The sequence below is a fragment of the Rhinopithecus bieti genome, unplaced genomic scaffold (assembly GCF_001698545.2).
Source record: "Rhinopithecus bieti isolate Rb0 unplaced genomic scaffold, ASM169854v2 scaffold_20892, whole genome shotgun sequence".
Taxonomy (NCBI): Eukaryota; Metazoa; Chordata; class Mammalia; order Primates; family Cercopithecidae; genus Rhinopithecus; species Rhinopithecus bieti.
In genome coordinates, this window is record NW_016810602.1 from 1,365,052 (window position 1) to 1,437,140 (window position 72,089).

The following is a 72,089-nucleotide window of genomic DNA, read 5'->3' on the forward strand; positions in this document are numbered from 1 at the left end:
AGGGGGAGGCTTTGCCGATGAAAGTGAGGGCTGCAAATATCCGCAGATGGCTTTCTCGCTCCCTCTCCTGCCCGCCTGCCAGGTGTGAACAAACACTTTGAAGAAATGTGGGGATGCCTGGGAGGAAATGTCAAAGGCTGTGCTTCATGGTTCTTAAAACATTGAAGAGTTCTGATCTTGTTGGTCCCGAAAAACTAGGCTGGAAATTGCATGAGAAAAGGCTTGTTTCTTTTCTCATCTGGTCACACATATTGATGATAGAGGTTCCATTCTTGTCAACCACAAGCAAGATGCTAGCACTTGACTTGGACAATGTGAATGTGGCCAGACACTGAGAAGAAAGAGGTGCCAGGCATGCACTGCCGCTGACAGTAGAAGGGATTGTCTGGCTTCAAAGGAAAACCCAGAATAGAAAGGCAGCAGAGACAAGGGGTCCTGAGAACTGTATTTGTAGTGGTCAAGAGTCCAGGCTCTGGGGCTAGATCTGCCTGGGTTCCAAGCTTGCTTCTACCACCTCTTAGTTATCTTACCTTGGGCAAGTTACTTAACATTGCTGTGCTTCAATCCTCACGTGCCAAAAGTCATGAAAATCAATGAGCTAATCCATGAAGTTTCATCACTCTCCATTTGCCCTTCCAGTTCCATTCTCTATCCATTTCTTCATCCCTGCTCTGTGCCCTAAGAGACCAACCTCAAAGACTGTATCACCCAGTGTTCTTTGCCCTCTGGCTTCTAGTTCGATTCATCCAAAGGAGCTACTGGCAGAAGACATTGGCTGCTCAGAAGGATAAGAAAGAGCCAAGGGTGTTTATTCCCCTGGCTTTCACAATGCTAGGTCACCATTTCAACAGAGGCTGCATACCTCTACTTCCATCCCCAGTCACTGTCAGGCAGCCCTCTCCCTCAAAGAAGCTCTGTAAGGGTCCCATTATCTCTGCTCTCCCTCTTACCCTTTCAGACCTAGAGACACTAACGGCCTCAGCACTCCTTGTTGAGCACCCTAACCCTATGCACTCTTCTGCATATAGTCCCTATGTTAAATTATCTTCACTTTACCATTGGAGTGTCCCATTTGTCTTCTTTCAGCACCTTAACTAATGTGCCTGATGCATAATAAGTATTCAATAAAATTTTCCTATTTATCTTCCTTCTTCTCCTTCTATTCTTTCATTATCCTCATCAACCTTTTAATCCTTGTTTGTTTGTTTTGAGATGGAGTCTTACTTTGTCGCCCAGGCTGGATTGCAGTGGCACAATCTTGGCTCACTGCAACCTCTGCCTCCCAGGTTCAAGTGATTCTCCTGCCTCAGCCTCCCAAGTAGCTGGGACTACAGGCGCCTGCCACCATGCCCAGCTAATTTTTGTACTTTTAATAGAGACGGGGCCTCACTATGTTGGTCAGGCTGGTCTTGAACTCCTGACCTCAAGAAATCCACCCGCCTTGGCCTCCCAAAGTGCTGGGATTACAGGCGTGTGCCACTGGGCCTGGTCCTTAATCTGTTTTATTATCAGCTTAATATTAAGCAGAAGAGCTGGGGGAGATTGTATTTGTTTCCTACTATTGCATAACAAGTTGCACAGCTTAGAGCTTAAAACAACACACATTTATTATTTCACCATTTTTGTGGATCAGCTGGGTTCTCTGCTTTCAGGATCTCACTAGTCAGGGCTTGGCTAGGGGGCTGCAGTCTCATCAGAAGCTCAGTGGGGGAAGGATATATTACCAAGATCCCTCTGGTTGTTGGTAGAATTCATCTCTTTGCAGCTATAGGACTGAGATCTCAGTTTGCTTGCTGGCTACTGTCAGCTTCTAGGGGCTGCCTACTGTTCATTGCCATGTTGCCCTCTCTGTTAGGTCCTCTCACCACATGGCAGCTTATATCCTCAAGGCTGACAATGGGGAGAGTTTCTCTGACTTAGGGAGGTCCTAGTCACTCTTTAAAGGGCTTTCTCCTGACTAAACCAGGCCTGCCCAGGATAATCTCCCTTTTTATGAACTCAAAATGAACTGATTTGAGACCTTAGTTACAATGCAAAATCCCTTTGCCTTGGCATGTGATGTAACCTAATTAAGGGAGTGATACCCCTTTACGTTTGGAAGTCACAGGATCTACCTGTGGTTTAAGGGGAGGGGATTACACAGAGGTGTGAACACGAGGAGACAGGAAATCATCAGTGGTCACCTTTGAGTCTGTCTGCCACAGAGGTGCCATCAGAAGGTTGGGGCAATACTCATTCAGCAGCTTTTTTGATAGTTGTTCACTGAGGTCAGGAAGGGGTTCTTGCCAGCAGGAAAGTACAGGACCAACACAAATTGAGCACTTGCTCTGGGCTCTGCATTGTGCCCTCCACTTTCCCCTTTGGTCCTCTAACATCCCTGTGAGTGTCCACTATTATCTCTGCCTTCTGAATGAGGAGGCTGAAGAGCAAAGAGGTTGAAGCAATTCACACAAGGCCACACAGATGCCCCCCTTCTTTTTTTTTTTTTTTTTTTTTTTGAGACAGAGTTTCACTCTTGTTGCCCACGCTGGAGTGCAATGGTGTGATCTTGGCTCACTGCAACCTTTGCCTCCCGGGTTTAAGTGATTCTCCTGCCTCAGCCTCCTGAGTAGCTGGGATTACAGGCATGCACCACCCTGCCTGGCTAATTTTGTGTTTTTAGTAGAGAAGGGGTTTCACCATATTGGTCAGGCTGGTCTCGAACTCCCGACCTCAGGTGATCTGCCCGCCTCAGCCTCCCAAAGTGCTGGGATTACAGACGTGAGCCACCGTGCCTTGCCGCCCTCTCTTAAATTCTTAAGGTTTTCAGCTGGGTGCGGTGGCTCACACCTGTAATCCCAGCATTTTGGGAGACTGAGGTGGGCAGATCACCTGAGGTCAGGAGTTTAAGACCAGCCTGACCAATATGGTAAAACCCTTTCTCTACTAAAAATACAAAAACTAGCCGGGCATGGTGGTGTGTGCCTATAGTCCCAGCTACTTAGGAGGCTGAGACAGGAAAATTGCTTGAACCTGGGAGGTGGAGGTTGCAGTGAACTGAGATCATGACACTGCACTCCAGCTTGGGTGACAGAGTGAGACTATGTTTAAAAAAATAATAATAATAAATTCTTAGGTTTTCAACAGGAAATAACAAAAGTAGAGGTCAATGTTTGAGAACTAAAAGGGCCTCTCCATGTGCATTCTTCTTTTCCACAGAGTTGGCATCTTTAATTTCAGGAAAGGGAAATACAGATTTTTTTTTTTTTCCAGAAAGAATTTGCTGGCTGGGTGTGGTGGCTCATGCCTGTAATCCTAGCATTTTGGGAGGTCAGGGTGAGCTGATAACTTTGACCTCAGGAGTTCAAGACCAGCCTGGGCAACATGGCTAAACCTCATTTCGACAAAAAATACAAAAATTAGCTGGCCATAGTGGCTTGTGTTTGTGGTCCCAACTACTTGGGAGACTGAGGCTGGAGAATCACTTGAACCCAGGAAGTGGAGGTTGCAGTGAGCTGAGATCATGCCACTGCACACCAGCCTGGGCAACAGAGACCCTGCCTCAAAAAATAATAAGAAGAAGAATTTGCTAACACATAGCACAAACACTTATGAACTGTACCTGGAAAATACAGTTAAAATTCTCAATGGATAAAAAAGCCACCACCCTTTTTATTTGTCAATGAACACTTTACTTCTGTTCAGGATGCATATGAAAACAATCACAACTTACTATGTACATAGTGCTTTCAACTCTTTAAAGCAAATTCACACGTATTCTGAAGCTTTGCGCTCTTTTCCCTTTTAACTGGACCTAGAAACCCCCCAAAAGTATAAACATTTAGCTTCAGAAGCTTTGGGAATGGCATTACTGTTTCAAGGGGTAAAAATCCTAACTTTCCACCAATGCCAGGAACTTGCAAGAGGTGACTCTTAGGTTGAGCATAGTACGCCCATTAGGAAAGTATTTACTGGCCACTGTAGCCAGTCCCTAATGTGGAGCCTGCTGCACAGAAGGCACATTATACAAATTTGTGGAATGACTAAAGTAAGGAATGTATTTTCCGTTTCCTTGCCTTTTTCTTATTTCCCATGAACACTTTCTCATTTTTTCATTGTTTCTTTTAATTTAAAAGTACTCTATAGGCTCACTGTAAAAACAAAACAAAACAAAACTCAAAAATGTATATACTAAAAAACGAAAATTCACGCCGGGCATGGTGGCTCACACCTGTAATCCCAGCACTTTAGGAGGCCGAGGTGGGTGGATTACAAGGTCAGGAGTTCGAGACCAACCTGGCCAATATGATGAAACCCCATCTCTACTAAAAACACAAAAATTAGCTGGGCTTGGTGGCGGGCACCTGTAGTCCCAGGTACTTGGGAGGCTGAGGCAGGAGAATCCCTTGAACCCAGGAGGTAGAGGTTGTAGTGAGCCGAGATTGTGCCACTGCACTCCAGCCTGGATGACAGAGCGAGACTCCATCTCAAAAAATAAATAAAAAATAAAAAAATAAAATAAAAATGAAAATTCACATCCTTCAGCCTTTTTTTTTTTTTGAGGTAACCACTACAGACAACTTGATGTATCATTTGTATTGCTAAAATGGAAGCATTTGATATCTAATTATTTGCTCCTTAGTCCATCTTGTAGCATAGATGCCTCGTTCCTCTTAATGTCCTCTTTGTATTTGTTAGCATGTGTAGCAGACACCAACTGTTATGTGTATATCCTTTTAGGAACTCTTGTCATTTCCACCTATAACAGCCTGACTTCCAATGGCCAGTCCCTCCATCGTGTTTGTATTAGTGTATTTTCACACTGCTATAAAGAACTACCTGAGATAAACAAAAGAGGTTCACAGTTCTGCATGGCTAGGGAGGCCTCAGGAAACTTACAATCATGGTGGCAGGAGAGAGAGAGAGTGAGAGAGTTGGTGGCAGGGAGGGAGCACAAGACACCTATCAAAACAACCAGATCTCAGGAGAACTCTATCAGGAGAACAGTAAGGGGGAAGTCTGCCCTCATGACTCAATCACCTCCCACCAGGCCACACCCCAATCTCAGATTACAATTCGAGATGGGATTTGGCTGGGGACACAAAGCCAAACCATATCATTGTTAGATGGCTCCCTCCAGCCACTGAAATTAGTTTGCCAGTGGATGGTTGGCTGGAAGTACTTGGGAATGAATGGGCCTCTGGGAGACAGCCTTTAGCCAATGACTAAAAGTTGTAGGAGTATAACTACTCTTGCTCTCTGACCCCTTGGCTAGGTTAATTCTGAGGCATGTGCTTTATACTGTTTTTGGAGTTTCCCTAAAAGAGTAAACTCTAGTTGCTTATCTTTATAACTGGCTTAATAATATACCCTTCATTGGTTTTCTGCCCTTCCCTGTATCACTTCCCCATTTCCCTACTTACACTTTCCAAACATCTTTCACTTGAATCCTACTTACAAGGTCTGATTCTGAGAGAATATAAACTAAAACAGCATGGATATGCTGTAGTTAATTTCATCATTAATGGCCATTTTTAGGTTGCTTCTGATTTTCAACAAAAATAATGCTGCAATAAAATCCATGTGGCCTAAAAAATGTGCGCATATTCCTGAATTTTAATTGCTAGGTTAAAGGGAACAAATATTTGGTATTTAAGAGATACTGCCAAAAGGACTGGATCCCCAAATGATTTTATTAATAACATCCTTACCAACAGTTTATTAGAGTGTACTTTACCCCACCTCTTGCCGACACTGGGCATTAGAAGTATTTTAAATATTTCTCTGATCAATTAAACAAAAATAGACGTACTCTAATTAGGCTTGTTGTAGCACATTTTAATTTGCATTTCTTAGATTAATTAGGATAAATGTTGCAGCATTTCAGGTAGTTATCAGATGACAGGACAAGAACACAGAGAAAACACACACACCCAATGTAGAAAAAATTAAGGTCTGGATTTAAGACGCTGACGATACAAAATCGTATCAGCAGTGGAGTGGCTGCGTGGAGCAAAGGTGGATGTCTCCAAGCAGCTTTCCCTGGTCCTCAGGCCTCAGGGTGGGGCACACTGTGCACCCAAGGGGAGTCAAAGCAGATGTGGAAAAGTTCAAGTCTTTTTATGCTGTAATCTCACTATACCCAGGGTTTTTACCGCCTTTTAAGAAGACCTTTATACACATAAGCCATGTTTCTGTCTACAGGGATGTTATCAACCTTGTGTTCTCCTGGCTCTTGAAATAAACTTAACATGTCCAGCTGTCCTTGAGCAATAACTCCACCCGTACCTTTCCAACTTTCTGGAAAGCCCATTTCCCTGAAGACTATCCTTTGCCTATGATTTTATTTTAGTTTTACTTTTTAAAGGCAAAGAGAATGTAGCCTGTAATTTAATACTCTTGTTTGGATGTAGAGTTCTTTTATTTATTTATTTATTTATTTTTTATTTTTTTGAGACAGAGTCTCGCTCTGTCTCCCAAGCTGGAGTGCAGTGGCCGGATCTCAGCTCACTGCAAGCTCCGCCTCCCGGGTTTACGCCATTCTCCTGCCTCAGCCTCCCGAGTAGCTGGGACTATAGGCGCCAGCCACCTCGCCTGGCTAGCTTTTGTATTTTTTTTTAGTAGAGACGGGGTTTCACCGTGTTAGCCAGGATGGTCTCGAACTCCTGACCTCGTGATCTGCCCGTCACGGCCTCCCAAAGTGCTGGGATTACAGGCTTGAGCCACCGCACCCGGCCTGGATGTGGAGTTCTAAAGCTGGTGTGATCTGAAAACTACAACTAAAAATCTCTTTCCCTAAAATCATCTGTTCATATGCGCAATGAAAATTTGTATTTCTTATGTGATTGGCCGGTTCATATTCTTTGTCCATTTTTTTAAATTGAATTTTGTTTTTTATATTTATTCGTTGAAAAAAAAATTTTTTTTTTTTTGAGATGGAGTTTTGCTCTTGTTGCCCAGGCTGGAGTGCAGTGGAATCATCTCAGCTCACTGCAACCTCTGCCACCTGGGTTCAAGCAATTTTTCCACCTCAGCCTCCTGCGTGCCTAGGATTACAGGTGCCTGCCACCACGCCTGGTTAATTTTGTATTTTTAGTAGAGAGAAGTTTCACCATGTTGGCTAGGCTGGTCTCAAACTCCTGACCTCAGGTGATCCATCTGCCTCAGTCTCCCAAAGTCTTGGGATTACAGGCGTCAGCCATCGTGCCCGGCCAAATTTTTTTTTATATATTGTGGGTATTAACCCTTTGCTTGTTATAAATGTTGCAACTATCTCCTGTTAATCTGTTGCTTGTCGTTTGCCTTTGTTTACAGTGGTTTTTCATTTTTATTCAGTCATATCAATAGATCTTTTCATTTATGATTTGGGTTTCTTGCTTTGGAAGGTCGTACATCCCTCCTCAAAGATCATAAAAATAATCTCCTATTTTTTTCTGCTAGCACTTTATAGCTTTGTGGGTTTTTGTTTGTTTGTTTGTTGTTTTCTTACCCTTAGCTCTTTAATCCATCCAGAATGTGTTTTTGTGGATGATGTGAAGAAATTTACCCAGGGAATTTTATCATTTTTGCTGCCACTATAAATGAGGTATTTTTCGTGTCACATTTTCTGAGTGGTTATTGCCAGTATATAGGCTACACATTTACTTTGAAGGTACAATTTTATAATCTCCCACCATCTCATCTCAGCAGGAACTGGATATTTGTGTTGAAGGAAGACCCTCTCAGACTGGTCAGTATGCCTGCTATGTAGCCATTAAACAAATACAACTTGAGGATCCCTTAATTGAAATGCTTGGGACCAGAAATGTTTTGGATTTTTTTTTTTTTTTTTCAGATTTTGCAGTATTTACCTATATCCACAATGAGATATCACGGGGATGAGACCCAAGTCTAAATAAACATGAAATTTATTTATGTTTTATCTATACCATATATACATAGCCTGAAGGTCATTTTACACAATATTTTTAATAATTTTGTGCTTGAGGCAGGCTCAGTGGCACACACCTGTAATCTCAGTGCTTTGGGAAGTCTACGTAAGAAGATTGCTCAAGGCCAGGAATTCAGGACTGTCCTGGGCAACACAGCAAGACCCCATCACTACAAAAAATGTAAAACAGCCAGCATATTGTCCCAGCTACTTAGGAGGCTGAGGTGGGAAGATTCCTTGAATGTAGGAGTTTAAGGTTACAGTGAGCTATGATTTTGTCACTGTGCTCCAGCCTGGGTGACAGAACAGGACCCTGTCTCTAAAAAAAACATTGTAATAATAACTTTGTGTTTGAAAAAAACTTTGCATACACTGAACCATCAGAAAGCAAAGGTATCATTATCGCAGCCACGTATGTGGACAACCTGTAGTTATTTGGCATCACCATAACTCCTGACTGAATTTATGTGCTACCAATAAACAATCATTTCCCTTTTTCTGATTTTTGTTTTTGAGACAGAGTCTCACTCTGTTGCCCAGGCTGGAGTGCAGTGGTGCCATCGTAGCTCATTGCAACCTCAACCTCCTTGGTTCAAACGATTCTCCCACCTCAGCCTCCTGAGTAGCTAGGACTACAGATGCAAATCACCATGCCCAGCTAATGTTTAAATTTTTTGGTAGAGATGGAGTCTTACCATAGTTTCCAGGTTGGTCCTGAACTTTTGGCCTCAAGTGATCCTCCTACCTCAGCTTCCTAAACTGCAAGGATTATAGGTTTGAGGTGCCATTCATGGCCAGCAATAATTTCCTAACACTTACTTACACATAAGTGCTTAAAAGTAAAAAATACTGTAGCATAATCAAAAACAAACAAACAAACAAAAACACACATACACACACAAGCCAGGTGTGGTGGCATGTACCTGTAGTCTTAGCTATGTGGGAGGTTGAGCCCAGGAGTTCAAGGCTGCAGTGAGCTTTGATTGAGCCACTGCACTCCAACCTGGGTGGCCCTGTTTCTAAACAAACTACAAATAAAAACAAACACTAAGAACCCCATGAATTTAAACTGCATGTTGCGTGCATGTGTTTTGACTGCAAGCCATCACGTGGGGTTAGGTGTGGAATTTTCCACTTACAGCATCATGGCAGCACTCAAATAGTTTTAGATTTTGGAGTGTTTTGAATTTCAGATTTTCAGATTAGGGATGATCACCCTGTACCTCTCTTGGCCTTTCCTTCCTCATCTGTTAAGTGGGGAAGAGGGACCAAGTACTCTTTGTGGTCGCTTCTTGCATTAATAATGCTGAGGTTTTAAATAACTTCATTCTTTCTGGCCAAAAGGTAGTTCAGTATCAAAAGGGAGAAAACTGAATCCTGGTCTCTAGTTGCTAAAGGGCACCGAGTCTCTTTATGTTTGAAAATGATACCAAGAGTGGTAAAGATCAGCGTCCCCTGCTCTTAGACTCAACACCTTGGCTATATTTAGCTAGAGCTAGCATCTTTGAGAATAGGACATTTGCAACGTATAGAGCTAAGAGCAGGGGAAAGCAACCATTCAGCATTTATCTGTTGTCTTTCTGTGAAATAATGTTTCTTTCCAAGGAAAGAGCAAAGAGATTCAGCAGTGGTTTCCTGCTCCAGGAAATTATTTTTCTAATGACCCAACGTTAGAAAGTTTGCCAGACTTGCTCTGACAGTCCACTCTTGACCAAGGGGTATAGTAGTATGTGAAGTGATATGGTTTGGCTGTGTCCCCACCCAAATCTCATCTTGAATCGTAGTTCCCATAATCCCCACAAGTGGTGGGAGGGACCCCGTGGGAGGTAACTGAATCATGGGGTGGCTTCCCACATTCTATTCTCGTGATAGTGAGTGAGTTCTCATGATATCTAATTGTTTTATAAGGGGCTTCCCCCTTTCCTAAGCTCTCATTCTTCTTCTCCCTGCTGCCATGTGTAGAAGGATGTGTTTGCTTTCCCTTCTGCCATGATTTTAAGTTTCCTGAAGCCTCCCCAGCCATGCTGAGCTGTGAGTCAATTAAACCACTTTCCTGGCCGGGCGTGGTGGCTCATGCCTGTAATCCCAGCACTTTAGGAGGCCGAGGCAGGTGGATCACGAGGTCAGGAGATCGAGACCATCCTGGCTAACACTGTGAAACCCTGTCTCTAATAAAAGTACAAAAAAAAATTAGCTGGGCATGGTGGCGGGCGCCTGTAGTCCCAGCTACTCAGGAGGCTGAGAAAGGAGAATGGCGTGAACCCAGGAGGCGGAGTTTGCAGTGAGCTGAGATCACGCCACTGCACTCCAGCCTGGGCGACAGAACAAGACTCCGTCTCAAAAAAAGCAAAACAAAACAAAAAAACAACCATTTTCCTTTATAAATTGCCCAGTCTCAGGAATTCTTTATAGCAGTGCGAGAACAGACTAATACATGAGGCCATGTACCTGGTGCTGTTTCCCAAGTGGTTTCGACTGTAAATTCAAGAAGACATTTGATGTTTAGCTACCCAAAAGAAGCACAAGGATTCACTGGATGTGTGAGATAACCTACAATTTCTACCAAACTTCTGGGTCAGCCTTGATTTGCATGATATTGATATCATTTACTTTTAAATATTTCAGCATAGTTAATATGATATATATGTCATCTACACACTAGGAGCAGTTAATTAACATTTGGAGTCTTCCAAAAGAAATGCACTCTTCAGAAATGAATAACATCTGAAAGACTATAAGCAGAACTCTAAGCAAAAAAGGTCTACCCAGATGGCGACACCACTACAACTTCAACCATCTTTATTTCATATTAATACCAGAGGGCTTGTTAGCTAGCATAATAAACGTTAAATTATTAATTTTCACTGGTAAAATGAGTTGTGTTCAAGATAGGTGCATTGGCTGTAAATACTGCATAGGTACTCTCACCTTTCCCCAAACGGATCAGAACCTTATATGCGTTCAGGATGGCCTAAGCCAAGGATTGAGTCTGGTCCAGTGTTAAACCACCTGCAAGTAATTCTATCACCTGATGCCAACTGGAAATTGAGTTTAACCCTGCCAGTTTCTAGGGACAGACCTAATAGCTACTGTAAAATTCAAGCAGTAATGAAGGTACACAATATTTCAAGATAACACCAAAAACAGTAAGGTGACATGAAAATATCTATAGTTTCTATTGGTGACTGTCTTGGTCTGTTTTTTGTTGGTATAAAGAAATACTTGAGGCTGGGTAATTTATAAAGAAACGAGGTTGATTTGGCTCACGATTCTGCAGGCTGTACAAGAAGCATGGCATGAGAATCTGCTTCTGGTGGGGGCTTCAGGCTGCTTCCACTCATGGTGTGAGGCAAGGGGGAGCTGGTGTTTAGAAATCATGTGGTGAGAGAGGAAGCAAGAGAGAGGGGAAGGTGCCAGGCTCTAACATCAGCTCTCGTAGGAACTAGTAGAGTGAGAACTCATTACCTCGAGGAGGCACCAAGCCAGTCATGAGGGATTCAGCCCCATGACCCTAAAACCTATTAAGGCCCACCTCCAACACTGGGGATCAATTTCTTTGCGGGGGAGTGTACCAAAGAAACCATATCTAAACCATAGCAGTGATAAAGTCACCAGTTCTGCTAATATGACTGTAGTTTCTTACCTATATTACTACTCAAGGAAACGCTAAAATCATTTAGAAGTTAGTAAAAATAAAGATTTTTTTTCATTCAAGTACATAGAGTCTCTGAATATTATTTACTGACCTCACGGCGGGTCCATGGACTCAGGATAAGAACTCCTGGACCGGAGTTCAAGACCAGCCTGATCAACATGGTGAAACCCCGTCTCTACTAAAAATACAAAAAAAAAAAAATTAGCCGGGTGTGATGGCGCATGCCTGTAATCCCAGTTACTCAGTAGGCTGAGGCAGGAGAATCACTTGAACCTGGGAAGCAGAGGTTGCAGTGAGCAGAGATTGCCCCACTGTATTCCAGGCTGGGCAACAGAGCGAGACCCTGTCTCAAAAAAAAAAAAAAAAAAAAAGAAAAGAAAGAAATCCTAAGCCTTACCTAGTGAATATTTGATAGTAGAGAAACCACTCAAAAGGGCCTCATTATTAACAATGCCCATAATGGGGACACCAATGTCTTGGTCAACAGGGTCTCTCCTGGGAATCCCAAAGCAGTCTGTAGGGCTGGGCTGCATATAGAATCTCCCCAACTGGCCGGGCACTGTGGCTCACGCCTATAATCCCAGCACTTTAGAAGGCCGAGGTGCACAGATCACCTGAGGTCAAGAGTTCAAAACCAGCTTGGCCAACATGGTGAAACCCTGTCTCTACTAAAAATACAACAAAATTTAGCTGAGTGTGGTGTGGCGGCAGACATCTGTAATCCCAGCTACTCAGGAGGGTGAGGTTGGAGAATCGCTTGAACCTGGGAGGTGGAGGTTGCAGTGAGCTGAGATGGCCCCACTGCACACTCTAGCCTGGGGGTGACAGAGAGAGACTGTGTCTCAAAACAAACAAACAAAAAAACCTCCCCACCTGTGTGCAGCCAGGTTCCCACAAAGACTTCACAAAAGCAGAGTCTTCATCGTATGATGAGTGGTACAAGAACACAGGCCACTGTGGAGCTTAGGTCTGGCACAGGTCAACTTTCTCAGCAAATCTAGCTTTTCCTAAGGAAGCAGCAGAGATCTATGGCAGACTCTAACACAGACACACCCATTCACTTTACCACTAGAACACTTTTCCCTTCCAGCTACTATATCCCTATATTTGCATAATTAAATGAGCCATTACATTGGTTCTTCCAGAACTAAGTAACCATCTGCCCTAAAGCTGTATCCAAGTCTCACCTCTTAGAAAACTTAAGACTCACTTCTGGATTCTTTTAAAAGCCTAAGTTTATTGTTGAATTTCCATATGTGTTTTCTCCTCTTTTCATAAACATTTCAAAGGTCTTCAGGTCAAAACTCAGTCCCACCTCAAGCATCCTGAGCTCCGTTCTCTCAGGCAGTCTCTGAAGCACGTGGCCCAGCCCTGTGATGGTGATAGCACAGAAAGATCTCCTTCCCATCAGAGTCACTGGTAGCTGTCTCCCCCGCACTACCACAGGGCTGTGACGTGGCTTTCACAAGAGTCCCACGGCAGGAAGATGCCACTCAGGGGGTACAAGTTGGCTGGGGTGCCAGAAGGGGATAGGATCAGAGATCAAGAAAAGTAGAAGAATGGTTTCCTCCACTTCCAGCTCTGTTCTCTTTTGTTCTCAGGCCAGGAGTGTGTTTAGCACCCTGAGGGGAACGTGTCCTGGACAACTTAGCAAAAAGGAGAGAAGCCTGGGCGCAGTGGCTCACACTTGTAATCCCAGCACTTTGGGAGCCCGAGGCGGGCAGATCACGAGGTCAGGAGTTCGAGACCAGCCTGGCCAATATGGTGAAACCCCGTCTCTACTAAAAATACAAAAATTAGCCCGGTGTGGTGGTGGCCACCTGCAATCCCAGCTACTCAGGAGGCTGAGGCAGAATTGCTTGAACCTGGGAGGTGGAGGCTGCAGTGAGCCGAGATCACGCCACTGCACTCCAGCCTGGGCGAAAGAGTAAAACTGTGTCTCAAAAAAAAAAAAAAAAAAAGGAGAGAAAATACAGAATCAATCTAAGTGCACGTGTTATTCTCACTGGCACCTGTGTGTGGGAGGCTGGCCAGGAGAGAGGAGCTAGGTGGGAGGAAGTGGTGCGAGGCAGATGAGGAAGCCAGAGGACAGGGGAAGGGGCTGGGCAGGGGCTCTGCCTTCCTGGCCCCCTGGAGGCACTCACTTTATCACAGTGGTGGCTAGGCATGCTGGGGTCAGGAGGGGCAGCGAAACAGGCTTGCACCTCCATGGGTGTCTCTGCCCTCACCCAGCACCCTGCCACAGGCCGCCTGCCACTCTGGTCATTCCTACCATGGCTGCCAGGTGCTATTTATCACTGGGTCTTTTTACCTAAATGTGGCAGGGAGAGAGGATAAGGAGGGGGAACTCTTCACAGAAAGATGTCCTTTCTCTCTAGATCCACGGGCTCCTTACTCTTCACACATCTGACTTGATCCTTTGCTTCTTCCAGATTCAGACCTTTCTTGTAAGTGGTCCCCTCCCAAGTCCCAATATGCTCATTCTTCCAGGGGCTCCTAGTTACTGCCTTGAGGGAACCGTTTGGGTGTCAGCCACCTGACCCCATGTTACAAGCAAAGAGGAGCCACAATTAGCCTCTATTCAAACAAAGGATTCCATCTATAGAAGCTCATTTGTTTTCCTCGCTGCAGCTGGCTGGGCTGGGGGGCTGAGAGGGGGTTTCTCTGTCACTTTTTTCTTAAACTTTTCCTTTATATCCAGGAAATGACCAGTTCATTACAGTTAAAGAGTATGTTAGGGGCTGTCCCAGCAACCAGCCAATTCCTTGTATTTCAGGCTTTTTGTTCCATTAAAATACCAGAAGAGCTGTTTCATTTGGGCACTCCCTTTCCGGGGCTTGAAGAGAAGAACCCAGAGGTGATTTCCTGCTATGGGTCTCCCTGGGAGCCTTGTAAACCCTCAAAGTCACTACCCTCCCCTTGTATCAGGAAGCTTAGAGCAAATACCTCCAGCTCTAGCGAGAGCTGGATTTCCTACCTGCCTCCCACCCCAATCCTCCAGCCCCGTCCCCAAAGTACCACTGGATTCTGCAGTCAGATGAGCCCCAGCTGTGTCCCTTCCTAGCTTCGTGATCATAGGCAAGTCAGTTAAACTCTGTGAGCCTCAGAAGGGAATAATGATAATGGTGATACCAACTCAGAAGGGTTTGCAGAGATTAAAACCCAATGGGATTTGTAAATGATGCTTAATCGACTTTAAAAGCCTATTTAAAGTTAGACAGCATCATTTCTCAGAATTTTGGGCTAGAGAGGAGCTTTTCAGATTTTTTCTTGTGTGCCTAGAATGTAAGCATCTGCAATGGCACTTGTAACACCCCTGGCGGGAAGTTCTAATCAAATAAGGTGGGTCTCTTGTCATGTGTCCTTCAAGGAGTTAAATACTAAAAAGAAATGTGCAAACCTTAAGGGAACCTCAGTGCTGGACACACAGTAGGAGAAAATTTCTTCGTTTCCTGCTGGTTCTGGGTAATTATGTGAACTTAAGAGGCTTAAGAAGACATAGGAAACAGTCATACCTGCCTCACAGATGACCTGAGTTGACAGTCACCCACAGCCCCCAAAGTTGTGGTGGCCTAGGAATGACAGCACAGAAAATCACCCTGGTTTCAGTATGACTGAACCCCACGTCTGGTCCTTCCGACCTCATCCCCTTCTGCCCTGTCTTTATCCTTGTCTCTCTGAACTGACAATGGGTCAGTGTCAGGCCTCTGAGCCCAAGCTAAGCCATCATATCCCCAGTGACCTGCCCGTACACATCCAGATGGCCTGAAGAAACCAAAGATCCACAAAAGTGAAAATACCCTTAACTGATGACATTCCACCATTGTGATTCGTTTCTACCCCACCCTAACTGATCAATGTGCTTTGTAATCTCCCCCACCCTTAAGAAGGTTCTTTATAATCACCCTCACCCTTAAGAAGCTTCTTTGTAATTCTCCCCACCCTTGAGAATAACTTTGTAAGATCCACTGCCTATCCCAAAACCTGTAAGAACGAATGATAATCCCACCACCCTTTGCTGACTCTCTTTTTGGACTCAGCCAGCCTGCACCCAGGTGAAATAAACAGCCATGTTGCTCACACAAAGCCTGTTTGATGGTCTCTTCACACGGACGAGTGAGACAGCCGGGTCTGTCCAGAAAGGGTTAACCTTCAGACTGTCGGCCAGGTGATTGCTAAAGTGGAGCCCTGACTTACAATTACTGGCACATAATTCTTTGTTTTGACAATTGTGACTGAGTGTTTTAACGCCTGGCTGGCCCTGCTGGAGTTTGTTTGACTATGTTTTGAAAAGTGACTTCAGTGCTTGTGGTAGTAATTGGCCTGGCACCACGGGCTGGTGACACGGCAGCGTGATGGACTGGAGCAATTTGAACTCAGCAGCTGATTTATTTTCTGTAGCTTCCTGCTTCTGCTGCTTCTGGTACTGCAAAGGCACCAAGTGGTCAAAGCCGACATGGGGCCCAGAGCCTTCTATCTGGTAGGTATGCATGGTGTGTGGAGGTGGTGTTTTTCTGCTAGATGTCCTTCTAGAAATGGCCAGGAATTTTCCAATGGCTCATGGTAGAAAAGGCTCCTATACAGTGTTTGGCCTCTGATATTCCTTTGGGTTCAGTATCTACCAAGTTGACCTGAGATAGGCTTTGCCAGGAGTGTAGACATAAACCCGAATGAGAACAAGCAGAGGAGATTTATGGAGAGTCTTCTATAGCAAGGGAGTCAGCCACTAGCACTTGGTTTTGGCAGATAGTCAAAGTCAGGCGGGGGAGTAGGCAAGCTTTAGAGTGAGAAAAAAAGGGGAGGGCTTCAGGTGTGCTCTGATAGGAGGTTGTTGGCGTGAAAGAGCTGGAGGCGGGCTACTGAGAAGCAGGGTGCCCTATAGAATTGGTGTGGAGAGCATATCTGGCTTTCTCTGGTTGGTCCTGAGTTGGAAGGAGGGCCAAAATTTAGGGAAGCTGGCAATGATTGACCAAGTCCTGACTGTTTGGGGGCTGATTGCTATAGAGGCGGTGGTTTAGTTTCCTGGATTGGTCGTTATAGAGGTTGTGGATCAGAGTTCAGTTTTCAAATATGGTCTGGCCATTGTCCATTTGCATATTTGGTCTCTCAGTGGAGACTAAATTTGAGAATCCTAGTCAGTCTGGATTACGTTGGCATGGTTAAGCTGCTGCCTAGTAAAAATTTATCACACAGATGTTTATCATAGCAGTAGTTATAATTGCAAAAAAACACAAAACTAAGTCCGGAAACAGCCAGAATACTCAATTTTTTTTTTTTTTTTTTTTTTTGAGATGGAGTCTCGCTCTGTCGCCCAGGCTGGAGTGCAGTGGCACGATCTCAGCTCACTGCAAGCTCAGCCTCCTGGGTTCACACCATTCTCCTGCCTCAGCCTCCCAAGTAGCTAAGACTACAGGCGCCCGCCACCACGCCCGGCTAATTTTTTGTATTTTTAGTAGAGATAGGGTTTCACCATGTTAGCTAGGATGGTCTTGATCTCCTGACCTCGTGACCCACCTGCCTTGGCCTCCCAAAATGCTGGGATTACAGGCGTGATCCACTGCGCCCGGCCAGAATACTCAATTTTATAGAATTAAAATTAAGGTGTATACACATTGCACAAAACTTTTAAAGTGAAGACATTCTAATGACATTGGAAATGTTAATAAATGTGATGCAAAATGACAACTTGATTCAAAAATCATACATACTATGCAATTTTAGGTATAAACAGAGGTCAGTTGGAGAGTGTTCCTGGCCCTAATTTTTAGGTAAGATGTCCTCAAATACCCATCGCAGGGATATAGGCAATCCATTACCCCCCTGGGATTTCTGAAAACTTTCTGAAGATGCGTACAGTCATCCTACGCATACGATCACCCTGACTGAGCTCCTGCTTCCCTAGGATTATTTAAATTCTGGAATATTGGCTCATCACCTCTCACACGCTGCCTCTGACCTATGCCATGTCAATCCAGTTGTAGAGCTCAGTTCTCTCCTTAATTTCAACAAAATCTCAGTCACCTAAGGCTTTTGCATAGAGCAAAGGTATCCAATCTTTTGGCTTCCCTGGGCCACATTGGAAGAAGAAGAATTGCTTTGGGCCATACATAAAATACACTAACACTAACAATAGCTGTTGAGCTACAAAAAAAAAAAAGGTCCGTTCATAAATCTCAGAAAGTTTTAAGACCGTTTACAAATTTGTGTTGGTCCACATTCAAAGCCATCCTGGGTCACATGCTGTCTGCAGGCTGCAGGTTAGACAAGCTTGGCATGGAGGGATTTATATCCTGCTAGGCATACAAACTCCAGCAGGGCCAGCCAGGCGTTAAAACACTCAGTCACAATTGTCAGGGTGTGGTGGCTCACGCCTGTAATCCCAGCACTTTGGTAGCCGAGGTGGGTGGACCGCTTGAAGTTAAGCATTTTGGACCAGTCTGGGCAACAGAGAGATCCTTTCCCTGCACAAAATTTATAAACACACACACACACACACACACACATATATATATATATGGCACTCTATACATATAAGCTCTCTCTACATATATGTTCTCTCAGTCTTAGTCTGTCTATCCCTTGACATTTTTCCCTGTTCCAGCTCCAGTCTCCCGCTATGTTCTGGAGCCACTTTGTGTTCTTTTTCTTTCCTTTCTCTTCCTCCTCTGCCCTCACCTTCTAGAGGAAACAGACCCTTCCTAAAGGATAATAACTGCATAACAGAATGCAACCAATTCATCTCTCTTCAGTTCCAACTGCACACTTTGCTCTCCCTCCGCATATCCAAGGATTTTTGCTAAAGCTTTAAAATTACCAATTGTATTTTTTATTTATTTATTTTTTTTGAGACAGAGTTTCACTCTAGTTTCCCAGGCTGGAGTGCAATGGCACTATCTTGGCTCACAGCAACCTCTGCCTCCTGGGTTCAAGCAATTCTCCTGCCTCAGCCTCCCAAGTAGCTGGGATTACAGGCATGGGCCACCATGCCTGGCTAATTTTGTATTTTAGTAGAGATGGGTTTTCTCCAGGTTGGTCAGGCTGGTCTTGAACTCCCGACCTCAGGTGATCTGTCTGCCTCGGCCTCCCAAAGCTCTGGGATTACAGGTGTGAGCCACCATGCTTGGCCACCAATTGTATTTTTAAGGGCTGCCAGGTTACATTTGCTCTGAGAAACAGGCCTTCTTTTTCTCCCAGCCCTGTTGGGTGAGTAGGGGAGGGCGTGAGTGTTGGCAGGTGTTTTTTCCAGTAACACAGAGTTGTTTGAAGATTAAAGACAGGGTACATACAATTCCTCGCACAGGCCCTGGCACTGTGACTGTGCTTGTTGCTTTATCAAACAGTATCAAAGGGGGCCTCCTCTCGGTCTTCTAAGTTTCTAAGCCTTATCAGCATTTTGAATATCAGACGCCAGCTCTGCAGATAACTCCTTCCTTACTGGCTTCTGTGCAGTTTTTCCTCTAATCTGTTCTTAAAGGGTAGAACTTTCTACCTCTGCTTTTTACCAAATAATCTTAATCAGTTTTGTTTTCTAATGTTTATCCAAGAAGTCCTTAATTTTGTAAATCTTGGTATTAATTTTCGGTTGATCAAATCTGAAAGGCCTAAGAAAGTTAATGCTTTTAGATTTCACTGTTGAATTTTTCCCTGTTTAAAGTAATGAGACTCTGGGCTGGAAACAAGCTGTCTTTAGCTGGGGGCTCAGACGTGTCTCGTCTTAGGTATAGGGCCAGTGGAGAACCCTGTCAGGAGCCTTTTTTGTATGAGGGACCTGGAAGCCACCAGGAAAGAACTCTTTCTATGAGAGTAAGAGGCTGGGTGGGTTGGCTCAGATCTGTAATCCCAGCACCTTGGAAGGCTGATGTGGGAGAATCACTGAGGCCAGGAGTTTGAGGTCAGCCTGGACAACATAGTGAGACCCTGTCTCTATAAAAATAAAGATTACAAAAAAAAAATAGCTTGGCATGGTGGAACGTGCCTGTAGCCCCAGCTACTCAGGAGGTTGAGGTGGAAGGTCTCCAGAGAGTTTTCTTTTTAAAAATGTATGTATGTATTTATTTAGAGACAGGGTCTTGCTATATTGCCCAAGTGGTTATTGACAGGCACGATGATAGTGTACTACAGCCTCAAACTCCTGGGCTAAGAGGACTTACTGGTGAACATACCTGAGACACCCCTGAAGACTTACAGAAATGTCTGAGGGGAAACCTGAGGAACGACAAGGTCTACAAAGATTTTTTTCTTTTCTTTTCTTTCCTGGGTTCAAGCAATCTCCTGCTTCAGCCTCCTGAGTAGCTGGGATTACAGGCTTGCACGACCATGCCCAGTTAATGTTTGTATTTTTAGGTAGATGGGGTTTCACCATGTTGGCAAGGCCAGTCTCAGACTCCTGACCTCAGGTGACCCACCTGCCTCAGCCTCACAAAGTGCTGGGATTACAGGCATGAGCCACCGCACCCAGCCCCAAGAGATCTTTTCTGTTTAAAATGTATTTATTTATTTATTTATTTATTTAGAGACAGGGTCTTGCTATATTGCCCACGTGGCTATTGATAGGCCTGATGATAGTATACTGCAGCCTCCAATCCTGGGCTCAAGCCATCCTCCTGCCTCAGCTTCCTGAGTAGCTGGGACAACAGGCATGTGCGACCAGGCGGAGCTCCAGGCATTTTTCTGATACAGGGCAGAGCCATAGCTAGCTGCAATGTACTAAGCCAGGAGTTCAAGGCTGCAGTGAGCTATGCTTACACCACTGCACTCTACCCTGGGCAACAGAGCAAGACCCTGTCTCTAAAAATAAATAAATAAGAGAGAGAAACTGAAAGACACTAGTTGGCTTCTGGTGGGGGGAAGGAGTGGTTTCAAGTAACTGCTGAGTATATGTCTCTCCAGTTGTTTCCCACCCAGCACCCCATGACTATGATTAAGTCCTAATCACATAGGATAGGATAGGAGGCTTAGGTGATGGAGAGCTGATGTAGGCACAGTCACACAAAATTTCTTTGAGATATTAGGGACACACAGACAGCACTGTGGGGACAAGCAGAAGCGAGTATGGTTCAGGGATACTCCTCAATGTACAGATCCATGTGGGACCTGTGGAATAGGAGCCACCAAGGAACACTTCCTGCTTCAGTGGGTAGAGTCTCAGCTAGGAGGCTCTCCGAGGTGACCTAGGAGACAGGCACAAAGCAGCTGCAATGGGGGACAGTGGTACCTTTGGTGAATACCTTAAGCTTTAGGGAGTGGCGGTTGCAGCAGCCTTGGTGCTGTTGACTCAGTGTTGACATCACTGGCTTTAAGCAGGAGGCAGTACTATTTGCTCAGATATTAGTACCCTACATGGCAGGCACTGCAAAATGGTAGCAGAGCTCAGAGTCAGACAAGACCAAAAGAAAACAGAGTAGAGGAGGGGAAGGTTGGTGGAGAATCCAAGAGAAATTTGAGATTTGATAGCTAAGAAGACTTGCTGGTGAACATACCTGAGACACCACTGAAGACTTACAGATACGTCTGAGGGGAAACCTGAGGAATGACAAGGTCTCCAGAGATTTTTCTTTTTAAAAATGTATTTATTTATTTAGAGACAGGGTCTTGCTATATTGCCCACAGAGTTATTGACAGGCATGATGGTAGTGTACTACAGCCTCAAACTCCTGGGCTAAGAGAACTTACTGGTGAACATATCTGAGACACTCCTGACTTACAGAAACGTCTGAGGGGAACCCTGAGGAACGACAAGGTCTCCAGAGATTTTTCTTTTTGAAAGTGTATTTATTTATTTAGAGACAGGGTCTTGCTATATTGTCCAGGTGGCTGTTGACAGGAACGATGATAGCGTACTACAGCCTCAAACTTCTGGGCTCAAGCCATCCTCCTGCCTCAGCCTCCTGAGTAGCTGGGACTTCAGGTGTGTGTGACCAGCCTGGGCTCCAGGGATTTTTCTGATATAGGGCAGAGCCATAGCTAGTGCCTGATGAGTGCCTGACATCAATTTTTATCACATTTAATTCTCATAACAATCTAAGAGGTAGGTAATATTAACCTCATTTTGCCAGTGAGTAAGGAAGAGGTCAGAGAGGGTACATAACTAACAAGGAGTCACACAGCTTGTGAAGTTCAAACACAAGTCTATTTGATTCTAAAGTCAATGAGCTATGTATTAGTCTGTTCTCACACTGCTATAAAGACATACCAGAGACTGGGCAATTGATGGATTAAAAAGGGTTAATTAACTCACAGTTCCACAGGCTGTACAGGAGGCATAGCTGGGAAGGCCTCAGGAATCTAAAAGTCATGGTGGAAGGCGAAGGGGAAGCAAGCACGTCTTACCATGGCAGGGCAGGAGAGAGAGAGAGAGCAAGGGGGGAAGTGCCACACACTTTTAAACCATCAGATCTCATGAGAACTGACTATCATGAGAAAAGCAAGGGGGCAATCTGCCCCATGATCTAATCACCTCCCACCAGGTCCCTCCTCCAACACTGGGAATTACAATTTGACATGAGATTTGGGTGGGGACATAGAGCCAAACCATATCACTCTACCATTACACCATCATGCCTCCAAAGAGGACCAGAATCTGGTCAATAAATTTACTTGAAAAACATTTATTTCATGTCTACTATATTCCAGGCACTGTTCTAGACACTCACTATATAATAATGAACAACATAAACAAAATCCCTGTTCACGTTAGGTTTAAAGACTGGAAGTTATTGAAATTGTAACCTTATGTTATTTTCAGACTAGTCTGACCTTGGACACACAGGTTACATATGGAAACTTGAATAATTCTGAGGCTTGAGATAACTTGGATTTCCATTACTCAGCCCTGCTCAGGGGGCCAGCTGCCAATGCCTGCCCCACTACTCATCTGTACATAATCTGCTCCATTACACTGATTTAGGAGAAAAACATAGTTCACTTCTGTTTTCCAAAGAATGAGAATAACTTGTGCTGGAGAGAAGTTGAGAACAGGGGAACAAGGACAGAAACAGAGGACACAATGCTCTTGACGATTGCTGATGCCTATGCAAGAATGTGTTGCATTTAGAAACAGCATCTATATCCATATATATACCCATATAGTATAGGTATATCCATATAGCTTACACGAAATCAAGCTCTCATCCACATCCCTTTGAACAGATAGAGTACAAGACAGGCCGGGCAAGAGCATGGTGAGTGTATTTATACAACTGATGCTATGGGAATATTGGCAGGGTGGACTAGTCAGAGTCAAGTATGACACCATTGCTAGAAGCTTTTTTTTTTTTTTTTTGAGATGGAGTCTCGCTCTGTCTACCAGGCTGGAGTGCAGTGGTCCAATCTCAGTTCACTACAACCTCCGCCTCCCGGGTTCAAGCAATTCTCCTGCCTCAGCCTCTCAAGTAGCTGGGACTACAGCCGTCTGCCACCACTCCCGGCTAATTTTTGTATTTTTAGTAGAGACGGTGTTTCACCATATTGGCCAGGCTCGTCTTGAACTCCTGACCTTGTGATCCGCCCACCTCTGCCTCCCAAAGTGCTGGGATTACAGGGTTGAGCCACCGCACCTGGCCTTCTAGAAGCTTTCTATACCCCAGTGTAAGAGGTGCAGGCAGGGTACATGGAATCATGATTTGACTTCCATTTTAACTAAGCCCATGACAAAGGAGGTAGAACATAGTTGTTAAGTACATGAACTCTGTAGTGGTGTGTGATGATGCATGCCTGTAGTCCCAGCTACTCAGGAGGCTGAGTTAGGAGGATCATCTGAGCCAGGGGAGATTGAGGCTGCAGTGAGCTACGATTGTGAAACTACACTCCAGCCTGGGCATGGTATGAACTCTAGAGAAAAGCTTCTGAGTGACTCCATGTTGTGCCACTTACTAGCTGTGGGGCCATGAATAAATGATTTAATTTCTTTTTGCTTCACTTTCTTATCTTTAATATGGAGATGGCCAGGCACAGTGGCTCACACCTGTAATCCCAGCACTTTGGGAGGCTGAGGTAGGAGGATCACTTGAGCTCAGGAGTTCGAGACCAGCCTGAGCAACATAGTGAGACCTCATCTCTACAGAACAATTAAAAAATCAGCCAGGTGTGGTGGAGCATGCCTGTAGTCCCAGCTACCCAAGAGGCTGAGGTGACAGGATCACCTGAACCCAGGAATTCTGGGCTACAGTGAGCTGTGATCATGCCACTGCATTCCAGCCTGGGCTACAGAGCAAGACCCTGTTTTTAAAAAATAATAAAGTAAAATAAAATAAAATAGAGATAACGATAATAAAAGCTGCCTCACAGGATGGATTCTAAAGATTAACAAAATATAAGTGTTAGCTATTATTAACAAAGATTCTTTGGATAATTGGTCATGATTGATATTATATGTGTTTATGAAATCCTATTTCATTTTTCCTCTTTCAGGGCAGAAAGGAAGATTATATATTGCATCGTTCCTTTCACATACAGCTAGGTTTTAGCCAATTGATTATTGGTGGAAATGATAGCCACCCTCAGTCTTGGCACTTACAAACATCCTACAGGTTTTTTTTTTTTTTTTTTTTTTTTTTTGAGACGGAGTCTCGTGCCCAGGCTGGAGTGCAGTAGCCAGATCTCAGCTCACTGCAAGCTCCGCCTCCCGGGTGTACGCCATTCTCCTGCCTCAGCCTCCCAAGTAGCTGGGACTACAGGCGCCCACCAATCGCCCGGCTAGTTTTTTGTATTTTTTTTCTTTTAGTAGAGACGGGGTTTCACCGTGTTAGCTAGGATGGTCTCGATCTCCTGACCTCGTGATCCGCCCGTCTCGGCCTCCCAAAGTGCTGGGATTACAGGCTTGAGCCACTGCGCCCGGCCTCCTACAGGTTTTTTTTGCCTCTGCTGCAGCAATCCTGAAAGTCACATGAGATGGCAACATTCTAAGATGGTAGAACCTCCATCAGCCTGATGGAGAGGTCCCTGAGAGATTATATGGAGCAAATTTCCCCTCCACCCCATCCTTATCTACATTGGACATGCAGCATAAACAAGAAATGAATGCTTTACTGTATCAAGCCAGTGAGATTAGAGATTCATTGTTACCAAAGCATAATCTCTCCTATCCTGGTGGATTCTATAAATTCATCAGGATAGGAGAAGTTGCAAACGCTTTTCCCCAGCACCATGGGCCTTCATGTTCCAGAAAGACTTGGAGTCTTAATTGCCTGAAGTGCTAGGTTATCTACTCAAATCCTAGGGTGTGGAGGTTTCTCCATTTAAGCCTCTTAACTTCTTAAGAGCTATGGATTCTTTTTGTACTGCCAACAGCAACCCATATTTTTTAAGGAAAGATAAAACATTCCCCCCTTCCTTTTCAAGCTGGATCTCAGCAGAAAGTCTTGCCGCTATTTTTTCAAATGCCACACTCAGTCATTCTTCTACACCTTGACTCATCCACTTGATGGCCTAGTCTTCATGAAGTATAAAGTCTGCTTGAAACGTTCAGCTTTCCATGGCCAGGCCCAGTGGCTCACACCTGTAATCCCAGCACTTTGGGAGTCAGAGGCAGGAGGATCACCTGAGGTCACCTGAGGTCGGGAGTTTGAGACCAGCCTGACCAACATGGAGAAACCCCTTCTCTACTAAAAACACAAAAATTAGCCGGGTGTGGTGGCGCATGCCTGTAATCCCAGTTACTTGGGAGGCCGAGGCAGGAGTTTGAGACCAGCCTGACCAACATGGTGAAAACCCGTCGCTACTAAAAATACAAAAATTAGCCAGGCATGGTGGCAGGCGCCTATAATCCCAGCTACTCAGGAGGCTGGGGCAGGAGAATTGCTTGAAACCACAAGGTGGAGGTTGCAGTAAGCCAAGATCGCACCACTACACTCCAGCCTGGGCGACAGAGTGAGGCTCCATCTCAAAAAAAAAGAAAAAAAGAAAGGATCAAGAATGTGGCAAGTCTGGGCTTTAATACATGGCCTAGAAATTTAATTCAATAAGTATTTATAGGCCATTTATTTGAGTCTGCTTTAAATGTTCACTGTGCCGGGCCAATCTTGACCCTTTCTTCCCAGAATAAGTCTGTGGGTAAAGAAAGGTGACTGGAAACATTCCCCATCACCTCCTGGTCTGAATGAATTAGGGCATCTTTGTCCATGCTCATTAGAAAGATGGATACGGCTGGGTGTGGTGGCTCACACCTGTAATCCCAGCACTTTGGGAGGCCGAGGTGGGAGGATTGCTTGAGTCCAAGAGTTCAAGACCAGCCCAGGCAACACAGCGAGACCCCCATCTCTACAAAAAATAAAAAAGTTAACTGGGTGTGGTGGTATACGCCCATGGTCTCAGCTACTTGGAAGGCTGAAGTGGGAGAATCGCTTGAGCCCTGGAGGTTGAGACTGCAATGACCTATGATTGTGCCACTACATCCCAGCCTGCGTAACAGAGCGAGATCCTGTTTAAAAAAAAAAGAAAGAAAGGAGGATATGTGTATTGTGGGTTAGAGAACTGGGAAGGGGTGAGAGTCAGGGAGTTGACACAATATTTATTTCTATTCCCTAATATATTGCTGAGTGAATATAGCTAAATTCTTATAAGCCTCTGCAGGTAAGCCATAAAGCTTTCTAAGGACAAGAACCATGTTTTCTATTGATCAAATATTGATAGTTCTTTTATTTCAAACAAGACTCAGTGACAGGACTTTATATTTGCAGCATTATTTAAAATGTATAAGATATTTTCTAAGTTCTGTCTTACTTGCTTTTTACAGTAGTCAAGGCTCCACATATCTGGTTTAGGTCACTGTACTGCCAAGTTAAAAAGAAGTTGGAAATGTTCCCTTGAGTTCTTTTGTGTTTCTTGTTTCTTTTCTCCTTTCTTTTCTGTTCATTTTTTTTTTTTTTTTTGAGACAGAGTCTTGCTCTGTCACCCAGGCTGGAGTGCAGTAGCATGATCTTGGCTCACTGCAACCTCTGCTTCCCGGTTCAAGCGATTCTCCTGCCGCAGCCTCCCGAGTAGTTGGGACTACAGGTAGCCAGCACTACACCCAGCTAATTTTTCTATTTTTAGTAGAGACAGGGTTTCACCATATTGGCCAGGCTGGTCTTGAACTCCTGACCTTGTGATCCGCCCAACTTGGCCTCCCAAAGTGCCGGAATTACTGGCGTGAAGCACCGCACCCAGCCTCTTTTTTGTTTCTACACATCCAGCAATAATCTTCCTTATTTGAAATTTAGTGGTGAGCACAATTCAGTGCCCACTTGTAAGAGCTGGCGCCTTAAAGTGCTGCTAATCTTGGCCTGCATTGTTTACAAGAGGAGAGGCAGCTTCCTGTTTCCTTAGCCACAGTGGCTGCAGAGTCATTTATTTACACTCTTAAGCTCCATCTTAGGACAAGCAGACAACGATCACCCACTGAGAACTCCTTACCCAGGGCACCACCGAAACCCTCTTGACCCAAAATTTAAGCGTTCATACTTTCTCCAAAAGTATGAACTGGGACCAACCCCTAGAACCAAACCAGTTATCTGGCTTATCAGGAAGCTATCCAGTGTTGCTGGGAGGTGTGGGGGTCAGGAACTCAGAGGTAATTCAGGCTTTCTGGGCCTAGAAGGTCAGAACCAAACTGGTCTTGGGCAGGAGGAGGAAGGAACCCTGTCCTCCTAAGCCCTCCCTTCCTCGGGTTCTGGGAAGAAGCTCTGGGCTGCTGGTCTTTGCTTCCTCCACCTGGCACTTCCCCATTCTTCCACCTTCTAGTTTGCCTGGGACCAAGCGGGTTCCCAAGATGTGGACTTTTAGTTTTTTGTTCATTTTTGTTTTTTGAAACAGACTTGCTCTGTCACTCAGGCTGGCGTACAGTCGTTGGATCTCAGCTCACTGCAATCTCTGTCTCCCGGATTTGAGAGATTCTCATGCCTCATCTCCCAATTAGCTGAGTCTACAGGCACGTGCCACCACGCCTGGCTAATTTTTGTATTTTTAGTAGAGGCAGGCTTTAGCCATGGTGGCCAGGCTGATCTCAAACGCCTGGGCTCAGGTGATTCACCCACCTTATCCTCCCAAAGTGCTGGGTTTACGGGTGTGAGCCACCACGCCTGGCCTGGACTTTTAGTTTTTAAGCCAGTAAAGTCCTGGAAAAAAAAAATAGGTTGGTCATCTTAGGACTTCTGGGACTTCATCCCCAGGTCTCACCTCTCTCTTCCCATGGTCTCCCCAGAGATTTCACTGACTTCACAGCCTCCACCAACTTTTGATGTATAATTCCCCAATAGACCCTCACCTCTGGCTGCTCCTGAGAACCAGGCCAGCATTTCAACCATCAGGCTTTATTGTCATTTACACAGCTAAGCTTAAATTCCATGGGTTCTAAATGACTTACCCTCTCAGCCCTCCACCCCACCAACCCTGCTCCACTCATCTTCCCCATATTTCCGCATTTGTCAATGCCACAGCATTGTTCCAGTTGTTCAAGATTTGTAATATTGACTCATATTCATTGAGTACCTCCTCTGTGCCAGGTTCTGTTCTAGGTGCTGGGGACTCAGCAGTGAACAAAAGTCATGGAGCCCTCATGGAACTTGCATTTTAGTCAAGAGAGACGGGGGGGAAAAAAAAAATATATATATATATATATATGTGTGTGTGTGTGTGTGTGTGTATGTATGTGTGTGTATATATATGTGTGTGTGTGTATATATATATATAGAGAGAGAGAGAGTTAAGTACTAAGTACTATGGGCAACATTATTCTTCAAAAATTTTTATGGCTGAGTGCAGTGTCTCATGCCTGTAATCCCAGCACTTTGGGAGGCTGAGGTGGGTGGATCACTTGAGGTCAGGAGTTTGAGACCAGCCTGGCCAACATAGTGAAACCCCATCTCTATTAAAAATACAAAAATTAGCCAGGTGTGGTGGCGTGCACCTGTAATCCCAGCTACTCGGGAGGCTGAGGCAGAATTGCTTGAATCCAGGAGCTGGAGATTGCAGTGAGCTGAGATCATGCCACTATACTCCAGACCGGGCAAAAAAGTGAGACACCACTCAAAAAAAAAAAAAAAAAAATTCCTTAAAGTTTCTTTTTTGAGACAGGCTCTTGTTCTGTCACCCAGGCTGGAATAGATGGTGTGATCTCAGTTCACTGCAGCCTCTGCCTCTGGGGCTCAAGGCTGAACTTGAACTGAGTTCAAGTGACCCACCTGTGTTGAGCTCCCAAAGTGCTAGGATTAATTTTTGCCCGACCCGGGGAAAAATTAATAAGCAAATATAAGGAATGCTTAGGGTGGGGGATGCAATAATAGATGGGGAATGAAGGGAATCCTTTTGATGTGATACAGAGGTCTGAGGAAGTGAAGACATGAGCCAGGGACCTCTGGAGTACGAGTGTCCCAAGCAGAGGGCACAGTAAATGCAAAGAGCAACGTAGCTGGGCAGACCAGGCAAGGGAAAGAATGATAAGAAATAAATCAGGGATAAAGCGGGGGTGGGGGGAAATCAGTTTCTGTAGGGCCTTGTAGATAAAAGCATTTTATTTTCACTCATTTACCCTTTAATTTGTTGCCAAACTACAATGATCCCACCTCTGCAGATCTCTTTTTCCCATTTCTGCAGCTACCACCTTGAGACAATCCTTCCTACTTATCATTTGAATCATCATATTGGCTTCCTGAGGGGTATTTTTGTCCCTTGTCTCTCCCTACTCTAATCCTACTCATGGTTGCTATAATCTTCTTGGAGCACAGTTCTGATCATCATCATCATCAGATCATTAGCATACATTTATGTATCTCTGAATAAAAATATACTTTGAAAGGAGGGGGACGGACACAGGAGATATGTTCCCACAACTTCCCAGCATGTCCTTGTCAGAAATAGATAAAACTGTCAAAAGTATGTTGCCAAACATGTCAGAGTTCTGTTTTTAGGCCATAATGTAACAATTACAAATTTTTCATCAAAATAAAAAATAAATAGAAAGATGAATTAGTCACAATTCCTTTAGTTGCCACTAACAGAAACTCAGTTCAAATATCTTTCAAAAGGTGATAAACGTTAGCTCACATAGATATTTGACATCTTCAGGAGTGGCTAGCTCCAGGTGCTCAACAAGGGCAACAAGAAATCTCTCTCTCTCTTGGATTTGCTTTGTCTCTCTGTTGTCCTTGCTCTCCAGCAGACTCTACACATGCAGTGGTAAAGACAGCTGCCATTGTCTTCGGCTTACATTCCCTCAGCTTTGCAATCCCAGTAGAGAAAGGGTGCCTGTTTCAGCAGAAGTCCCAATGCTGACTCTCATTGGCTCACTCTGGACAAAGGGATTACTCCTCAACCACTCATTATGACTGCATTAGCCGGTCCTGGGTCAGGACCCACCCCTGGAGTCAGGGACTGAGGTCAACCTCACTTGAACTACATGAACAGAGAGTAGAAGATGGGTGGTTCCCAAAGAAACACTTGGTATTCAGGATGGAGGAGGGATGGTGGGCAGGCAGAAACAAGTGTCCACAATCAAAGGCTAGGAGCACCATTTTTGGTTAGCCCTGACCCCAAACACCTCTAAGAACTCAATAGGCCTCCGCCCTCAAATAGTATTAGTCACTATAATTGTGACTATAATTGATCATTTAAATTGTGCCTATAATTGATCATTTAAATAACTTTCTTGCCCCAGCGTCTTAAATGGCTCTCCATTGCTCCCTCTTTGCCAGTCAGCTCTTCCTTCTCTGAATTTACTCAGTTGCTAGACAACAGGGCCTAAGGATGGAAAGAGTCTTTATCTCTGAGAGCAGGTTTTCAATACGTTGCAGCTATTGTTATAATGCCTGTGATCATGTGCACAGCCATATTATTATTATTATTATTATTATTATTATTATTATTTGAGATGGGAGTCTCACTGTTGCCCAGGCTGTAGCGTCATGGCGCTTACAGCAACCTCCATCTTCTGGGCTCAAGTGATCCTCCCTCCTCAGCCTCCACAGTAGCTGGGACCACAGGAAAACGTCACCACACCCAGCTAATTTTTTGTATTTTTGGTAGAGATGGGGTTTCACCATGTTGCCCAGGCTGGTCTCAAACTCCTAGGCTCAGGTGATCCACCGCCTCAGCCTCCCAAAGTGCTGGGATTACAGGTATAAACCACCATGTCTGGCCGCAGCTGTCCCCCCAAATATTTCAAGTAGGCATCTACTGAGACTTTAATTCCCCACACAACAACCTTATGAAAAAGTAGGCTTATTTCCATTTTATGTATGGGGAAGGTGAGGCACAGACATGTTGACTACCTTGCCCACTGTTTTTTTTCACACAACCAAAATGTGGAGGCTCTGGGATTTGAACCCAGGCCTCTCCGACTCCTAAGTCCCCTTAGAAACCTGCATATTATTTCATTTCTATGAAGGAGAGGGAAGGAGCTCCTCCCTTAAGTCTACCAACAGCTCTCAAATCACTTGAAACTCACCAGCGGCCATGACTGTCCCCCCGGGGCAAGTAGGTAGCCATATTTCACCTCATTCTACTTCTTTACCGGGCAGAAAAAATGGAGCAGAATCCGAACTGGTGGCTTGATAGGGGAACACTCAGAAAAGTAAAGGAAGTGGTGGTGCTGAAGCATCCTGCTGCCTCTCAACTCAAAGATCCTTCCACCAAACAAATACCGCCCACCTTTGAAAACAGTCATTGTGGTTGGAACAATGTCTGTATAAAAATAACCGGGCTTATCTTACTCAATCTTGCTCCCCTTCCTTGTCGGGAAAATGTCTGCCGTTCTGGTCTAGTCGGTGCAAGAGGGGCTTCCCGCCTGCTGTTCAGCACTGAGGGGGTGTCGCAGCTACGGTCAGCCTCCCTTCTCTCTTCAGGAGGCCCCTGAAGCAAGAAGAGAGCGCCTGGGACCTCGTGTTGGAACCTGAGCCGGCTCCCAGGTCCCCAGAGGGCGGGTTCCCGGCTCCGCTCAGAGGCCTTCAAGCCCCTTTCACCTCCAGCTCAGAAGCCTCTGGGCCCACCTACACTCTGGCCCCTGCTGGGCTTGGATGACAACTCATAACCCACATCCTGAGGGAATTCTGATGAAACCTCTGAAGGCTCTGGGTCTTGGGGAAGACCAGGTGGGCGTGAAAGTCGGTCTCGGCGGAGACGCCCAGGTGTGGGCCCTAGAAAGGCCTGGCTGTCTCAGGGGCTGCAGTGAGGCAGCTGGTGGAGAACAGGGGTGCAGGTGTGAGCCTGGTGAAAGGGTGGGCTGCTCAGTGCTCTGTAGAGAGCACCTGCAAACAGTGAGGAGGAGGCTGATGGGCTGGGCCCTCACAGGGATAGGCAAGGCACAGCCCTAATGAATCTGGCTCCAAGCACAGCCCCTCCAGTTTAAGCTTGGGGATTGGGAAAGGAGGAGGCCCACAGGGCGGAGCTGAGAGGACATCTCAGGAGTTCCGGTTACCAAGCAACTGAAGACTCAGGAGCAGCTCCTAGCTGCGTATGCCCTATGCCCGGGCGCAGCGTCGAGGATGCCTGGGTGGGGAGGGGGAGGGTTGGGGAGGGAGGGCTTGCCTTGCCCAGTTAGACTTGGAACCTAGATCCTTGGATTTTAATGCTCTTGTGGGAGACATGAGGCAAGATCTTGGACCGAGGAGGTGAATATCTGTTGCATTTTATCCAATATATTCCCGTCTTATAGTGAGAGACTATTTGAGAATGTGAAGTTCTCCATATTGAAAGAGAGGTCCAAATAGAGTCTTTAAAAAATTTTTAATGTATGTTAAACTTTCCATTGTGGAATATTTTACCCATCGCCCACCCCCACATCACCTGGGTTATTTTGAAGTAAAATCCAGTCACTGAATTATTTCGCCCATCAATAGTCCAGTCAGTATCTCTAAATTTTAGAGCTGTTATTCTCTGCCCAGGACAGTTTTGCCCCCTAGGGGACATCTGGCAATATGTGGAGACCTTTTTTTGCTTTTCCAACGTTGCGGGGAGGGGGTGTGCACCCAGCCTCTAGCTGATAGAAGACAGAGTAGAAACAGGGCTGCTACGAAACATTCTACAATGCACAGGCCAGCGCCTCACGACAAAGAACTATATGGCTCAAAATAACAATAGTGACAAGGTTGAAAACCATGTTTTAGAGTCTAAAAGATAAGAACACTCTAAATACATCACTATAATATTGTTAGCATTCATAAAAACAGTAATTCCTCAATATCATCAAATATCTGATTAATATTAAAATTTCCTCAATTATCAAGTAAATTTTTAAAATGTGGAGTTTAAATCAAGATCCAAATAAGACTCATACATTGCAATTAATTGATATATTTCTTTTTATTTTTTTCCTGCATCCAATCATCCATTATGGTTGACATATTTCTTAGGTCTTCTGGAATCTACAGGTTCTCATCCCCCTTTTTTCCTTGTAATTTATTTATTATAAAATAGATTTATTTTTAATTACAAAAGAGTACACAAGTACATTCCTGATATCTAAATTGAAACATACAGGTAAAGCAAACATTTCCTACCTATGACAGTCCAATCCCAGTCCTCTCCCCAAAGAACTAATTTATCAAAATTGTGTGTGTATTGGTTAAGATTATATTCAATTGGCCAGGCACAGTGACTGACACCTGTAATCCCAGCACTTTGGGAGGCCAAGGTAGGTGGATCACCTGAGGTCAGGAGTTCGAGACCAGCCTGACCAATATGGTGAAACTGCGTCTCCACTAAAAATACAAAATTAGCCGGGCGTGGTGGTGCATGCCTGTAATCCCAGCTACTCAGGAGGCTGAGACAGGAGAATTGCTTGAACCTGGGAGGTGGAGGTTGCACCACTGCACTTCAGTCTGGGTGACAGAGAGAGAGACTCCATCTCAAAAAAAAAAAATTATTTTCAACTACATGTTTCAAAAAACAAAATAATAACAACAAAAGCTTTAATTTTATTTATTTTTCAGAAAGATAAGCCAAGGGATAGGCAGTCCAGGGCTAATGTGGCGACTCCATGAAGTTTTTAGGGTCCCAAGTTTCTTCTAGATCCCTGTCCTACCATCTGTGAATGTGGCCCCCATCCTCATGCAGCACAATGGCTAATGGAGAACCATCCCTCTTATCTATATTAGGACTAGGTAGCAAGATGGAAAAGTGGAAAGGCATATCTCTCTGTATTAGTTTGCTAGGGCTGCTGTGACAAAGGACCACAAATCGAGGGCTTATACCACAGAAATTTATCCTCTCACAATTCTCACAGTTCTGCAGGCTAGAAGTCCAACATCAATGTATCAGGCAGGATTGGTTCCTTCTGAAAACTGTAAGGAAAAATCCGTCCCATGCCTCTCCCCTAGCTGCTCGTGATTGGCTGGAAATCTTTGAGTTTCCTTACCTTGTGGAAGCATCACCCCAATCTCTGCCTTGGTATTCACATGGCATTCTTCATATGTGTGTGTTTCTGTGTCCAATTTTCCCTGTTATATAAGGACATGTTTATATTGGATTAGGGCCCACCCTCATGACCTCATTTTAACTAATTACATCTGCGAGCACCCTATTCCAAATAAGGTCACATGCTGAGGTACGAGGGATTAGGGCTTCTATATATAAATTTGGGGGAGAGACAATTTAACCCATAACACTCTCCCATAAAGAGACTTTGTAGAAGTCTCTTACACTTCTTTGTTCATACTTCTTTCGCCAAAACTTAGTCTTATGGCCACACCTCGCTACAAGAGATGCTGGGAAAGGGAAGCTTCACTAGCACATACCATACCCCCAAATCCAGTTTTTGTTACCAAAAAAGGAAGAAAAATGACAGAGCAACTACCAGCAATCTGCCATGGAATGTATCCACCACGACATTTTTTTTTTTTTTTTTTTTTTTTTTTGAGATGGAGTCTCGCTCTGTCCCCAGGCCTGTGAGTGCAGTGCCGACCTCAGCTCACTGCAAGCCTCCGCCTCCCGGGTTTACGGCATTCTCCTGCCTCACCTCCCGAGTACCTGGGACTACAGGCGCCCGCCACATCGCCGGCTAGTTTTTTTTTTTTTTTTTTTTTGATATTTGTAGTAGAGACTGGGGTTTCACTGGTTACCGGAGGTCCCATCTCCTGACCTCGTGATCCCGCCCGTCTCCCTCCCAAGTGCTGGGATTACAGGCTTGAGCCACCGCACCTGGCCCCTACCAGACATTTTTCTGTGTGGTGCATGTAACCAAATGACCACAAACTGGGTGGCCTAAAATACCAGAAACTGATTCTCTCACAGTTTGGAAGGCAGAACTCCAAAATCAAGGTGTTGGTGGGGCCACACTCCTTCCAGAGCCTCTAGTGGACAATCCACCCTGGACTCTCCAGCTTCCGGTGGCTTCTTTGTCCCTTGGCCTGTGGCTGCATCACTTCAGCCTCCGCCTCCATCTTCACATGGACTTCCCCTCTGGGCCTTCTCTTCTGTGTGTCCGTTTGTTTTTGAGAGTGAGTCTTGCTCTGTCACCCAGACTGGAGTGCAGTGGTGTAAACACTGCTCACTACAGGTTCGACCTCCAAGGCTCAAGCGATTCTCCCATCTCAGCTTTCTGAGTAGCTGGGGCTACAGGTGCGTGCCACTGTGCCTGGCTAATTTTTTTGTAGAGATGGGGTCTCACCATGTTGTCTGGGCTGGTCTCAAGCGATCCTCCCACCTTGGCCTTCCAAAGGGCTGAGATTACGTGTGAGCCACTGCCCTGGACCCTCTTCTGTCTCATAAAAACACTTGTCATGGCTGGGCGCGGTGACTCACGCCTGTAATCCCAGCACTTTGGGAGGCCGAGGTGGGTGGATCACCTGAGGTCAGGAGTTCAAGACCAGCCTGACCAACATGGAGAAACCCCATCTCTACTAAAAATACAAAATTAGCTGGGCGTGGTGGCACATGCCTGTAATCACAGCTACTTGTGGGACTGAGGCAGGAGAATCGCTTGAACCCGGGAGGTGGAGGTTGTGGTGAGCCGAGATCATGCCATTGCACTCCAGCTTGGGCAACAAAAGTGAAATACTGTCTCAAAAACAAAAAACAAAAAAACAAAACAAAAAATACTTGTCATTGGATTTAGGGCCCACCCAGGTAATCCAGGATCATCTCATTTTAAGATCCTTTATTTTTACATGTGCCAAGACCTTTTTTGCTTTGTTTTTCTCACACCCAATCACGTCCTAGACCCATCCATGGTTCCAGGATGCGACCATATCCTTTAGGGTGAGGGGACCATTCAATGTCCTACACCCTCCCTGGAGCAGCAGATATTTCCAGGAATAGCAAAATATGGCTCTCCACATTGTCCTCATTCATTTTAATTAGCAATGGCAGAGGAAGAGCACTGTGGTAAAACTGTAATGAAATGCTACACACTCTGAGAAGCATAAGTAGATCTGGTTGCCTAGGGCCTGTTTAAAGTTGGAGAAACTCAGAAGGTTCTGCCAAGTGTTGGCATGTGGGTGCTAAGCTGTTTTTGGTAGAATGGTAAACTATGCTAGCATGTTTTTCGATGTTTACCATGCATTTTAGAGAGGTTTCCTGCTAAATGAATTTTCAATTGAGAGCTAGCTCAGGAGTGGGCACAGAAAGATAGAAGGGTAAGAGAAACATTTCCAATGTATCAGGTTATGAGTTGCAGGGCCTCACTTCTTACTTAAAGAGCAAAATGTTGGCTAGGGGTAGCGGTGGAAAGTTCCTGATGCCAGATTTTGGAGGTGGGAGAAAGAAATAGTATCAGCCCTCTACCTGCCACCCTGTTCTTCATCTGCTTCAATTTCAGTTTCAGTATTTACTGAGACCATACTGGGCACCAGGAAAGACTTATTTTCCTCAAGCCTCACAAGCAGCTAGGTGTTATTACTTTTGTCCACTTTCCAGATGAGATACTGTGATTCAGAGAGGTTAAGGCACTTGCGCCCATGATCATGTAGCTGTAAGTGGCTAAAGCAGAAGTTCTTAATGTTTTCTGACTGCTAACTTGGTGCTCTTTCTACCACAGCATGAGAGAGGAACATTCCTTTCTGCTTGCGGGTGCCCGTCCTGGTAAGGGAGTAGAGAGAGGAGCAGGCTCATCTCCTACCCACTAGGGCTTGCTCCTCCCTCCCATTTGAAAGCAGAACAGGCTGCAGCAGGAGGCATGCAATTGGTGTTTCTGCCAGTCTCCAATTCTAGTGGAAGAAACTGCCTAATTAAAGTCTGCGGCATGCCCAGAAGCTTCCGGGATTGTTTTCCGTGCATTCCCAGAGCCTGATGATACATATTCTTCATGTTTATGTGGCGTGATACACTGTGCTCCATGAGCATGAAGTATTAGTGAGCCAATTTCACCATCTACGCAGCTACAGAGCAACCGGAAGGCATCCCTGTTTTAATATATGAGGGACCAGCCTGCGCAATCAATAGGTGCCCCACAGGTTATTAAAGAGGAGAAAGATGGCTCAGGCCGCCTTGTTTACTAACAGGCAAATGGTCTTCTGGCAGCTTCTGGCTTGCAAGGGATTTACATTTCCTTTTCAGGCCAGAAACACTGGTGTCCCTTTTCATCTCAGCCCCAAGCCTGAGAACAGGGGGCTGGTGGAGGCTCAGGCAGAATCTGAAAGTGCCCTTCCCTGCACTGTAATCTCAGAGAGAGGATGAGGTGGAGGGTCAGCCCAAAGATTTATGAAGTCCCTTTGTGTTTTGAGACCCTGGAGAACAATAGCTTTCCAGGATGGGGGTTGGGATGTAGAGGATGGGAGTGGGTGACTGGGTGTGAGAACAACCAAGCAAAAAGGAATAGGCAACTCCTACCAGGCTGGCTGGAGGGGAAGTGGTCTTTTAGTCTGCCTGCCAGTCTCTGGAGAAGTCCTTTTATTCGCTGTTTTTGCCTTCTCTTTGTTTTGGGTCCTTTGATTTCAGGAAGCTATGGTTCTTTTGCAGTCTACTTTTTAATAGTTCTGGAGGAAGAGTGTAGATTGGATTTTAAAATAAAATAGTAACAGCACTGGGTTATTTAAGTAGAAAGGAAAGAAGTTACTTCCCTTCAGTCCACATTCTGGAGGGCAAGATGGGGTAATACAGGAGTTCTCAAACTTTTCTGTCTCAGGTCCCCCTTTATATACTCTAAAAATGTATGTAGGTTAGTGGCAGAAAATTTAAAATATTTGTCAATTTTAAGATCACAATAATAAACCCATTACATGTTAATATAAATTACATATTTCTGTTTTAATTTAATTTAATTTATTTACTTTAGCAAGGTGAACTAGATTTAATTTTTTAAAATACAGGTAAACTGATTTCTTTTAAAGAAATAAAATGATCAGTTAAGGTCACTTCAGCTGCTCTTTAAAGTGGCTTTTTTCTGGAATGATGGAAGTTGTCGCCAGGGGGCCCGGCCGTGGGGGGCCTGACACCCCTAGATGGTGGACTTGGAGAAGGAGACCCCCGGGTGGTGGTTCTCCCAGACATGGTGGTTGTGTAGGTCAACTGGGGCCTGGACCGCCTCCTCCACGCAGCGCATTTGGATCAGTGCCATCTTGCGGTCCTTCTGGAAGAACTTGAGTCGTTTGATGACACCCCCATGGCTGGAGGAGAGGACCTTGAGATATTCCTCGGATACTGAGGGCGGGATGTTGGAGAGGTGCACAGTGGCCGAGGGCAGGAATATATTCTGGAAGTTCTTGAAGCCTGGCTTCTTGAAGCGGTGCAGGGCCAAGTTGCCATAGTCCTTGGTCAGGCCTTGGTCCTTCCGGCCCTCGCGGGGCAGCTACACGTTCTGGTGCTTCGAGGGCGTGATAAGGCTGAGGTGATGCGGATGGGCTTCCCGTGCAGCTTGTGCCAGTTCAGGGGGCTCATAGCCGGCTGGGCCTGGTTGTCGTCCGCCATCTTCAACAGGGCGTTCTCCTTTTTATTGAACAGGATCTTCACGCACTGCACGTACCCGTAGTTGCTGAAAAGAATAAAGAGGCTTTGGGGACTGGGCGCAGTGGCTCACGCTTGTAATCCCATCACTTTGGGAGGCTGAGGCAGGAGGATCATGAGGTCAGGAGTTCGAGACCAGCCTGACCACCATGATGAAACCCCATCTCTACTAAAAATACAAAAATTAGCTGGGCGTGGTGGCGCGCTTGTAATCCCAGTTACTCGGGAGGCTGAGACAGGAGAATCGCTTCAACCCGGGAGGGAGAGGTTGCTATGAACCGAGATCACGCCATTGCACTCCAGCCTGGGCAACAGAGCAAGACTCCCTCTCTCTCTCTCTCTCTCACACACACACACACACACACACACACACACACACACACACGAGGCTTTGGGGTGTGACTCTCTCTGGGTTGAGGTTGCCGACCAGTAAGACAGAATTTCCTGCCCCTGCCAGGCCCGGGATGGCGATCCGGCCTGCCGCTGCAGCTGCCGCCGCTGAGGGGATAGCCAGGGGGACCAGGCTCTGTGGATGTTGAGAACTAAAAGATCGAAGGCCGCGGCCATGTCTAGTCTAGCGAGGGCTGGCTGTCCCCAGAGGGCAGGTCTGGACGTGGTAGTCCTGGCTCTTGTCATTGTTGTACTTGACGTTGAGACTGATGAGCTTGGGGAAGTCGATGCACAGCGAGTGGCAGGCGTTGTAGGTGTTCTGCCAGTCCAGCGACAGCTTGACACGCTGGGCGTTCTCGGGGTCGGCGTACTGCAGCAGGGCCTGGAACTGGTTGTTCTTGATGAAGGTGATGGTCTTCAACAATGTGCCGAACTTGGAGAAAATCTGGTGCAGCACATCCAGAGTCACGGGCTAGACGAAGTTCTCTACGATGATCCTGAGCACTGGGCTCTGCCCGGCCATCGCCATCCCTGCGTCTACGGCCACCGCCGAGGCAGCCGAGGCCAGGTTCCCCAAATGGACCGAGTTAATGCCTGAGGGCCGCTGGGTCCTGCGCCTGGTTGGGAGAGCTGTCGGTCTTCAGCCCCTTATGGTTGGAGAACTGGATGTAGATGGGCTGGCTGCGCAGCACGGGTGTCACCGAGGTGTAGTAGTTCACCATGGTGTTGGCAGCCTCCTCCGTGCTCATCTCGATGAAGGCCTGGTTTTTCCCCTTCAGCATCAGGAGATTAGCGACCTTCCCAAAGAGCAGCTCCAGGGAGATCACCTCCCCTTCGGTGACGTCGATGGGAGCTTCTGGATGTGGGTCACTCTGGAGGGGACACCAGCGCTTCTGCTGTCACCTTTGAACTTCTTGCTGCCATTTCCATTTGCTGCAGAGGCCGAGTTGCTGCTCATGATAAATGGTCTGTTAGTGACACAAGTAGAGAAAAGCTCGTCAGATCCCTGCTTTGTACCAACTGCTATATCTGGGACAATGCCATCCATGACACGCACAGCAGACCCGCGGGGGTGGAGTGGAGGCACCGGAATATTTTATTTATTTATTTTTGAGAGAGAGTCTTGCTCTGTTGCCCAGGCTGGAGTGCAGTGGTGCGATCTTGGCTCACTGGAAACTCCGCCTCCTGTGTTCAAGCGATTCTCCTGCCTCAGCCTTCCGAGTAGCTGGGATTACAAGCGCATGCCCAGCTAATTTTTGTATTTTTAGTAGACAGGGGATTTGGGTTTCTCCACGTTGGCCAGAGTGGTCTCGAACTCCTGACCTCAGGTGATTCACCTGCCTTGGCCTCCCGAAGTGCTGGAATTACAGGCATGAGCCACTCTGCCCAGCCCATATTTCTATTTTTAAAAATCGTATCTTCCAAACAAAATTTTCAGCAAGAAAAATGACATTATTTTCAGTTTTGAAAAATGGCATTGTTTTGCATTGTGAAATATTGTGAAATTTTTTAAATGTGTGCATTAACAGAAGATAAATGGATTCTCAAATATTTACTTTTGCATTCAGTATATTGCAATATGTTGGTTTGGTCAAAATGTGTGAAGAAAATCCAGCTTCACACAACTATGTAGCTGGAAAAGGGAAGAGTATTTAATAGTCCTCTTAGATAATTGTGGATATTCTATTTTGATACTACACCAAAACAAGTGTCTTAAAGGTTAGCTGCAATGTGAAGTCTGAAATTATGTCAATAAACTTTTCGTGTTCTGTTACATTAAAATCCATTGGTTTGCTGTGTACTTAGAATGGATCTTTTACCCATGCATGATTTTGTACTACAATGCATTCATTGGTCATTGGAAAATATTTGTCTTTGAATGATGCAGGTATTTCCAGTGTTGACACATTTTATTATACCATACCAGAAAAAAATCACGGTCATTAATATCACCAATCTATTTCATTAGAAAAATCCTTATGAGAAGCTATCAAGCTCCACAGTGGTAAACAAAAGTTTTTCCAAATTCTAACTTTTGCTTGGAAGCTCAAATTTTATCATCAGCAACAAATGCTATCAGTTGTTTTCCTTGAAGTGACAGGCTCCCTTTGTTCATTTTTAAGAAAATGTCTGCCAAACGCTTAGTCTGAAATAGCATTCTTTGTCATTTGTTCTTTCAAGCAAAAAGAAAAAAAGATGCTCCATGAAAAAAGTGGTTTGTTCAACTCACAACTCAAATAATTGCCTAAGTGTTTTTCCTAGAGATAACTATCATAGTTTGGAACACAGCAAAAGTACTTTATGCATACTTCTCATTTTGTTACACAGTGTCTCAGTCTGTTGTGTGTTTCCATAACAGAATACCACAGACTGGGTAATTTATAAAGAAAAGAAATGTATTTTTTACAGTTCTGGAGGCTGAGAAGTTAAGGGGCCCGCATCTGGGGAAGGTCTCCTTGTTCCGTCATCCCATGGCAGAAGGCAGAAGGGCAAGAGAGTTGCATGTACAAGAGGAGAAAGGAGACCGAGTTCCTCCTTTTTATCAGGAACACACTCCTGCGATAATGGCATTAATCCATTGATGAGGGCAGAGCCCTCATGACCATAATCACCTCTGAAAAAGTCCCACTTCTCAATACTGTTGCAGTGGGGATTAAGCTTCCAACACAAGAACTTTGGGGGACATACTGGAACCATAGCACACAGATTATTTTGAAAATTGTCAATATTTAATAGAATTAATTTTGACTGCTTCACCAAGGACATTCTCCCTCTCTCTCTCTCTCTTTTTTTTTTTTTAAGTAGAGGCAGGGTCAGGGTCCCCTGGCCTCAAGTGATCCTTTGGCCTCGGCTAAGGCCTCCCAAAGTGCTGGGATGATAGGGGTGAGCCAAGGCACCCAGCCTAAGGGCATTTGTTTAAGTGAATTTGGCATTCGTTTTTCCTGCAAGTGTGTGACAGTGATGACTAGTACAGTTGGATGCTTAGGATTTGGTTCATGCTAAAATGCCAGTAGTTTTACCCACCATCAGTGCAAATTGTCGACACAGTGAAAAAGGCAAAAAACATCATATTATTATTATGAAAGTAGTTTTGACTTCAGGAATACCTCAGAAGAATGGCAGGAATCCTCAGGGGTCTATGGATCACACTTTGAGAACAGCTGGTGTAGTGGATGCAACAAATGACTCAATGTCAGAGACTTCCTACCCCAGCTTTGCCTCAGGCTGCCTCTGTCTTGTGCAAGTCATTTCACCCAAGTGTCTTGGTTTTCTTATTTTTGACATAAGCTGGTTGGATTAAATGATCTCTGCCACCTCATTGTCATCTAAGGAACACTGTGGAGCATGGAACAGTCTTTATCATTGACTTCTTAGCATCATTATTTTTCCTGTTTTTCTCTAATATGGCTTGCTCTGTTGTGTTGTCAGGATAAACAGGCGCATATTCTCTTCTTATCCCTTTACAAAAGGGAGGGCAACTGGCTCTCCTGTAGAGCGGGAGCTCTGTTGGAGAGAATGAACTGAATGATCCACCTCTACGGGAGAAGTTTTGACATCCGTGTATGCTATTTGAACACTGTGCCTTTGATCCTAAATTGTTCCCAGTGTGGGGGCATTTTCAGTTAATGTGTGTGTGGGAAGGGGGCTCTTTGTCATGAAATTCAGCCAGGAATATGGCGGCCAAGCTATAATAATAAGAGAAATATGCATTTTTCATGAAAAGTAAAGAAGACCAGAGCAGAGGGTTTTCTGAAGAAATCTACATTATTTGGTGGTGGTGATGTACATTTGCCTTCAGATGGAAAGAAGCCAACGTTCTCCTGCTTCTCCTTCTTTAGCCCTGTTCATGTGTCGGAATTTACCTCTTGCCTCTACAGAGCCAGCAAAAGCCTGAGCTAAGGGAAAATGCAGTGATCCCAGTGAGGATCAAGAAGGGACAGGCCAGGCGCAGTGGTTCATGCACTTTGGGAGGCCGAGGCAGGCGGATCATGAGGTCAGGAGATCGAGACCATCCTGGTTAACATGGTGAAACCCCGTCTCTACTAAAAATACAAAAAATTAGCCGGGCGTGGTGGCGGGCGCCTGTAGTCCCAGCTACTCGAGAGTCTGAGGCAGAAGAATGGCATGAACCCGGGAGGCGGAGCTTGCAGTGAGCTGAGATCGCACCACTGCACTCCAGCCTGGGCGACAGAGTGAGACTCTGTCTTAAATAAATAAATAAATAAACAAATAAATAAATAAAAGAAGGGACTGCAGGGCTTGGACTGCATTATCCTAAGGGAAGAGGTATGCCTGGGGCGCCTGACGAGGGCCATATGTAAGAGAGGACTGCAGAGAAAAGGAGAACATTCACATAAGACAGCACACAAAAGGCAGCACAGAAACATATCGTCATCTTTATGAATATTATAAAAAACAAAATGTAGCTAAACAAAGGTATGTCTTGTTTCCTCCACCTTTGTAAAGCTTTAGAATAAGTACTTGTATGCTTCAATAGAAGAGTGGCATTTGGTCTGGAGAAGAGAGGTGGGTCAATATGCCAGAAGCTCTTGAAGCAAAACTCCACCTAACCAAATATCCGGTTAGCAGATGCTCCCTGTTGCCTCTATAGAACCCGCTAATGCCCATGGCGTACCAGATACCCAACTAGTAGAGGTACTCTCAGGTACTTCTGTTCCCACAAATTGAGCTAAGTGCTCACCAGAGGCCAGGGCTATTGGTTCCCAACCCACATCTGCCCATTGTACTTGCAATTCTGATTATGCAATTTAATTATGAAAACCAATGAAATGTGAGAGCAAAAATGAGTTTTTGTTCCTATAAAACTGGAGTTGTATGCTTTGGAAAGATTTGATAAAAACAAGTTACACACAAAAATTGCTGTTGAATTAGTATGGGAAAGACATGTGATGAAGACTAGCAAAAAAATCATAAACATTTTAGGGTAATTCTCGGTAATGTAGAGTAAGGCTTGGATTGCCCTGTGTGTTGAAGTTCTCATTCTACTCTAAAGAAACCCAAACTGGAATGTATGGTAGATTCCAATAGAAAGTAAGCTCTGTGAGTGCAGAGACTGTGTTGTTCACTGCTGTCCTTATCACCTAAATTATGCCTGGCACATAGTAGGAACACAACACATATTTGTAGAATAAATAAACTGTAGGCCAGGCGCGGTGGCTCACGCCTGTAATCCCAACACTTTGGGAGGCCGAGGTGGGTAGATCACCAGGTCGAGAGATCAAGACCAGCTTGGCCAACATGGTGAAACCCCGTCTCTACTAAAATTACAAAAATTAGCCGGACACGGTGTCAGGCACCTGTGATCCCAGCTACTCGGGAGGCTGAGGCAGGAGAATTGCTTGAATCTGGGAGGCAGAGGTTGCAGTGAGCTGAGATCGCACCACTGTACTCCAACCTGGCGACAGAGCAAGACTCTCTCAAAAAAATAAACTGTAGATACAGTTAATGCAAGAAAGATAAAGCAGAACTCCAATTAACAGATACCTGCTCCAAGAAAATGCCTTGATCCTACCCTTGAAGAAAAAGGTACCTAAACTTACCTTTATATGTTTTAAGTTAAAATTGAAAGTTTAAGGTATGCTTTTACCATTTTCCCTCGTTCCCCTTGTAGATATTTTTATTTAGTGAAGTATCTACTCTCCTGACCACATTGGACGGGGGGCTTAGCTTGTATTCAGAAGCGGGGACAACATCTTGGTTATGTAATAGGCACTGCCCACCCCATAGTGGATTTCCAGGTCAGCAGAGGACTACCCAGATCATGAGCCTTCATGCAGACTCCTCTGATTTCCCCTCTCCAGAAGGTAACTAGAAAAACCTGCTCTGGCTCAGAAAGGAAGAGACCTGACAGGAGGCAGGTTGCATCTCTAGATAGAGATTGGCCTGGTAGATGTCGGCCAGAAGGAGAGGCCATCCCTTTGAATCTTCCCTGACCCAGTAAGCTATAGTGGGGATGTGTGCAGGTAACAAATGCCTCTTCCACTTCAGACTGTGTTTGAGATTCTTTGGATTTGGACTCAGAGGATCTGAGCTCAAATTTCTGTATACAATTAGCCTTTAAACAACACAGGTTTGAACTGCATGGTCCACTTATATGTGAATTTTCTTTTGCCTTGCCACCCCAGAGACAAGAATACCAAATCTCCTCTTCCGCCTCCTCCTTCTCAGCCTGCCTACTCAACATGAACATGATAAGGATGAAGTGGAAGTGATGATCCACATCCACGTAATGAATATAAATATATTTTCTCTTTCTCCTTCCTTCCTTCCCTCCCTCCCTTCCTCCTTCCTTCCTTCCCTTCTTCTTTCCTTCCTCCCTTCCTCCTTCCTTTCTTTCTTGACAGAGTCTTGCTCTGTCATGCAGGCTGGACTGCAGTGACACAATCATAGCTCACTGAAGCCTTGAACTCATGGGCTCAAGTGATCCTTCTGTCTCAGCCTCTGGAGTAGCTGCAACTATAGGTGCATACCACCACACCCAGCTAATTTTTTTTTTTTAATTAATTTTTTTTTTTTTTTAGATAGAGTCTCACTCTGTCACACAGGCTGGAGTGCAGTGGCATGTTCTCGGCTCGCTGCAACCTCAGCCTCCCAGGTTCAAGTGATTCTCCTTCTTCAGCCTTCCACATAGCTGGGATTACAGGTGCCAGCCACCATGTCTGGCTAATTTTCCTATTTTCAGTAGAGATGGAGTTTCACCATGTTGGCCAGGCTGGTCTCAAACTCCTGACCTCAGGTGATCTGCCCACCTCGGCCTCCCAAAGTGTTGGGCCACCGTGCCCAATTTTTTTTATTTTTTATTTTGTAGAGATGGAGACTTACTGTGTTGCCCAGGCTGGCCTCAAACTCCTAGACTCAAGTGATTCTCCTGCCTTGGCCTCCCAAAGTGCTGGGATTACAGGTGTGAGCCACCATGCAAGGCCTATAATTAATAACATTTTCTTTCCTCTAGCTTATTGTATATAAGCTTTATTGTATATAAGTATATATACTTTATCGTATATAAGTACGTAAGACATACAAAATATGTGTTAATTGGTTGTTTATAATATTGGTAAGGTTTCCAGTCAACAGTAGGCCATTAGTAGTTAAGTTTTGGGGGAGTTAAAAGTTATATGTGAAGTTCTTACTGCACAGGAGTTGGTGCCCTTATCCCTGTGTTATTCAAGGGTCAACTATTAATATATTAACCTTGTGGCCTTGAACTAATTAGCACGCTTCTTCAAGCCAGAACTTCCTAACTGGTGGGCAGGGAGTGGGTTACAGGTATGATAAGATATTGAGCCTCTCAATGCAAGGCCTAGAGCAGCTAGAACCTCTGGATTAAATACCTCTGGTGCCAGCAGCCTCATACTTTTTCCATAGTGAGATGCGTGTGTGAGTGTATGTGTGTATGTGTGCACATATGTGTTTTTTTTTTCAGTTTCCTATGTGTATCATGATATGGAACAGGTTATGAACACTAAGAGTTGCAGCATGAGATCCTCACCTAATAATGCCCATTCTGCCTCTGTGAACAGGTTGTTGAGAGGATCATATGAGATATAGGTGTGAAATGCTGCGAAAACTGTGAGAGTTATAAAGTAGTAAGCAGGGTGCAGTGTCTCACACCTGTAATCCCAGCACTTTGGGAGGCCAAAGCAGGTGGATCACCTGAGATCGGGAGTTCGAGACCAGCCTGACCAACATGGTGAAACCCTGTGTCTACTAAAAATACAAAATTAGCCAGGCGTGGTGGTGCATGCCTGTAGTCCCAGCTACTCAGGAGGCTGAGGCAACAGAATTGCTTGAACCTGGGAGGCGGAGGTTGCAGTGAGCTGAGATAGTGCCATTGCACTGCAGCCTGAACTGCAAGAGCAAAACTCCATCTCAATAAAATAATAAAATAAAGTAAAATAAAATAAAGCAGGAGGCCTCATGACAGACCAAGTGCCTGGTGTTATCTAGCAGCACAGGAGAGTTTGATTCCATTTCTCTAGCCCTAGTTTCTTCACCAGATTCTTGAATCAGTGAAAAAAGAAGGGTGGGGGTAGGAGGAGTTGGCATATGGTGATCAAAATATTATCCTTATTTCTGGTAACTCTGATATTAGCATTATCTGTAGGCAAGTGAGCTTCCTAATACTAAACCCCAATATCAGGCCGATTTTCCCACCCAGTCATGGGTAACTCCAGATATTCATCTCCTGCAGGGGAAACGTCTGTCTAGGGCAGAAAGCATACTCCCTGTGGGCAGAAAAGAGAAGGGGATGGGTCCATGCATGTCAAGTTTCTTCTTCCACACTTGCCAGTTAGATACCTCACTCACCTCTCCTGGGACGGAGTGAGGAGTGGGAGTGAACAGGGGCAGGAGTGTTCCGCTAACAGACTAGTAGGTAGGACTCTTCACACAGAAGAATGCACATCAGTTGCACCTGCTTGAGATTTGGAAGGAGGCTGTGGTCTGTGTTGTCTGCTGTTTCCTTACAAATATGGGCACAGGGGCACAGGACTTCCGCAGGTGTCATTCTGGAGCCACACCTGCTGTGGTGGCTTCCTGGTCCCTCCAGCTTCTTGATGGGGACACAGGTAGCAGCTTCTTTAGCAGACATTTCTGCAATGTTCTGCTGGTTATTGCTGGAAACATAGCCTAAGACCTGCTCCTTTAGCCTACCAGTGAATTTTCAAGCACCTAATTTCCTGAATTAAATTCTTTTCTTCTTAGAGTGTTCAAGTGGTGGCTATTATCTGAAATATAACAGTGATGGAGGAGCATTTTATCAGTATTAACCTTTCTGGGAAACCTTCTCTTTTGCTGTCCCCTCCCTGCCTTCCCACATTGGTTCTTTTCGTTTCTTATTGACCAGCATTGGGTCACATACCTATACCTAAAACTGTCACTGATCAAGGAAATACTGTCCACGTTCAGACCACACTAATCATCAAATAACCAGTGTGGAATGGTGAGCATCCCAGCTATTTTTATTTTTTGAGACATAGTCTCGCTGTGTCGCCCAGGCTGGAGTGCAGTGGTGCGATCTCGGCTCACCGCAAGCTCCGCCTCCCGGGTTCACGCCATTCTTCTGCCTCAGCCTCCCCAGCAGCTGGGACTACAGGCGCACGCTGCCAGGCCTGGCTAATTTTTTGTGTGTTTTTCATAGAGACAGGGTTTCACTGCGTTAGCCAGGATGGTCTCCATCTCCTGACCTTGTGATCTGCCCGCCTCAGCCTCCCAAAGTGCTGGGATTACAGGCATGAGCCATCGCGCCCGGCCGCATCCCAGCTTTTTAGACTTACATTTTCTCATCTAACAGCTTAGGTTCTGCTTATTATTTTGGGACTCTGTGCCTAGATCTTAGAGAGAAATCTTCAACATTTAAAAGCTAATCTTCTTCCAAGCTACCTCTCCCGATTCCTGGGCTCTTCTCTAATTATAATCTAAACGAGCACTCTTCTGTAACACAATAAATATCTGTTGAATAACAACAACTGTGATATCTGTTATTATGATCAACACAGTAAGTATCTGTTGAATTGATTGGATTTAACTCTGAGTCTGGCAGTTTCAGAGACAGCCCTGGGTTACCCTGGATTACTACTGATGGAGAGTAGGCCACAAAGCCATTACACCTCAGCTATCGGCTACTCAAGTCCATACCTTGGAGTGGCAGCAGGAAGGGCAGGTGGAACTCATTGTCAGACCCTTGTCTCCAACTCATTACTTAAAAAAGAGCAAAGACTTCTAGATGCCCTTGAAGAAAAAGGAGTTCCATCTTCCCTACAGTCACCTGGGCTTTCTATCGAGTTATCAGGCCTCACCTCCTTCCACAGTCTGACACAGTGATGACGTTTTTTAAGGACCGTAGTGGTTTTGGTTAAATTATCTTTCCTCTTGGAGATTCGGATCCAATCAGTGAATATATACCAAGTATCTGCTTCATGCAAAGAATGCACGGGGCTATAGAGTACACATCCTGTTTCCCTTTTTTTTTTTTTTTTTGAGACAGAGTCTCACTCTGTCGCCCAGGCTGGATTGCAGTGACATGATCTTGGCTCACTGCAAGCTCCACCTCCCAGGTTCACGCCATTCTCCTGCCTCAGCCTCCCAAGTAGCTGTGACTACAGGCGCCCACCACCACGCCCGGCTAATTTTTTTTTTATGTTTTTAGTAGGGACGGGGTTTCACTGTGTTAGCCAGGGTGGTCTCGATCTCCTGATCTTGTGATCCACCCGCCTCGGCCTCCCAAAGTGCTGGGATTACAGGCGTGAGCCACGGCGCCCGGCCCACCTCCTGTTTCTTATCCCCAAGTGGTTTATCATCTAATGGAGCAGGGAGCATGTGTAAACGATGCTTTTTCTTGTTTGTTTTTCACTGCTGAGGTCATTAAAGGAAGATCTAAAATTCATATTTCTGATTCATTTGAGTGTGTGCATATGGAGAGATAGAAAGGAGTTTTACTTCAGTTCATAAAAGTTTTATACTGCAATCCTTTTTTGGAGGGCAGGGGGGACAGAGTCTCACTCTGTTGCCCAGGTTGGAGTTTAGTGGAATAATCACGGCTCACTGTAACCTCTGCCTCCTGGGCTCAAACAATCTTCCTGCCTCAGCCTCTTGGTGCATGCCACCATGGGGGCCCAGCTAATTTTTCTGTAGAGGTGAGGTCTCACTACTGCTCAGGCTGGTCTCAAACATCTGGACTCAACTGATCCTCCCACTTCAGCCTCCCAAAGTGCTGAGATTGCAGGTGTGAGCCACTACACCCAACCTACAATCTTTTAAGTCTTTTTCTGGAGACTGAGATTTACTGGTTATGACCCCTTTAGGGACCTCTCTGCTTAGAAGGAAGGGACTATGTTTTTTTGAATCATTTTTTTTTAGTAGCTAACCCAGCTGAACTGTAAAGCCACACAGGCAGGGAGTTGATGATATCTCTCACCTGTGTATTTGCAGTTGCCAAGCCCATTTTTGTTAGATGCCTGACAAATGCTAACGGATCTAGGGAAGAGCAAAGGAAGGGGTGCCACAGGAAATACACAAGGCATTTTAGGTGAGGGACAGTTTGACATTCACCCACCCTCTCTACCTTGACCAGTGATCTCTCCTTGCCACCTCCTTTCAGCCATGCTCAGCCACTGCACCTGTTTCTACAGCATTAGCAGCTTCTGCAAATATTGCAAACCCTTGCAGGACCTCCCACCTATGAAAATTAATTCCTGTAAAAACAAGACAAAAAGGCAGTTTGAAAGAGAAATGGGACCTTCAGAATTCTTTAAGTCAGCAAAAGATTTTTTTGAAGTAAGAATATCACTGTATTAATTTTCCTACTGGTAATTTTTATTTTTTTTTTTCAACTTTTATTTTAGATTCAGGTACATGTGCAGGTTCATTACCTGCGTAGATTGCATGATGCTGAGGTTTGGGGTACAAACAGGTAATTTTTCTATAGCTTCAACGTTTTCTCCTCAAAATGAAAAAAACAGCACCAAAAAATCTCAGCCAGGTGTGGTGGCTGATGCCTATTATCCCAGTGCTTTGGGAGGCTGAGGTGGGAGGACCACTTGAGCCCAGGGATTCAAGGCCAGCATGGGCAACATAGTGAGCCCTTACCTTTACAAAAAATAAATAAAGTTAGCCAAGAATAATGGTGTGTACCTGTAGACCCAGCTACTTGAGAGGCTGAGGTTGGAGGATTGCTTGAGCTAGGGAGGTCAAGGCTGCAGTGAGCCATGATTGCACTCCAGCCTGAGCAACAGAGTGAGGCCCTGTCTTAAAAAAAACAAATGTTTGCATTTCTGAATGGCCAGCATCCCCTTGGATCTGCAGTTAAGCTCACTACATTCCAGCCTTAGCACAATCTTCTGGGTAGTTTCAGCCTTCTTCCAGAAAATCAGTTTTGTCTGCCCACCATTGCCACTCTGCTTCTGATCACAGCGCATCTTCCCCTGGGCATAGGGGGAATCCTTGCCCTTATTCTGGGGTCCTTTGTAAGGCTGATGCTTGCCATACTTCTTACAGAAAGCTCTTCTGGTTTTAGGCACATTGACCATCTTTGCAGTAGAGCTGTCTACACAATGAAAACAGGAAGTTTGGGGTCTCCTATTCTTGCTTCACCTGGCTCGTGCCTAACAAGAAAGGGAGGAATCAAATACTTTCTTTTTTTTTTTTTTTGAGACAGAGTCTTGCTCTGTCGCCCAGGCTGGAGTGCAGTGGCTCTATCTCAGCTCACTGCAAGCTCCACTTCCCGGGTTCACGCCATTCTCCTGCCTCAGCCTCCCGAGTAGCTGGGACTACAGGCGCCCGCCACCTTGCCTGGCTAGTTTTTTTTTTTTTGTATTTTTTAGTAGAGACGGGGTTTCGCTGTGTTAGCCAGGATGGTCTTGATCTCCTGACCTCGTGATCCGCCCGTCTCGGCCTCCCAAAGTGCTGGGATTACAGGCTTGAGCCACCGTGCCCGGCCAAATACTTTCTTTTAAAGGCATTTCATCTGATAAGTTCTCAGCCCAAGGCATGACACTCAATTTCTATAGATAATAAAACTTCTCAGGGTCAATGAGGAGACACCCTTAATATCTAAGTGTGTGATTAGCGTCATAGTCATGCAGTATAGAATGAACAGTCTCCAAACATTTGTTATGGGCTAAATCGTGTCCCCATAAAATTCCTATGTTGAAGTCCTAACCTGCACTACCTTAGAATGTAACTATATTTGGAGATAAGTTCTTTAAAGGCATGACTAAGTGAAAATGAAGTGTTAGAGTGGGCCCTAATACAATATGATTGGTATCCTCATAAGAGGAAATTTGGACAGAGAGAGACAACAGACATGTTTACAGGCATGGATGAAAGACTGTGGGGTCCCAGCGAGAAGGCAGCCATCTGCAAGCCAAGGAGAGGCCTCAGAACAAACCGAACCTTACCACGCTTTGCGCTTGGACTTTTAGCCTCCAGAACTGCGAGCAAATACATTTCTGTTGTTTAAGCCCCCTTGTCTGTAGTATTTTCTTATGGCAGCCCTAGCAAACTCATTCCACATTTCTTACAGAATTCTTCATTGTGGTGTTACCACAAAGATGTGTTTGTGCAATGTATTTGTTGTTCTTACTGGGCGCTGTGTAATTGAGATTACAGAACAAAGCACAATTGACTGATAACACATGGAATCAGGTTTTGCTAGAGGGAAGCAGTTGCTAGAGGGAAGCAGTTATGAAGTTTCAGGAAATGGTATAGTCCTTCACACCTAGAGTTATTTTTTTAACCCCCAAAATGATTCCTTTAAATGTTTCTTTTTTATCTGTTCACTCCCATATCCTCTTCTCTCTCCACTTCGCCACCCTTCCACTTTCCCCATCACCCAGTCCCCCTCCACACAGACACCTGCCAACACATTCATGTGCCCTTGAGCAGGCCCTGATATCCATTTCTGCCTCTGCCTAACAAAAAATAAAATAGCTCCTTCCTTTCGGCAGGAACTGCCATCTTCCAATAATTCGCCAAAATGACGAACACAAAGGGAAAGAGGAGAGGCACCTGATATATGTTCTCTAGGCCCTTTAGAAAACATGGAGTTGTTCCTTTGGCCACATGTATGCGCATCTATAAGAAAGGTGATATTGTAGACATCAAGGGAATGGGTACTGTTCAAAAAGGAATGCTCCACAAGTGTTATCCTGGCAAAACTGGAAGAGTCTGCAGTGTTACCCAGCACGCCGTTGGCATTGTTGTAAACAAACACATTAAGGGCAAGATTCTTGCCAAGAGAATTAATGAGTGTATTGAGCACATTAAGCACTCTAAGAGCCAAGACAGCTTCCTGAAACATGTGAAGGAAAATGATCAGAAAAAGAAAGGATCCAAAGAGAAAGGTACCTGGGTTCAACTGAAGTGCCAGGCTGCTCCATCCAGAGAACGACACTTTGTGAGAACCAATGGGAGGGAGCCTGAGCTGCTGGAACCTATTCCCTATGAATTCATGGCATAATAGGTGTTAAAAATATAAAAGACCTCTGGAATATAAAAATGTTTCTCTTTATTGAGTAGAAGTGTGGTGTCCTTTCCCCCAAAGAAATATATATATGTATGTATGTGTGTGTATATATATGTATTTGTGTGTGTGTGTGTATATATACATTTTTTTTTTTTTGAGATGAAGTCTCGCTCCTGTCACCCAGGCTGGAATGCAGTGGCACGATCTCAGCTCACTACAACCTCTGCCTCCCAGGTTCAAGTGATTCTCCTGCCTCAGCCTCCGGAGTAGCTGGGATTACAGGCACCTGCCACCACGCTGGCTAATTTTTTTTTTTTTTGAGACGGAGTCTCACTCTGTTGCCCAGGCTGGAGGGCAGTGGCGTGATCTCCGCTCACTGAAAGCTCCACTTCCTGGGTTCACGCCATTCTCCTGCCTCAGCCTGCCCAGTATCTGGGACTACAGGTGCCCACCACCACACCCAGCTGATTTTTTATATTTTTAGTAGAGACAGGGTTTCACCGTGCTAGCCAGGATGGTCTCAATTTCCTGACCTTGTGATCCATCCGCCTCGGCCTCCAAAGTGCTGGGATTACAGGTGTGAGCCACTGCTCCAGTCCCGGCTAATTTTTTGTAGTTTTAGTAGAGATGGGGTTTCCCCATGTTGCCCAGGCTAGTCTCAAACTCCTGATCTCAGGTGATCTGCCTGCCTCAGCCTCCCAAAGTGCTGGGATTACAGGCATGAGCCACCACACCCGGCCCTCCCACAGAAATATTTAAAGTAAATTTTAATTGTGTCCTGATTAATTATGCAATGTCTTTACTATTCAAATTTAATGTATTTCTTGCTGAAAATATGCAACAAAGTACTCAATTGGTTAGAAACTGGCCAGGTATTATGTATGAAATATTTGTACTGGTTTGAAGATAGTCCCTCTAAATCATCAAGGAAGAAATAAAATAATTTACAAAAATGGAAAAAAATTAAAAGAAAAATAAAATAGCTGCTGTATTCTGTTTTGGTTGTTTTGTTTTCCTAAGGCTTTATGCAGATTTCTGCAACCAAAAGTTGAGATAGGTCTGAAAACCCTCACAAAGTGAGGGTAAGATTTTCTACTTGACCTCAAATCAGTCAGGGAAAATGGGTTCAGTAAACCAGGCGGTCACTCTGAGGTGTTACGAAAGGTTTTTATCAGGGAGGAAAACTACCTGCAAGGCTTGGTTGGGAATCCACCATGTCTACAGGGCAAAGAGGCAAAGTGGACGCAGCTGTGGTGAGGACTACATATCAGACAGGAGCAGAGGGAGAGTCTCCTGAGGCTGGGGGCCCAGAAAAGCCCCGGGTTAGGGTCTACAGGATTCTGTCTCCCACCCGGGGTGCCATGATGTCAGCTCCCTCATATATGGAAGTAGATTAGGCTCTGGTAGGCCTAGAGTAAGTCACTTAACTCCGGATCTGAACTGTAAAAATTCAATTTCCTGAACAATAAATAAGAATAAAATAGGCTGGCATGGTGGCTCACACCTGTAATCCCAGCACTTAGGGAGGCCAAAGTGGGTGGATCACCTGAGGTCAGGAGTTCAAGGCTAGCCTGGCCAACATGGCAAAACCCTGTCTCTACTAAAAATACAAAAACTAGCTGGGCGTGGTGGCACGTGCCTGTAATCCCAGCTACTAGTGGGGGGGCTGAGGCAGGAGGATCGCTTGAATCTGGGAGGTGGAGGTTGCAGTGAGCCAAGATTGTGCCACTGCACTCCAACCTGGGCAACAGAGCGAGACTCCATCTAAAAAAAAAAAGGAATAAAATAAGATTAGACTAGATAAAACAAACAGGCCGGGTGCGGTGGCTCACACCTGTAATCTCAGCACTTTGGGAGGCCAAGGCAGGTGGATCACGAGGTCAGGAGTTCAAGACCAGCCTGGTCAATATGGTGAAACCCTGTCTCTACGAAAAATACAAAAATTAGCTGTGCATGGTGGCAGGTGCCTGTAATCCCAGCTGCTTGGAAGGCTGAGGCAGGAGAATTCCTTGAACCTCGGGGTGGGGAGGTGGAGGTTGCAATGAGCCAAGATCACACCATTGCACTTCAGCCTGGGCAAGTGAGACTTGCCTCCATCTCAAATAAATAACATAACATAACATAACATAACATAACATAACATAACATAAAATATATAAATAAAATAAAATAAAATAAAATCACACATCAGGCTGGCCTAGCTCAGTGGCAGAGACAATGGGCAGAGCCTCACCTGCTCTCACCTTGCCCTGTCATTCCTCCTCCTCTAGTAGTAATAAAGGACTCTTAGTAGATCCCCTTGGCTGAAATCTAGGGTGAAAATCACCAGATTTGATTATTTCTAAGGTCAATGATGTTCTGGGCAGCAATGGGCTTTGGGGAAAGGGGTACTGATTTATAGTGTCTGCTGATTTCAGTGGTGTAAATACTGCCACTATGGCTAAATTCAAGCTTACCAGTGACACATCAGTGAATGCAGAATTGGCCATGCAATCACATATCATATAGTAAAGTAATTATGAAGTAACAAGAGTTTTTTTTCTTTTTGTTTTTTTGAGACAGAGTCTTGCTCTGTTGCCCAGGCTGGAGTGCAGTGGCACTAACTCGACTCACCGCAACCTCCACCTCCCAGGTTCAAGTGATTCTCCTGTAGAATTGTATCTTTATTCTCCTGCCTCAGCCTCCTGAGTAGCTGGGACTACAGGCACCCACCACCACACCTGGCTATATCTGTATTTTTAGTAGAGGCAGGATTTTGCCATGTTGCCCAGGCTGGTCTCGAATCCCTGACCTCAAGTGATCCACCTGCCTCGGCCTCCCAAAGTGCTGGGATTACAGGTATGAGCCACTGCACCCTACTGAAATAATGAGTTTTAGATATTTATTACCTTTGTTTTAATACAATTTATTTGATTGTAAGTTTACATAATTCAATTTTTTGAGAACAGCTGTGTTTAACAATCAGCTTACAAAATTCCTGAAAATTTAACAATTGGTTCTTGCAAACTGGTATCCAGGATACCACTCACTATCAAGGACCTTTTTAGCTCCAACCTTCTAAATGTTTATACTAAGGCATAAACCATTTGAAGCTGGGAAGGGCCCAGTGGGAATAATCCTAGGGATTTTGAGAGTGTACTCAGGAGGGAAAAAAACAAAACAAAACATGTTTTCAATGTAACATCCAGCACAGAGAAGAGAACTTGGCAAAAAACAGGTGCCCAGTGAGTGAATGATACAATGTCTCAATGAGGCAATGACTCAACCCTCACTCAGTTGGCTCTGTACTTTGAGTTACTTTTTCAGTTAATACTAGGGTGGGTTTATACCCATCCAGCCACATTCTATCATCCAGCCTTCCGGTGGGCCAGAGAGCACAAACTGCTGATACCTGCGGCAAAAAGGTGCCAGCAATGCACTGTTAGTGTGTTAACTAACTTTACAGAGGCTCCAACAAGGACTTCGTCCAATGACCCAAGGTGATCCCAGTGGATAACTCAGCCAGGCCAAGAAGCCCACTTGGGCTCTAGCCAGACCTCCAGGCCACATGATCACCTGCCATGGGTGGGTATGATCTTACTGTGTCTTATCACTCCTCCTGACTACTATCTCCCTTCTGGTAGGATCAGTGTTTAATTCATATTTTTGTGCTTCCATTCTTCCCAGAGTTTTTGAAAATAGTGTGCGCGTTCAATAGCCAAGTAGTTAAGAGCATGGATTCTGAGCCAGACTCTCTGGGACCAAAACTTCTAGTTCTAGAACTTACTAGCTATGTAATCTTGGGCAAGCTGTTTAACTTCTCTGGACCTCAATTTTATCCTCTATAAAATATGAATAATAACAGTACCTACTTCACAGCAATATTGGGATGATTAAATGAGTTTTATACATACCGAGTGTACTGAGTACTTAAAACAATGCCTGGCACATAAAATATACTATTTAAATGTCAGCTATTATGTTATTATTACATAATATGAATATGTATAGTTCTATTGGCCAGGCGCCAGTGGCTTACACCTGTAATCCCAGCACTTTGGTAGGCTGAGAGCGGCAGATCACAAGGTCAGAGATCAAGACCATCCGGCTAACATGTGAACCCCGTCTCTACTAAAAATACAAAAAATTAGCTGGGCGTGGTGGTGGGTGCCTATAGTCCCAGCTACTCGAAGCTGAGGCAGGAGAAGCATGAACCCAGGAGGCGGAGCTGCAGTGAGCCGAGGATCACGCACGCACTCCAGCCTGGCAACAGAGCAAGACTTGTCTCAAAAAAAAAAAAAAAAAAAAAAAAAAATATTATATATATATATATACTATTATATATAATATATATATTCCATGTATTATTATGTAATAGATGAATGAATGCAGGTATCCAAATACATGGGGAAAAGACCCTGAATGGTTGTGTAAGTATTCATCTGAAAAACAAGGCCAAGTATGGATTTATAATAATAAATGTAATACAAAAATAGCAGTAACGTTGGCTGTGTCTCTGAAATGTAATTACTGAATTTTCAAAATGTACTTTACAAGCATTATTTTACTAACTCCTCATAAAAATCCTAATAGGAAGGAACTACCATTCTCCATATTACAAAATTAAGAAAAGTGAGGCTTGTGGAGGGTAACTGCTATAATCTGAAGGTTTGTGTCCTCCCAAAATTCACATGTTGAAATCTAATCCCCAAAACAATGGTATTTAGAAGAGGGGCCATTGGGAGGTAAGTAGGTCATGAGGGCAGAGCCCTCGGGAATGAGATTAGTGCTGTCATAAAGAGGCTCCAGGCTGGTTGCAGTAGCTTATGCCTGTGATCCCATCACTTTGGGAGATGGAGGCAAGAGGATCACTTGAGCCCAGGAGTTTGAGAACAGCCTGGGCAACATAAGGAGTCCCTGTCTCTACACAAAATTTTAAAAAGTCAGGCGTGGTGGCATGTACCTATGGTCCCAGCCATTTGTGAGGCTGAGGTGGGAGGATTGCTTGAGCCCGGGAGGTTGAAGCTGCAGTGAGCTATAATCATGCCACTGCACTCTAGGCTGGATGCCAGAGCAAGACCCTGTCTCAAACAAACAAACAAACAAACAAAAAAGCGACCCCAGAGAGATTCCCTCACTCCTTCCACAATTTAAGGACACAGTGAGAAGGCAGCTGTCTGTGAACCAGGAAGCAGGCCCTCACTAGACACCAAATCTGCTGGCACCTTCATCTTGAACTTCCCAGCCACCAGAACCATGAGAAATAAATTAGTGTTGTTTCTAAACCACCCAGTCTACTTTCTCAACATCACAGTCAATGACTCAAATACATGTCCTATGATTCCAGCATTTGAGCGCTTAACTGCTAGCCTATACAGCTATATCCACAGCCCCAGCAGCCAGCTCCTGGCCTCTAGCCCCCAGTCATCTCTCCTCTCACCTATCCCTACAGGTCCATCCAAGACTTACCTCTTTTCTGAAGATTTCTCAGATTTTCCCTTGGTAGGAAGCTCCCAGCTCTTCTATATATTGTGTGCCCCTCTCTCCTGTCCATGAGTATGTTACCTTGGACTCACTTTGTGTCACACAGAGGCTCTTTGTTTCTCTCCTTTGAGAAGGAAAGTTTTTTCTAAGTCAGAGGTGTTGTTTCTCTTTTGTTTCTACCTTTGCAGTACCCAAACATCCCGGTAGTAGCGATCATTACCAGTTGCTGAGCACCAAATGCTTTACATGCACTGTTTTCCTTAATTCTTACAATTATCCTATTATCCTATTAGGCGGTCACAATTTCTGTCTCCATTTTCCAGATGAGGAAACTGAGGCTAGAAGAGGTTAAATGACTTGGTACAGTTAGTTGAGGATCAGATTTAAACCTAGGTCTGTTTAATCTCAAGCTCACGTTCTTAATCACATCTGTTTTTAACCATGTTTGGTTCTTAAATATACGCTGGAGAGGGAATGAGTCTCAGCCTTGACCAAACCTCCCAGAGCCATGAGGGCCTTGAAAAAAACCAGTGAGAAAAAAGGATTATCTGAAGATTTTGCAAGATCTGGGTTAAATTCATGACCAGGCTAAGCCACTACCCCTAAGCCCCATGACACCGTCAATCCCTGTATAAACCTGCCCTGTGTATTGTTCAGAGTTCTCCAGAGACTGTGCCCAGGTGTCTAGTGCACTCAAGACTTCTAGCCCAAGTGTCAGAGATTTTAAAATGAGAATAATAGAAAATTCAGCTGAGTAGAACCAAGCCCTGTTCTAACCAAGCACCTTCAACTTCTCACAGTCACCTGGACTCAGTGGTAAAGAGGGGAGGACAGAGAGCTGAAGTTAGCTAAGAAACATGCAAGCTATTTGCACAGAAGAGAGGACACAGCCTCTACCCTCAAGGTGCCTCCTGTTGCTCAACCCCTTTAAGACCTTCTATAGAGCAACTCACTAGTGAATGCAAATGTATAATAGCAAAGAGCACAGAGAAGAGAGAGGCTGAGGGGGTGTGAAGTTAAAAGGAGTGCTCAGAATGCAGTAGAACCCTTCAGGGAGAGTTTCTAGACATGGCAACAACTAGAATTGACAAAAATTAAAAATAACTTTTCTTGGTACAAATGCAATACATGCCCATGACAAACAAATCAGCAAATACAGACAAGCAAAGAAAGGAAATAAAAAAAACCCCACCTACAATCTCACCCACCCAAAGACAACTTCTGTCCACACTCTCAACACCTTGACAATCAGAATTTGCAGAAGGGAATGTGCAGAGCTGGAGCACATGTTTTGTGTGTGTGTGTGTATGTGTGCGCACACACGTGCATCTGTGTGTCTGTCTATCTGTGACTGGACAGGAGAGGGCTGGCAGTCTTGCATTTTGGTTTATGCTTGGGAGTAAGTGATAATAAATTCATTTGATGGGATCAGAAAGAAGAGAGTTGAAGAAGAGGAGGACTAATAGAAAATCCTCTCGAAATGGGGAGAAATTTGAAGCAGGCAGTAGTACCAGGGAGTTTAGCTGAATAGTGAGACAAAACAGTCATAATAGTCTGGGCGCCGTGGCTCATGCCTGTAATCCCAGCACTTTGGGAGGCCAAGGCGGGCAGATCACTTGAGGCCAGGAGTTCAAGACCAACCTGGGCAAAATGGTGAAACCTTGTCTCTATTAAAAATACAAAAATTAGCTGGATGTGGTGCCTGGTGCCTGTAATCCCAGCTACTCAGAAGTCTGAGGCAGGAGAATCTCTTGAACCCGGGAGGTGGAGGTTGCAGTGACCCAAAATCCCACCACTGCACTCCAGCCTGAGTGACAGAGTGACTCTATCTCAAAAAAGTAAAGTAAAATAAAATAATCATAATAGCAATAACTATTAACCTTTTAGAGTGCTTACCATATATAAGACATTGTGCTAAGTACTTTACTTCCCATCTTTCCATTTAATCCTCACAACTACTCTTTCCCTATTTTACAGAGGGTAAGAGCCTTGCCCAAACTCACATATTAAGTGGAAATACACTGATGTTTCTTACAGCCTGCTCTATAGGCTACCTGCATCAGAATGCTCTAAGCGGTTTGTTACAAATGCAGTCTTTGGTTCTAACCTGAAGTGTCTGATTCAGCAAGTCTAGGTGTGGGCAAGAACATTTGGTCCTAACCTTGTCATAGGACCAACAAGTGTGTGTGCCTGCTGCACAGTAACAGACCAGTACACTAAGACAGCAGGATTTGCAGCAGAGAAAGGGTTTGACGCTCACAGTGCGTAGAGCAAGGAGGTGGGAAGGAGACTGTCAAATACATCTCTCCATGGAGTTTTGAGGTGGGACTTTTTAAAAATTTTTTATTTATTTTTATTTTTTTAGATGGAGTTTCACTCTTGTTGCCCAGGCAATCGTGCAATGGCGTGATCTTGGCTCACTGCAACCTCCGCCTCCCAGGTTCAAGCTATTCTCCTGCCTCAGCCTCTTGAGTAGCTGGGATTACAGGCATGTGCTACCACAGCCAGCTAATTTTGTATTTTTAGTAGAGACGGGGGTTTTTCTATATTGGTCAGGTTGGTCTCGAACTCCTGACCTCAGGTGATCTGCCCACCTCGGCCACCCAAAGTACAGGGATTTCAGGTATGAAGCACCGCGCCCAGCCTGAGGTGGGATCTTTAAGGAGATTGTGAAGGACAAGGGGCTGGAAAATTAGGGTCATTGATTGGTCAGGGTACAGGGAATGAAATCATCAGGAGGTGGAAATGGCATTCTTTAGTAAGTCAGCTCCTGTGGGGTCTTTCAGATCAGCTGATAACAGTAGTCTCACTGGTATGCAAGACCTGAAAGAATATCTCAAATTGAAAACATAATGTTTCTTAATGCTTAATGTGTTATCTCTTCAGCTGTTTAGGGGATCTATAGTCTAGGGTCCACGTGATTCTAAGACAATAGGCAAACAACTGCGTGGAAGCAGGTCAGGTGCAAGCTGACCTAATGACTAATGCTGAGTGTGTTGCAAGTTTGGCTTATTTTCATTTTTCCCCTCCCTCCTTCCCTGATTAATTTTATAAAGTCTATAGGGATGGTTTCAACAAGAAGTGTCTATTTCGGCAAGTCTAGGTGAGGGCAAGGCATTTGTAACTTTATTTTTATTTTATTTTATTTTTTGAGACAGAGTTTCACTCTTGTTGCCCCGGTTGGAGTGCAATGGTGCAATCTCAGCTAACTGCAACTTCCACCTCTTGTGTTCAAGCAATTCTCCTGCCTCAGCCTCCCGAGTAGCTGGGATTACAGACTTGTGCCACCACGTCCTGCTAATTTTTTGTGTTTAGTAGAGTCAGGGTTTCACCATGTTGGCCAGGCTGGTCTCGAACTCCTTACCTCAGGTGATCCACCCACCTCAGCCTCCTGAAGTGCTGGAATTACAGGCATGAACCACTGTGCCCGGCTGGCATTTGTAACTTTAATACCTCTCCAGTGGTGTTCTGTCCATCCAAGTTTGAGGGCCACTGATCTTGGATTATGGAAGAGCGAACTTGCATAAGGAGTCATCAGAGGTCAGGAGGTGATACACCTCTGGCCACAGGCCCTTGGTCTAGACTTTTCTGACCTTAATCATCCTGAACTTTGAAACTTTAGCTTCCACAGGCCCTTTTGCAGTTGGGGGACTTGCCTTTGGGTAGAGATCACTTGGTGCCTCTTGCACTTGGCTCTCTCACAACTGCTCTTAGATGCTTGAACACAAGAGAAAAATTAAAAAGGGTCACTAGTGCTTGGTCAGCAACTAGTCAGGCATGCCCCCTCACTGGCAATAGTGAGGCCAGTAGGGGCAGCTGCAAGCGCTGGGGTCTGGAAGGAGACTGGAGCTGACAATCTGAGATGGGCGTGGGGATGGAACCTGGGTGGACTGGAGTAAAACCTCGTTTGGGCTGAGAGTCCAAATCATGGAGTCAAAGAAGCGACCAGGAACAAGGTCAAGGATGAGAAACTCGGAGGTGGGGATCATGGAGTAAACAGAGCGGCTTTTGGGGTAACTTTGGTGCTTTTCAACTAGGTCATATCCAAGTCTGCCTCCAAAGTCCCAAGTATTCTTTTGAGATGGAGTTTCGCTCTGTCGCCAGGTTAGAGTGCAGTGGCAAGATCTCGGCTCACTGCAACCTCCGCTTCCCGGTTCAAGTGATTCCTCTGCCTTTGGGACTACAGGCGCGCGCCACCATGCCCGCTAATTTTTTTTTTTTTTTTTTTTTTTTGTATTTTAGTACAGACGGGGTTTCACTATGTTGAACAGAATGGTCTTGATCTCCTGACCTCGTGACCCGCCCACCTTGGCCTCCCAAAGTGCTGGGATTACAGATGTGAGCCACAGCATCTGGCTAAGTCCCAAGTATTTTATTGGCACTTTTTCCAAGGTGGGCAGCTCCCCTCACTATCTCCACTGCCCCACTCCATTGAAAGCCATGCAGCCAGTCTGTACCTAGTGGAGGGCCAGGGACAAGATCACTGCACTAGAATCCAGGGTATCATCTTAGTTGTGGCTCCTTCTAAAACGGCAGGTCATCTAACCTTGCTGACTCAGTTTTCATACCTGTGAAATGGGTATGGTCAAAGAATCTCATAAAGCCAACAAAATAATGTATTCTGAATTATAAAGTGCTATACACATGTAATGACCTGCAGCATGGTTGAGGATTTTAAGGCAGCCTCGGAATATATGATTGATTAGTTATTAAACCAATCAAAACAATGGGAGACAAAAGACCCCAGACTTGTTTACTTGAATATTATCTCCAGGCTGAAATGTTTTGATCAGAAAGTCACAAATGATCATGCTCCGAAGGTTCCTGTGAACTGGAAAATGCCCAGGGCTTCTGAGTAACCCGCAGTCCTATTCCCCTTAACAAATGCTATCAGGATGCCGACAAAAAACTGAGCAAGAGCCCAGATCAAGATCTGAGGTCTGTGGACTCTGCATACCCTTCATTGTCCTTGGGTTAATCATGTGACAGCCCAACATCCAGGAGACAGCAGGCATCTGCAGGAAGGGCAAGGTGTGCTGGCCCCACAGGTGGCAAGAAAGACAGGTAAATCATTCAAAAGCACCACAGGAGGCAACCAGGATCTAGGGGCAGCACCCAGAGATCAGGGTGATAAGAGAGGGCTGAGAGAGATAAGGAGCCTTGGTTGTCCCTCCTTATAGCTTCAGGTGACCTTAGCCAAGTCTCCTGGCTTCTCTTATCCTCTGGGCCCTTAACTGTAAGAGCAGAAGTTGGTCTCAATGATTTCAAAGGTCCTTTCAGCTCTGGTGGGAAGATACTATCTAAATCCAAGCTGTGTGAACATCTGCTGTTCTTGTTTACCTCTGAGCCAAGTCCAGAAGCCCAGGAGTCCCAGTGCCACCTGCAGGGCTGTGGCAGATACAAGCTGCAGGGGACCACCAGAGCTGAATGGAGGGTGAGCTCCATGGAGGAGGCTGGGGTGGGCTGCCAGGGCCTCATTCCTGCAGAGCAACTCAAAGATCTTTCCCACGGTATCTCATTTGAACCTTCCCACTCCCTGGTGAGATGAGGAGGTATCACAGCCCTCCACGTGTGACCACAAGATACAGCGAGAAGGCTTCTGGAAATGAAAAAGTATTTTTAAGGACACCCAGGACTTGAGATAGGAAAGAGGCAGCCCTGTCACAAGGCTCTCAGGCTGCCAGGCAGGTTTTGTAAGTTTGCAAGAAAGTTTTCCCAGCATTCCCCAGCTCCCACCTTCTTTCTCCCTCTCCCACTCTCATCGGCTGGCTGGCTGCCACTCAGACTGGAGTCAGCCCTGGTATTGTGCTCCTCTGTCCCAGTGCTCCGCTGAGGCACCTGTGACAAGATAATTAATATATTAATGTGTTTACTGTGTTTTTCCATTGCCATCTTTTCCCAAGCAGGTACTATGAGTCGGGTTTTTTGGTTTTTCTTGCCTTACGAAGCCTTGCAGGACAGAAAGCAGAGCTGTTTGAAGATAACAGATCTTCATGCCTTGGGTAAAAGCCTTGGCTCCTGATGAGATAATGCAGATACCCAGAGGGAGAAAGGTGGGAGGGGGACAAGGAGAGGGGAGCGTTGAAGGACAAGGAAAGACAGAGGAGAGTGCTCAGAGACCAGAAAGATAGAAAACCAAAACAAAATGGAAAACCTCTCACTGTGAGAATGGAGCCCTTTCCAGAGCCCCAGGAAACATCTAGATCTCGGGGGAATTGTAGGCCTTGGGCATTGAGTCTCCAGTCTCACTGAAGATTCCTGGGCCCCATGTATGACTCAGCAACAGCAAAATCAACAAACCAGAAGGGATGTGAGGCATCAAAGGAAAACTTAGGGCAGACTACCGGCTGATGACTGGTTGGGAGCCCCCACACTTTCACCCAGGTAGGCACAATATTTCAGGGGAAAGGTTACACTTCCAGAATGACAGATTAAAAATCTACCCACTGAACAGGACTGGGGACTCAAGGTTAGATTTACTTTGATTTAAAAAACAGAGGCCGGGCGCAGTGGCTCACGTGTGTAAGCCCAGCACTTTGGGAGGCCATGGTGGGTGGATCACCTGAGGTCAGGAGTTGGAGATCAGCCTGGCCAACATGGTGAAACCCTGTCCCTACTAAAAATACAAAAATAAGCCAGGCATGGTGGTGTATGTCTATAGTCCCAGGTACTCAGGAGGCTGAGGCAGGAGAATTTCTTTTTTTGTTTGTTTTTGAGACAGTATCGCTCTGTCGCCCAGGCTGGAGTGCAGTGGCACGATCTTGGCTCACTGCAACCTCCGCCTCCTGGGTTCACACGCCATTCTCCTGCCTCAGCCTCCCAAGTAGCTGGGATTACAGGCATGTACCCCCATGCCCAGCTAATCTTTTTGCATTTTTAGTAGAGACGGGGTTTCACCGTATTGGCCAGGCTGGTCTCTAAATTCTGACCTTTGATCCACCCACCTTGACCTCCCAAAGTGTTGGGATTACAGGCCTGAGCCACTGCGCCTGGCGAGGCAGGAGAATTTCTTGAACCTGGGAGGCACAGGTTGCAGTGAGCCAAGATTGTGACATTGCACTCCAGCCTGGGTGACAGAGCAAGACTCTGTCTCAATAAATAAATAAATAAATAAACAAACAAACAAACAGAAACACAACCAAAAGACAGAGAAATCCAATTTTCCTAGCTCAGCTGGGTTGTAGAGTCTCCCCTGACATACAGAGAAGAATGAATGACCCCTTTGTCCTGGTCTCACCAGCCTGTGAAGATACCAGTTACACCTCCTTAGTACCCAAATCTTATTAGCTCTAAGCTCCTACCAGTTAANTCACTGCAACCTCCGCCTCCTGGGTTCACACGCCATTCTCCTGCCTCAGCCTCCCAAGTAGCTGGGATTACAGGCATGTACCCCATGCCCAGCTAATCTTTTGCATTTTAGTAGAGACGGGGTTTCACCGTATTGGCCAGGCTGGTCTCTAAATTCTGACCTTTGATCCACCCACCTTGACCTCCCAAAGTGTTGGGATTACAGGCCTGAGCCACTGCGCCTGGCGAGGCAGGAGAATTTCTTGAACCTGGGAGGCACAGGTTGCAGTGAGCCAAGATTGTGACATTGCACTCCAGCCTGGGTGACAGAGCAAGACTCTGTCTCAATAAATAAATAAATAAATAAACAAACAAACAAACAGAAACACAACCAAAAGACAGAGAAATCCAATTTTCCTAGCTCAGCTGGGTTGTAGAGTCTCCCCTGACATACAGAGAAGAATGAATGACCCCTTTGTCCTGGTCTCACCAGCCTGTGAAGATACCAGTTACACCTCCTTAGTACCCAAATCTTATTAGCTCTAAGCTCCTACCAGTTAATGTAGGAAATCTGTCCCATACTCTCTGTTGGTTAGGATGTCTTAGCCATAAGTAATAGAAAACACAGATTCAAACGTGTAAGGAAATTATTATCTCCTATAATAGTTAGTCTAGAAGTAGTGGGTTCCAGGTATGGTACGATGAGTGGCTCAAGGTGTCCTCAAGGAGCCAAGCAGCCTTCATTTCTCTGCTTTTCTCTCCTTGGGACATTGGGTTTTTCCTTCAGCTGGCTCCCTTTGTGGTAATACGATGTCTGCACCAGACACAATAACATGCAGAAAAATAAAGCTTTCTTGTTTTTTAGAAGCATGGAAACTTTTACCAGCAGTCTCCTATAGAATCTTCTTTATGTACCATTAGCCAGAATTGGGTACATGCCCATTCTTTAGCTAGTCCTTGCCAAGGGGAATGGAATTACCATGGTTGACATGAAGGGAAGCTAAAGAGTCAAAGAAAACTTCAAAGTACTTCCATCTCCCAAATACAGCCTTGCTCACTGTGGGTTCACAGACACCTTCTCCTCACTGTGGCTGAGTTAGGTTCCTTCTTCATTTATGTTGAATTCCCTCTTTTGGGCCCCAGTATCCCTTTCTTATAAACTGAAAGGCTCTCACCGTTATGAGTTTATGAGTCACTAATGTGAATGCAGCTCAAGATTTTTTTCCCCAGGTCCATCTCACGGTGGGTCCAGTGGATCCCCAAAGCCATCCTGTGGTTATTTCCCCAGTTCCAGAATGCATAATTGAAATAGATACACTCAGCAGCTGACAGATCCCCACGTTGGTTCCCTGACCTGTGGAGGAAGGGCTATTCTGGTGGGAAAGGCCAAGTGGAAGACACTAGAACTGCCTCTACCTAGGAAAAGAGTAAGCCAAAAGCATTACTTAACTCCTGGAGGGACTGCAGAGAGTATGGCCACCATCAAGGAGGAGGGGTGGCAATTCCCACCACATTCTTATTCCACATGCCCATTTGGCCTGTGCAAAAGACAGATGGAGAATGACAGTGGATTACTATAAACTTAACCAGGTGATGACTCCCACTGCAACTGCTGTACCAGATGTGGTTTTATTGCTGTTGTGGTTTTATTTCAAATGTGGTTTCGTTCAGTGAGACTTCTAGGGGTCCAGTGCTATGGGGCATGTCAAGATACCTCTTCTAAGGTGAAAGATACCTTGTTGCATCTGGCCCCTCCTACAACCAAAAAAGAGGCACAATGCCTACTAGGCTTCTTTGGATTTTGGAGGCAACGTGTTCCTCATTTGGGTGTATAACTCTGCCCCATTTACCAAGTGGCTTGAAAAGCTGCTGGTTTTGAGTGGAGTCTAGACCAGGAGAAGGCTCTCTAACAGGTCCAGGCTGCTATGCAAGCTGCTCTGCCACTTGGGCCATATGACCCAGCAGATCTAATGGTGCTTGAGGTATCAGTGGCAGACAGGGATCTGTCTGGAATTTTTGGCAGGCCCTCATGGGTGAATCACAGTAGATGCAATCAGGATTTTGGAGCAAGGTCCTGCCATCATCCACAGATAACTACACTCCTTTTGAGACGGCTCTTGGCCTGCTATCGGGCCTCAGTAGAAACTGAATGTTTGACCATGGGCCACCAAGTTACCATGTGACCTGAGCTGCCTATCATGAACTGGGTGCTATCTGATCCACTAAACCATGAGGTTGGATGTGCACAGCAGCACTCCATCATCAAATGGAAATGGTATATAGGTGATCAGGCCCAAGCAAGTCCTGAAGGAACAAGTACATTACATGAGGAAGTGGCTCAAATGCCCATAATTCCTACTCCTGCTTCACTGCCTTCTCTCTCCCAGCCTGCACCTAGGACTTTGTTGGGAGTACCCAATGATCAGTTCACAGAAGAAGAGATCAGGCCTGGTAACAGTTCTGCACAATATACAGGCACCACCCAAACGTGAACAGCTGCAGCATTATAGCCCCTTTCTGGGACATCCCTAAAGCAGTGGTCCCCAATCATTTTAGCACCAGGAACAAGTTTTGTGAAAGATAATTTTTCTATGGAAGGATGAAGGTGGGGATGGAGGGATGGTTTCCGGATGAAACTGTTCCACGTCAGATCATCAGGCATTAGATTCTCATAAGGAGCACACAACCTAGATCCCTCGCATGTGCAGTTCACAATAGGGTTCATGCTCCTGTGAGAATCTAATGTCACCACTGATTTGACAGGAGGTGGACCTCACCCCCCACTCACTACCTGCTGTGCTGCCCAGTTCCAAACAGGCCACGGACCAGTACCATTGGTTGGGTCTGCAACATGATCATCCTTCAGTTCCCGCTGCGCCAGCAAAGCTCAGTGGGCACCAGGGACACAGGAGGCTGCTGCCTCATATGGGCCACCTCTAGCACTACAACCCAGGCAGGAGCATCCCAGAGCAAAACAGCCACCTGCAATTGGGGATCCTCAAGACAGGGGCTCTCCAGGGTCCCAGGGGCAAAGGAGCAGGATCTGCAGCCTTCAAGGGCAATAAGAGGGACCTTAGAAGTCTCCTGCGTCTCCTCTTTGCTTCCACATCTTGGGGTGTGCAGTTGACTTATGAATCATCTCAGCCAGGGCAGCGATCTCTTCCCTCTTGCATTAGGAACAATTCCCTTTACCACTGTCCTTAGAACAGGATTTTGGGCAGTGCGCTTGGTTGCACAATTTATTTGGAAGGAGAAATGGCCAGACATGTGGTTATATACTGATTCATAGTAGCCAATGGTTTCCCGGATGGCCTCAGACTTGTAAGGAATATAATTGCAAAAGTGATGACAAAGAAATTTGGGGAAGAATATGTGGATAGACCTATCTGACTCGGCAAAAGATGTGAAGATATTTGTTTCCCATGTGAATGCTCACCAAAGAGTGACCTCAGTAGAGGAGGATTCTTTTTCCTTTCTTTCCTTTCTTTCTTTTCTTTCCTTTCTTTCCTTTCTTTCCTTTCTTTCTTTCTCTTTTCGAGACAGAGTTTCACTCTTGCTGCCCAGGCTGGAGTGCAATGGCACGGTCTCGGCTCACTGCAACTTCTGCCTCCCAGGTTCAAGCGATTCTCCTGCCTCAGCCTCCCAAATAACTGGGACTACAGGCATGAACCACCACACCCGGCTAATTTTGTATTTTTTTTTAGTAGAGACGGGGTTTCTCCATGTTGGTCAGGCCGGTCTCAAACTCCCAATCTCAGGTGATCCGCCCACCTCAGCCTCCCAAAGTGCTGGGATTATAGTCGTGAGCCACCACACCCAACCCTTTTATGTATTTATTTGTTTTTCTGAGACGGGGTCTCACTCTGATTGCCCAGGCTGGAGTGCAGTGGCATGATTTCGGTTTACTGCAGCCTCAACTTTCCCAGGCTCAGGGGATTCTCCCATCTCAGCCTCCTGAGTAGCTGGGATGACAGGCACACATCACTACACCCAGCTAATATTTTTGTATTTTCAGTAGAGACAGGGTTTCACCATGTTGCCCAGCTGGTCTCAAACTCCTGGCCTCAAGCAATCCACCCACCTTGATCTCCCAAAATGCTGGAATTACAGGCATGAGCTGCTGCACCCTGCCACAGAGGAGGATTTTAATAATCAAATAGATAGGATGACTCATTCTGTGGACACCAGTCAGCCTCTTTCCCCAATCATCCCATCATCGCCCAATGGCTCATGAAGAAAATGGCCATGGTGGCAGAGATGAAGGTTATGCATAGGCTCAACAACATGGACTCCACTTACCAAGGCTGATTTGGCTACAGCCACCACTGAGTGCTCAATTTGCCAGCATCAGAGACCGACACTGAGTCATTGATATGCCACTGTTCCTCCAGCTAAACAGACAGCTACCCAAGGCAGGCTGATTACATTGGATGGCTTCCATTATGGAAAGGGCAGCATTTTGTTCTTATTGGAATAGACACTTGGAATATGGATTTGCTTTTCCTGCATGCAATACTTCTGCCAAAACTACTATCCACAGACTTACAAAATGTCTTATCCACCGTCATAGTATTACACACAGCAATGTTTTTGATCAGGGAGCTCACTTCACAGCAAAAGAAATGCAGCAGTGGGCCCATGCTCATGAAATTCACTGATCTTACTGTGTTCCATACCATCCTGAAGTAGCTGGTTTCATAGTACAATGAAATGGCCTTTTGAAGATTCAGTTACAGTGCCAGCTCAGCGGCAATACTTTGTAGGTCTGCGGCAAGGTTATCCAGAAGTAGTATATATGCTCTGAACCAGAGTCCAGTGTATGGTGCTCTTCCTCCCACAGCCAAGATTCACAGCTCCAGGAATCAAGAAGTGGAAACACCCACTACTACCCCTAGTGCCCCACTAGCAAAATTTTTGCTTCCTATTCTCATGAGCTTATGCTCTGCTGGCTTAGTGGTCTTTGTTCTGAAGGGAGGAATGTTTCCACCAGGAGACACAACAATGATTCTACTGAACTGGAAGCTGAGAGTGCCGCCTGGCCACTTTGGGCTCCTTATGTCTCTGAATCAACAGGCAAAGAAGGGAGTTACTGTGACGACTGGCATAATTAATCCTGACTACCTAGGGGAAATTGGACTGCCACTCCACAGTGGAGAAAAGGAAGAGTTTGTCTGGAACACAAGTGATCCCTTAAAGTATGTCCTGTGATTAAGGTCAATGGTAAACTACAACAACCCAATCTGGGCAGGACTATGACTGGCTCAGACCCTTCCGGAATGAAGGTTTGGGTCACTTCAAAGGTAAAGAACCATGCCAGCTGAGGTGCTTGCTGAAGGCAAAGAGAATACCTAATGGATAGTGAAAGAAGCTACAACTATGTGACTGGTTACAGAAGTGAGGACTGTAGTTTTTTAGAACTTATTTATTTATTTATTTATTTATTTATTTATTTAATTTTTTTGAGACGGAGTCGTGCTCTGTCACCCAGGTTGGAGTACAGTGGCACGATTTCGGCTGACTGCAACTTTCACCTCCCAGGTTCAAGTGATTCTCCTGCCTCAGCCCCCCGAATAGCTGGGATTACAGGTGTGCACCACCACACCCCGCTAATTTTGTATTTTAGTAGAGATGGGGTTTCACCATGTTGGCCAGGCTGGTCTCAAACTCCTGACCTCAGGTGATCCGCCTGCCTTGGCCTCCCAAAGTGCTGGGATTACAGGTGTGTGAGCCACCGTGCCCAGCCAGAGGGCTGTAATTGTCGTGAGCATTTCCTCTTTATTTTATTATTAATATGTTTGTGAGTGTATATGTGTGCGTATAAATCTATCCACATATATGCTAAGCAAATGTCTTTTGTTTTCTTCTCTCTCTTATTCCCTTGTCATATAACATAAGATGTAGTGACTTGGCCAGGTGTGGTGGCTTACACCTGTAATCCCAGCACTTTGGGAGGCCAAGGTAGGTGGATCACTTGAGGTCAGGAGTTCGAGACAAGCCTGACCAATATGGTAAAACCCTGTCTCTACTAAAATACAAAAAAATTAGCTGGGTGTGGTGGTGTGCACCTGTAATCCCAACTACTTAGGAGGTTGAGGTAGGAGAATCACTTGAACCCAGGAGGCGGAGGTTGCAGTGAGCTGAAATCATGCCACTGCACTCCAGCCTGGGCAACAGAGAGAAAACCCTTTTTTTAAAAAAAACACAAAGTATTGACTTTACATCATAGTATTTACATATAGTTAATTTTATACCATAGTATTTAAGTTACAGGATTTCAAAGAGAAAGTGCATGTCACTGAAGGACTTTAGCTCCTCTTCTGGGGAGGATGTTAGTGTGTTTTTGTTATAGGCAGGATAGCTGTATCAGGGTAGGTGGAATTATGGCCTTGTTAGTGTCTTTATTTGGAGTTTAAGTATGGTTTAAGGAGATACATATAGGTGCCAAGTTGATGAGATGTGGACTTGTGATGGCTAGTAGTTTGTGTCAACTTCACTGGGCTACAAGGTGCCCAGATATTTGGTTAAACATTTGTGTGTGTGTGTGTGTGTGTGTG

At 45.2% G+C, this 72,089-nt stretch overlaps 1 pseudogene; it reads right to left on the reverse strand.

Moving 5' to 3' along the window:
- Positions 1-37,905: 37,905 nt before the first annotated feature.
- LOC108542434 (polypyrimidine tract-binding protein 1-like) lies at positions 37,906-39,849 on the reverse strand (annotated as a pseudogene).
- Positions 39,850-72,089: the final 32,240 nt, after the last annotated feature.